Below are 72,089 nucleotides of genomic sequence, written 5' to 3' on the forward strand. Positions count from 1 at the left end.
GACTTAAGACAGAGTTGGGTAGGTACGAGGCGGAGTACTTAGAGCTCCAGGGACGGCTTGCAAAAATGGAAGGCTAAGAGCAGCATGGAGGAGGCTACCCTGCCCTAAACTACCATGGTATGTATGCTTCGAGTTTAACCATATGCCTGTGCCTATTATGTCATATCTTTTGTCTCTTGTAAATAGAAGAGAGAGGACGTAATTTCTAAAATTATATTTAGGGAATAAGACATACCCTTTTTTGAAACGGGATGATCTTTTCTATTTGCTCCTGCTTTCTTGAAAGAGTGCTTTCGAATTTGGCAAGTTCATATGACATGCCATTTTCAAATGCCCCCTATCATGCTAAGTAAAGGGGATGATGCTCTGAGACACAAAGTGAGTAAATAAACATGATTAAATTTGACATCTTGCTTTGACAAAAGCTTTTAGTAATGAAATATTTTTTTTCAAAAGTATATATATATATATATATATATATATTTTATTTTTTTTTGGGGGAGGAGGAAGCATGAGGAAGCTAAGGCCTTAATATTCTTCTTGAATGATATTTTCTTTTCATGGTTGGATAGCATCACCGGTCGATTTGGAATACCACCTCATGCTCTCAAAATGAATTATTAGAACTATACATTCTGAGTAAAATTACATTATTGGAATGGATAAAGCAATAGTAAGATATGGACAAGATAGAAAACATAAGGTTATAAAGGCAACCAAAACCCATGAAAACTCCTATGAAAGGGAGCATTTTGATAATGTTGGTCTTGAAATCAAACGCCTTTGAGTTCTTTGCCCCCGCAGAGACTCGAAGTATTCGCATGAGAGGACCACTTCATTGAAGTTACGGAAGCGCAATCCATGCAACCAAAAGTGATGCTTGCGGGGTAAAGCTTTTATGAATAACTTGATTATTTCTTCCTTGGCCAGTTGAGAGTTGGTTTGCGTCACGAAAGCCTTCCACCTTTTTGCATATGCTTGGAAATCCTCCATTGGTCTTCTTCTGATGCGAACCAAATTCTCGCAAGGCAATTCAGTTCCAATCTGGCATTGGTATTGATGCAGGAATGCAGAAGACAGCTCATTCCAATCCCTCATGAGGTAGATCCTTGCCATGAGAAACCATTGCAATGTAAGTCCTGTGAGACTTTCTTAGAAGGCCCGAGTTATGAATGGCGTCAAGTTGCAGTGCCAACTCATTTTAGCATGGAAATATTGCAAGTGGGTCATGGGACAAGACGTGCCATTAAACTTATGGAGATTACATCCCCTCATTTCTCTAGGAGTCATAATTCTATGGAGGCAAGATGGGCTCGCCATGTCTTGGTTAGACGATTGGTTTTCCCATAGCATATTTATTGCAGTGGTGAATTCTGCTACTTCAGGAAAGATGGATTCTGCCGAGATCATTTCATTGCTTTCTTTCAAGTCAAAATTTCCAACCGAGGATGAGGCGTTTACGTCATCCTCATGGTTGGGTCACAAATTTAGCTGCTCATTGAGAGATAAGTCATAAAGAACAAATGTTCCCTCTTCTAACAGGCTTTGGATCCTGTGTGTGGGTGGGAGGCAATTATTCGATGAATGACTGACTTCATCTGTACAATACTGGTAGCTCTCAGGATTGTACCCTAGGGGATGCTCAAAGTGTTGGTATGGCGGCTCATTGGCTATCAAATTATGTCTACGTTCAATGGCAGGCGTTGGCTCGAATTGCTTTGGCTTTCTTTTCTTGACTCCTGGCCCTGACCTTTTGAGTAAAGCCCTTCGTTTTGCCAGCTTGATTTTGTCAAAGGGACTAGGAGATAATGGAGCTTCGCTTCCTAGGTTGATGGGGGTTGGCATTTTTTGGACCCTCGCTCTTGCGGTAAGCCTGAGAAGCTGCCCTGCTGTGCTTTGGTTCTGAATAGGTTTTATAGTGTTTGACCTCGTCCGCAGGCTCCTTACCTTTCTTAGTGGGAAGTTTCTTAGTAATAGGATACTGCTCGGTCATCCATTTATCATGCAAGGCTACATCGATATTTTCTCCGATCGATCCTTCTTCTATGGGCTGTAGGTCAGACTAGGCGGTCGGGCTCCTTCCTGACATGACAAGTATCCTTCCTTTGTCTACACGATTATCGGCTCTTCGTGAAGCGGAGCGATGTCGGTGTCGATGTCAACGCTATATTCTTGGCAGAAAGCATCAGTCAGCTCCCCCTAAGTCTTAAGGAGACTAACCCTCCTTATAATGTACCAACGCAAGGCGCGGCCAGTCAAATTTGATTGGTATGATTGAATCATCCTTCGGACCAAGTAGACTTGCAAATAGGCCTCTGAGCGAGAGGTATTGGCATACCCCTCGCATTCAAGCACTTTGAGCTCTTCTGGGATTTTAACACTGGCATAATTAGATAGATCAATGGGATCTTGACCCTGCAGCTGGCTTAGCTTCTTTGTGATCCTTGCAAACTATATATCCTGTTGGTTATTCTTTGGCAAATTCGCGAGTGTGTTTAAAGCAGCTATGGGGTTAGGCTTGGCTTGAGTGGACTCTATTTGCCTCGAGAGTTGTCGAAGGACAATGGACATTTGTTCTATGCCGTCCTCAATATTAGCGAGGCGATTTTGTACATCACTCTGATCGGGCACTATTGCTTGAGGCCATTTACCTACGTCGCGAAAACAATGAATGAGCTTGAAAATAAGTAAAGATTGACCAATGGCAACGCTCCGGCTATTTGTATTTATCAAAAGAGGACTTCATAGATAACATACTTTTGACATCTAGACTTGAAATGACAAAACGAAATACTAGCATTTAATAGAAGTCCCTAAAACAAAACTTTCAAAATATTAACATTAGGGGGCATATGGCTACTATTCTATATATGACAGGGAGTCTTGGTCTTGCGAAAATATTTGCTTTCTTGGACTGGCTCTGAGATGAGTACCCAGCTTATTCCCAAATTCCTTTGCATATATGCTCAACTTGCTCATGCTGACTGAGTTTGCTGACTAGATCAGGGACCAATGGCCGCAGTCATGTCAGGATACGATGGTCGTGGATGTAGGACTTAAAGGTGTGATGGGTCTTTTCCATCCCTCAAGCCCTTTAGGTAACACGATCCTTTTGCGATGGCACTTGCTCCATGTTTCCTCAATAATGGAAATCTTGAATGCGTAGTCATGGCTTTGATGGGTGAAAAAAAATGGATTAATTAATATGACAATTTCATGAGAGTAGTTGAAGATTTAAATTGCACAAGTTGAGAAAGTAGAAAACTTGGTTGCATAAAATAAAACTTCGGGGATTAAATGACATAGATCACTAGAGTTCGAGAATTTAATCGAACAAAATGAAGGTTAAAACATGAAAGTTTAATTACATGAGCATCGAAGTTCCACATTTAATCACACGAAGGCTGAAATTTAAAGGATTAATGCTATACTTAACCCTATATTTCCTTATACTATAGCTCAAATATGACAAAAAAATAGAAAAGTATGACTATGTGTGATTGATCGGGTCTTCACAGCATTATCCCCAGGAATCCGGACACAATTTATTGGCCAGTGACCACATTTATCATTTTTCATTCGAGTACCGCGTAGAGTCATTTATGTCATTGTGATCTAATGATAGTTCTCTTTGCTTTGACTAGGTCGCACAATTGGATATAATCTCATAAATAAATATGGAAGACTTCAAGGAAATTTAAAGAAAGACCACCTGCATTCTTATCGCAACCATTGGTTGGAATCTCAAATTGTGCCTCGATTTTATGCTCAATCTCTATAATCAATTGGAAAAATCCCGGCAATTTCCTTATGCTTATGACTTGATTATCCAAACCATCGACTCGATGACGCAAGCAAGTCATTATATCTTAGGTTGTTAGCACGTAAATAGAGTAGGCCTCAATATTCTAACAATATGACAGATGGTCTATGGGCGTCAAGAATCAAATTGCAATTAGAGGGCGGTGATTTTCCTTTCCTCGAGAAATTTAATCATCATTCATCGCCGAAAATCAGCTTTAACCGAACCAATTTTTTTTTTCTCAAAATGAAATACGATTGCTTAATTTTTTTTTCCTCAACCATTTTCTTGACCTCACTAAATCACCAACTCGGGCATCCCTTCGAGGATTAAGTGCAGTTTCGATCTTTTATGTCTTAATGTTTGTTTGATTTAACAGTCTGACTCTTACTTTATGCAACTGAATCCTCTATATTTTCATTTCATGCAATTTAATTGTATAAATTTCTTCTATTCAATCATACCCTATAACTGTTTCTGTTTGCGCAATCGAGTGTTCTGCTTACCTGCTTAGAAAACACTATGAAACAACGGTTTCTTTGTTCTTCTTTTTTTCCAAGTTTTTTTTCCTTTTGTCTATTTGACGTTACATTAACATCACGATTCACATGTCATTTTCTGCCATTAAAAGAGCATGTCATTAATTAATTCGACAATTTAGTGCGATCAAATGATCAAAGGATTGGATTGGACAAGTCGAGAAAGTAGAGAATGTGGTTGCATAAAATACATCTTAGATGATCAAATCTCATGGATCAAGAAAGTTAGAAAATTTAATTGAACAAAACAAAGGTTAGGAAACTAAAGTTCAACGTTTATTATACGAACGCTCAAACTTAAGGGATTAACAAAATATTTAACCCTCTCTTTTGTGGTGTAAGTACCCTCTCTTTCCTTAAACTAGCTCATCTATAAGAAAATGGAAAAGTATGATTCCGTGTGATTGACTGGGTCTTCACAACATTATCCACAGGAATCCGGACACCGAGTATGACCGGTGACCACGATTATCATATTTCATACATGGACCGCGTTGGCTCATTCATGTCATTGGGATCTTATGATAATTCTTTTTTCTACGCCTAGATCACACAATTGGATCTAATCTCAAAATTAATATGGGCGTCTTCGAGGAAGTTTAAAGAAAGACCGCTTGCGTCTTTGTCGGTACTAAGATCAAATTTAATATTTAAATATGAGAGTCTTCGAGGAAGTTTAAAGAGAGACCGCTTGCGTCTTTGTCGGTACTATCGATCAAATTTAATAAATAAATATGAGAGTCTTCGAGGAAGTTTAAAGAAAGACCGCAGGCATTTTTGTCGACACCATCGAATCTAATCTCATAAATAAAACCAGGAGTCTTTAAGAAAGTCTAAAGAAAGATCTCTCCCATTACCATCAGATCAAATCTCTCACTGGGCATGCCTCCACAAACAGATTGATAACAATACAAAAAGCAGATGGCAACCAAATCTGTCTTCTACCACTCCTGGTAGTACTCCCTCTCCTTATATGCAGAGCTTCGTCTACCACCTATGGTAGGATAACTTCGCGGTCGACGCAGTGCTTTGTCCACTACTTTCTCCTGTGCAAATCCCCATGGGTTGTGTTATAGATAGTTTCCTCTTCCGTTAATCTCCTTATATCCCCGCTTCTCGTCGTCTCTGGAATGCTGATTCCTGTTTGCATGTTCTGGATTTCATCATCGGCGATCATCAACGAACCGCAAAGAGGTGAATTCCCTCCAACCATGTCTTACCCTGCTTTGTCTTGCCTCTTTTTTCATTCCTCTGGCAATTGCGGCTGTTGGTGACTGGGGTTGCTGTTCGTGACTGGGTCTTTCTATTATGCGCTACTGCCTTATGTTCAATTGAGTATCTTGTGGTCATGGCTTCGGATGACCCTGATGAATCAGTTCGCATGACTGCTCTGTGTCACCGCTTGAGACGTCTCTGTTCTGATCAGGAGGTTGAGATATGGGAGGATGAACCTGCAATGGAAAAACTTGCGGAATGCAAACTAACCCTTTTAGGGAAGGTTATTACTACATCGAATATAAATTTTCAGGCGTTCCAGAAGTTATGAAGCGCGTATGGCGAGTTGTTCTGGTCGAATTTTCTCAACATGAAGGTGGTTTATATTTAGCAAAGTTCAAACACGATAAGGATTTCCAACGTATTTCACAGGGGGGCCCTTGGCTTTTTTCTACCAACTTAGTCAACTTTAAGCCTTGGAGTCCTAATACACCTCTCCATTGCTATGATTTTACTCGGTGTGCTTTCTGGGTCCAAATTCTTGGCTTGCCTTTGGAGTGGATGACGGACCAGATTCTGAGGAAGGCTGTTAATCAACTAGGGGACATTCTGGAGGTAAGAGTAGATAGCAGGGAGGGATCCACAGTGAAAATAGGGCGAGTAAGGGTGGAAATCAATCTGAGCGCACCTTTGAAAACTGGTAAACTGATTCGGTTAGCTGGAAAACTGCTATGGCTGGACTTTAGATATGAGCGCCTTCCCCACTTTTGTTACTCGTGCGGAAGACTTGGTCACCACGCAACTAACTGTATAGACATTCCTTTTGATTTGGCCAAGGAGGAAGGCAAAGACAAATTGGCTTTTGGCCCGTGGTTGAAAGCAGAGGTTCATCAATCTAGTCCCTACTGGACTGCTTTTTACAATCCTCCAGAAATGGATGAAACTCAGGAAATTATATCTGAGACTCCTCCAGGTTTACTACAACATCCAACCCTGTTACCTCCACCGGTAGCAAATGATAAAGAACTTACCGATGCAGCTCTTCCTGGACAGCTCCCTGCAGTGACAGAGCATCCTCCTAGTCCTTCTCACACGGTTATCCCACAGCGGAAGGCCACTTCAACAGATCTGATTCCTGCACAGGCCAAAGCAAAAGGCAAAGCTGATGACCATCCCATTTCTTCTACAGCGCTTCCGCTGATTTCACCTAAGTCGCTGCACTTGCAGCAAAGAAAAGTGCGCATTACTCCCTCCTATCATCTTCCTGCAACAGACATAGTACAGACTCTTAGTGACTACCCAACGGATATTCAGTTACCTAGACGTATAAAAAATACCTGTACTACTACCAAAGCAGGACAAGCAAAGAAACAGAAACGCTACGCTCCCTATGATAAGGGCTGTGTTGTTTTGGATCAGCTTGATGAGACACGTCTCCAGGAAACACCGGTATTGGAAGCAGATGAAGCACTTCATCGGGCTTTGGTGGCTGGCCCTCAACAGCCACCAAGGTACAAATGAAGCTTTTATGTTGGAACTGTCAGGGGTTGGGTAATCCCCTGACAGTCCAAGCTCTTAAGGCTTTGTCAGCCAAAGAAAAGCCCGATCTTTTGTTTTTGATGGAAACCAAGAATAGGGAGCTGCTTCTCAATAGATTACAGAATAGATTACAGCATCAGCTTCATTATAATAGTTCTTTTGTTCGAATCCGTTGGTTTGGCGTGTGGTTTGGCAGCTTTTTTTTGGAAAGACACTATCTCTCTAGAAATTGAAAGCTTTTCGGAAGACTTTTTTGATATGGTCTGCAGGGATCTAAGTGATGATCGCCTTATGAGAATTACTTGCTTGCACGCCCCTTCCTCTTATCATAACCGCCAGCTATTTTGGGAGACCCTTCGAAGAATTGGTGCCTTCAATACACTACCCTGGATTTGTGCAGGGGATTTTAATGAAATTCTTCATCCTTGGGAGAAGATGGGCAGTCGATCCCCTATTCGTTCTCGTCTTTCTTCTTTTCGAGATATGGTAGATGACTGCGCTCTAATGGAGGTTGAAAGCAAGGGCTGCATGTATACTTGGTCAAATCGTCGTGAAGGAGCCGACCTCGTTAAGGAAAGATTGGACAGAATCCTCTGCTCTATGGAATGGCGTCTTACTTATCCTGATGCGGAAGTGTATGCCTTACCACCAGTGGGCTCTGATCACAGCCCTTTACTTCTCTCAACGGTGCAGCTTCATAAAAATCGTCAACGCACCTTTGCTTATGAAGCTTTCTGGAACGATGATCCGGAAGTTTACTGCCTTGTCTCCCAAACTTGGCCTTCTAATCAATCCAGCAATTCTGACCTCTTGCACAAACTATCTAGGGTAAGAATAGCCTTAAGCCAATGGAGTCGCTCTAAGTTTGGCAATGGCCATTTAAGGATAACAGCTTTACAACAACGCTCCAAACGCTCATTAATCATCCTTATAGTTCTAACACTGACAGCGAAGAGGTATCTCATCTCCAAGATGAGTTGAGGACTATTTGGCAGCAAGAAGAACAGTTTTGGGCTATGAGATCCCGAATAAATTGGCTGCGTTGGGGTGACAAAAATAGTAAGTTCTTTCATGCCACTACAATCCAACGAAGGCAGAGAAACCGGATTGGAATGCTTCGAAACGAAGACAATGAATGGGTGCGTGAAATAGCAGATTTAAAGGAGATGACTTCTGCTTATTTTATTCAGCTCTACACATCGGCAGGCCACCGTGACTTTGGCCCTATCCTTGATCAATGTCAATCAGTTGTTACGGACACAATGAATGCGCAGTTATTGGCCTCAGTGACGGTTGAAGAAGTCCGACAAGCCACTTTCCAACTGGGTGCAACAAAAGCTCCGGGTCCCGACGGATTTAATGGTTTATTCTACCGATCCCATTGGAATACTATCCAACATGATTTATTTTGTCTGGTCCACGACTTTTTTCGATATGGTAAGTTCCCTCCAGCTCTTAACAAGACTCTTATTGTTCTGATTCCTAAAGTACACCATCCTGAACGTCTGGACCAGTTTAGACCAATAAGTTTATGTAACTTTGCATATAAGGTTATCTCCAAGGTCATGGCCAATCGATTAAAACCTTTGTTAGAGCAGCTGATATCACTTGAACAGGCTGCTTTTGTGTCTGGCCGTCAAATACAAGACAATGTATTAGTTGTACACGAGGTTCTACATCAATTCAAGACGAGGCATCGGACACGACACTTCCAAGCAATTCTGAGGACTGATATGCAGAAGGCTTACGACAAAGTTGAATGGGATTTCCTTCAAGCCTACCTTATTAGACTGGGTTTTCATCCTTGGTGGGTTCAGATGGTGATGCACTGTATTACTACAACGACAATAAGTGTTAAGTTGAATGGGGAATCTCTACCTTATTTCAAGCCATCAAAAGGACTCAGACAGGGAGACCCTCTTTCTCCATATCTCTTTATTTTAATGGCCAATGTTCTATCGACCCTCATTCATAACGCTCTTACGATGGGACATCTTCGCGGCATCAAACTTACTAGGTCATGCCCCACTCTCTCGCATTTAGTTTTTGCTGATGATTCCGTTTTCTTCCTTGATGGCACTATTTTGGAATGTCAGAACATGGCCAATATCTTAAACCAATATTGTCTCGCTACTGGACAAGTTATAAACCGGAATAAGTCTGGCCTCTATTTTAGCAAATGTTGTCCACTAAGTCTTCAGACTAACTTGGCTGCTGAGTTGAGAGTTCCGGTGTTGAGTGGATATGGCAGATACCTAAGAGTTCCATCAGAATGGGGTCGCTCGAAAAAGGAAGTATTTGGCTGGCTATTAAGTAAAGTACATGCAAAGTTGGAGGGTTGGAAAGAATTGTTGTTATCGAAAGGCGGAAAGGAGATCCTTCTCAAATCTGTCGTCCAAGCTATGCCGCAGTACGCCATGTCGACCTTTAAGCTTCCCATATCTCTATGTCGAATAATCGAGAGGCGGATTGCCAATTTCTGGTGGCGGAATGATAAGAATAGGAATGGTGTGCATTGGAAGAAATGGGATTTATTAACGACAGCTAAAAATTCTGGTGGGTTAGGTTTTCGGGATCTTGTAGCTTTTAACAATGCCATGCTTGGTAAGCAGGCCTGGAGGTTACTACAACAACCTCAATCGCTCTGGGGTCGGCTCCTCAAGGGCTTATATTTTCCCTCAAAGGACTTCGAATTTGCAGAGTCTGGTTCTCGCCCTTCCTGGGGCTAGAGGAGCATTCTAATTGGGCGTGACGCCATCTTACCGAATGCAAGATGGTCTGTTGGTGATGGAAAATCAATCCATATTAGGGAAAATTGCTGGTTACCAAGAGGTAAGATTGGCGGACCTGCAACTAGAGATGAGCCCAGGTTGGTGGCGGATCTTATTGATCCTATCCACAACACATGGAAGACCCACCTTATTACACAGATGTTCGATGACTCTATTGTTGACGAAATCCTTAGAACTCCACTACGACCTCTCCACTCAACAGATCAGATTATTTGGGCAGCAACAACAACAGGGCAGTACACAGTTAAGAGTAATTATAGAACCTTGACAGCACCCACAAACAGATCACAAGGTAATCATGCATCAATCTCCTATCATCCCCTCCCGCGCTATGGCGTTACATATGGAAAATGCACAAAGACACCCAAAATTCGCATATTTCGTGGTCGCATGTCAAAACGCCCTAGCTACCAAATCCAATTTACATAGCAGACATATCATATCCAGCCCTCTGTGTACTATATGCAATCAGAATGTGCCGGAAACAGTGGAACATATTCTTTTCTATTGTCCGTGGACAGCAAGGGTATGGTCACATCCACAGCTGCAGTTCCCTTTCCACCCAACTACGATTACTCGCCTGGATAAGTGGTTTGCAGAATCAGTTATGGATCAGCAACTCTTACCTCGATTACCTATGATTGCTCTGATTTTATGGCAGATGTGGCGGCAACGTAACAATAGTGTCTTTCGTGGATTACTCCCTGACTCTAATCTGGCTGTTGTTGATGCCTTGGCTCAATATCGAATCCTCAATCTCTCTGACCAAACAATTTCCCAACCAGCAAGTACGTGTAGCGTTGTGCCCCTCGCCTCTACAGTACAACATTGGCAATCGCCAGAACCGGGCTTCATCAAATGCAATATCGATGGTTCCTTCTACCCTGGAAACAGAGAAGGCACAATGGCCTGTATTAGCCGCGATCATAGATGTCTGCTCACCGATGTCTATACGGCCAGATTTCTAGCAAATTCGGCTTTTCAAGCGGAAACACAGGCGCTAACCCTAACCCTAAATCGTCTCAAACAGCAGGGACTTCTTACCGCATCAATCGTCATCGAATCCGATTGTCTACAACTGATTGACATTCTTCAAGACCGACGGCAGCCACCATGGGAGGATCGGCCGCTGTTTGACGAGCTTCAGTTGATCTTGCCCCTTTTTCTGAATCTCCGTTTGCAGCACTGTGACAGACGAGCCAATTCAGTCTCTGACTGGGCGGCCAAAGCACACGGACGACCAAATCTGCCCCTTAATTGGACTCTTTTTCCTCCTCCTGTTTTGCAAGCTTTGCTCTCGGCGGATGCCTTCGTTTCTCTTTCCTTGAACGCTAAAGTGTAATCGTTCTTTTTTCAATGATATTTTATTTTCTGACCACAAAATAAAAAAAAAAAAAAAATCTCTCACTGGGCTTCAATTTGATGCTTAATTTATATTATCAATTGGAAAGTCCCGAAATTTCCTTCTTCTTTCGACATGATTTTCCAAACTTTCAACTCGACCAAGCAAGCAAATCGTCTTATCTTGGGTCGTTAGCACGTACATATAATAAGGCTCAATAATCTAATCATATGACAGAGGGTCTAGGGGCCTCCAAGAATCAAATTGCAATTGGAGAGCAGTGATTTCCCTTTGGTCGAGAAATGTAATCATCACCCGTTGGTGAAAAATTAGATTTAATTTAACCGGCAATTGTTCTCGAAATGACATGGGAATGGTTAATTATTTTTTCTCAACCATTTTCTCGATCTCACTACCTACTCGGGGATCCATTCGCAGATAAAGTGTTGGTTCAATCCTCTAAGTTTCAGTGTTTGTTCGATTTGATAGCCTATTTTTTCTTTTTTAATGCAATTGCGTCCTCTCTTTTCTCATTTTGTGCGGTTTGGTTCTGTAAGTTTTCTTTTATTCAATCAAATCCAATAATTTTTAGTACGTGCAATCGAGTGTTTTGCTTACCTGCTTAACTAACACTATCAAATATTTACTTTTGTTAATTTAACATCACATTAACGTCATGATTCACGTGCCATTTTCTGCCATATTGGCAATGTCATGCACATTGATTAATTTTATGATTTAGCGAGAACAATTGAATGAAGAATTTGATCGCACAAGTCGAGAAAGTTAAAAGACTTGGTTGCACAAAATAAAACTTAGAGGATTGAGTTGCACAAATCAAGAAAGTTAAAAAGACTTGGTTGCACAAAATAAAACTTAGAGGATTGAGTTGCACAAATCAAGAAAGTTAAAGAACTTAAATCAAACGAAATAAAGGTTAGAAAACCAAAGTTTGACGGGGAATTACACGAATGCTAAAACTTGAAGGATTAACACCATACTTAACCCTCTCTTGTACTAGCTCGAATATGAAAACATGGAAAAGTATGACCCGTTTGATTGATTCGGTCTTCCTCACACACCGACTATTGACCAAGACCACTATATTTATATTTCATGCATGGACCGCGTTGACTCATTCATGTCATTATGCTCTTATGAAAATTTTCCTTTTGGGTATGCCCTATATCACTTCATTATTAGTATCATTAGTATATAGTAGCTTTCTAATTATCATTGGAGATAACCATTGAAATTTGCCACTTTTTCAACATGAAAGGAGGAGGTGGGAGGTTTGAATCCTCACATTTTCAAGGGGTTGTGATAAGGACGATTTAGTTTCAAATGTGGGTTTTGACTCTCACGTCCTACAAAGAGGTAAGGCAAAAATTTAAAAGTAAGAGTTAAAATAGGAGTAGAGTAGAATCAATAAAAAAAAAAAAATTATCATTGGAGATTGTCATGTGGCGTTTTGATTGCAAGTGTTGCCTGCCTAGTAGCAAGTTGCTATAATACAAAAAAAAAATGAATAAAGATAACAAATAGGTCAATCTTGAGAAAAAATAAAAAATGATGGGATTTTTCAAACCGGATAACTAAAGTACAATCAAGCAATTGAACAATTATGATAAAAAATAAATAAATAGAAAACATCATCTTCTTATGCGAATTAAAAATCTAAAGAATCAATTAAGCCTACTAAGAAGAGCAATTAACCAATTATTAATTAGCACCTAAGAGTGTGTTTGTTTCGGGGATTGATTTTCAGACTTCACTCTTTTGATTTGTGGAAAATGGTTAGTTAACCAAAAACACTTTCTGGTCAACAAAAATATTTATGTTATACATTTAGGAAAGCGAATTCATAAATCTAAAGATGTGAAAATACTTTCATAATTGCTCATCTCGAATTTTGCAATTTTTTTTAGTGTTTGCTTTTCTTTATTCTTCTTATTTTTTTCCCTTCTTTTTCTTTTTATTTCTCCCTCAATCGGTGGCTGGGCCTCGGTGATGGTCAGCAATTGGTCATAAGCACGAGCAAGCGAGGCTCAACCTCGCTAGATCCCAGTGAGGTCAAGCTCGAGCTCATCAACCTCTCGCAACGTCGAGCCTCCTCGTCCTATGCTTATGCTTTTGGCTAAAGGTCGGCAAACTCGAGTCTTGCCAAATCACGGGGAGCTCGAGCTTGGTTCTAGCCATTGTCAGGCGAGCCTCAAGCTTGCTCGTGACTGTTGTCGGCTGGTCATGGTAGAGGAAAGGAGGAAAAAGAAAATTTAAAAATAATTAAAAATTCAATTTTTAGAAAAACAAAATAAAATATAAAAATTCAATTTTTTTTACAATAAAAAATTATTTAAAAACTCAAATTTTTTTTTTGGCCTAAGATAGAATCGTGAGATTGAAATCATTTTCCAATAGGATTCAAACACTAGAAAACACTTTCGATTATATATCATCAAGATTAAAAAAAAAAAAAAAACCATATTCCTAGAAAATGCTTTCTCATTTTCCTTGTTCATTGAGTTTCCGCGAAACAAATGCACTTTAAGTTAGATATCATATTTCGATTATACAATAATAATATACAGCTTTTTCTTGGAAATATATAGAGGTGATAAAAAATAAATGTGAAATTAACATCCAAACAAGAAAACATTATATAGCTATACCAAAGATAGAATTGCAAAACGCAACACATTAAAGTATCCAAATAGACTGTGTACAAGAGACGTCTCACGAATATATAGCTTAGCTATGATCAATTATGAATCTCAAGTAAATTCAATCTACGATAAAGTATGCTTTATATAGGTAAAGAAAAACTGTAATTGAAAAAAAAAAAATCCCATTGTGTTTCACTGAAAGTGGATAGTTGACGAAATTTTTTTCACTCAAAATCATTCTTTGGCTTTTTAAAATTAAGATGGGTTCTGTAACGATTCCAAATAGGAGTTGTACCAATGGAAGAAAAGGAACGTATATACTTCAATGGAATTTAATCAACGATGAAGCTTGATGACATAAAAAGTTTTGTTGGAATTTGATCGATGTTGAAGATCTGAAAACTAAAACTAAGATATATGCTAGAATTGAATTGAAAAATAGATATTTGAAACTACAACTAAAGTATAGGAATTGAAAGACGTAAAGATAGAGATAAATTTCTAAGATTGTTGAGTTCTTTGTTTGATCGATCGGGCTTACAGAAAGTGCAATGTGGCTATTTATAGCCCACAATCTACTATTACATACAACAGTTTCAATTTTGGAATTCTAATGACAAATAACTTCCTAAAGGCGGGGATGTCACAAAAATGGTCGCAGGATAATGTAAGACAGCTGTTTGTGCTTATGGGTCAAATTTTGCTGTTACAGGCGAGTCATTCATAGATTTTCGGAAATGCAACTGTGGCCTACGAGCGAAAATTTAGGTGCCAACCTAATGGGCCTATGCTTAAAATAAAGGAAAATGGAGTCAGTTTTCTGCTGGTATGTCTTTGAATTTCTTATTTAATCATTCAAGGATAGCCTTTTAGTAGCAAATTACTCAGAATTTTAGTTCAAAGCATAAAGACACTCAAGGGGTGCTAGGATGGTAACATTTCTAATTATCCGAGCTGCATTTCTTTGAAGATCCTACCAGGCTAGAGAAGAAGAGGTGTTTAGAGAGACATGAAGAGTTTTCACAAACACTTACTTTACTTCAAGGGACTTTACCCAACTCATTATATCCCTTGCCTTTTATAGGCATTAAAAGGTCACAAACAAACAAAAACTAAAATCACGGGTCTGAAAAACAAACAGAGACTTTGGAAAATCTAGTTGGGAATTATCCTAAGTGATGTGAACAATGACAATGAATAGTAATTTCCCTAGCCTATTACTATAGTAACTTGTTACAGTGGCTTTGCTATAGACCTATCTCTTGTCACGGGCATTGTCTTATGACTCATGAGAGTCAATAATTTCTTCCGTTATGGACATTGTAGTCATAGTCTGAGTCATCAGAATTATATGTCTCTATAAGTAGATGTTTTTTGTTTTTCCATTCTAAAAAGGCGAAATAAAAATTTATACATTGTCAAAGTTCATGTTACTAAAATGTGCTACATTAATTAAATATATTTTTTGGATAAGTGCACTATAAATTTTAAAACTTGTCATAAAAGTACAATTGCGTTTTAAAACTTTCAAAAAGTGCAATTAATTCCTCAAACTTATCACAAAAATGCAATAAAATCCTTAAATTTGTCAAGTTAACGTAATCAAGTCCTAAAATTTATTATATTTTTCATTTATCAAGTTAGACAGAGTTAATAGAAGGATTTGTTGGTATTAACTTGACAAATTTTAGGACCTAATTAAACTTTTTGGAAGTTTTACGATCCAATTACTGATTCATAACAAGTTTTAGAATGCTTATCTCTATTCTTTTTATTAGAGTCTCTTGGTTTTCTCTGTCATGGCATGTTATTTAAATGTAAAATTTGTTCAAATTTTTAAATGGCTAACATAAAAAACTCAAAAGACCATCTCTCTTTATCATTCGCCGCCGTGAAGGATGTGACGTTCACTGTGGAGGTAAACGGATGGTCTTCCAAGTCCACTAGCCCTCCAATGCGGACTCCCCTTTTTTTAAAGTAGTCTTGTTGACTCGGTTTGGTTTCACACTGAAGTAATGAGAGAAGATGAGGCGATATAACAGCATGAGACCACCATTGAACGGAAGTTCTGTTTCCGTAGGCATCAAGAATATGGAGGAGGAGAAGAACACAATCGGCGTCCGGGGTCTGCTAGCCGTGGCAGTCGTCTTTTGTCTGTGCTCTCTCGCCGTTTCAACGGAAGAAACGAAGCAGAAGCAGTTGCGGTTGAAGGAAAACGGGGAATTCAAGATATTGCAGGTGGCGGACATGCACTACGCCGATGGCAAGACCACACCCTGCAGGAATGTTCTTCCTTCTGAGAACGTAAGTTGCTCCGACCTCAACACCACCGCCTTCCTCCATCGGATGATCCTGGCTGAGAAGCCCGACCTCATTGTTTTCACGGGTTAGTTCCCTTCTTCTATTCTCAAACAACTCAAGCTACTGAATCACGTTTTGTGCTTGTACGTATTGTATAAGCATTCGCTCCACATCACGGCTCAGCCGTAGGCGCCAATCTTGACGAATGAAGGTTTCCAAAGCTAACTGTTTCATGCTTTTACAATCTGATGAAGGGGATAATATCTATGCCTCTGATGCGACTGATGCTGCAAGATCTTTAGATGCTGCATTCTCCCCTGCCATTTCTGCAAGCATACCATGGGCTGCCGTATTGGGAAACCACGACCAACAGTCCGCCTTGTCAAGAGAAGGGGTCATGAAACATATAGTTACCCTCAACCACACTTTGTCTCAGGTCAATCCTGCCGGGGTTGATCTCATTGATGGCTTTGGGAATTACAACTTGGAGGTCCATGGGGTTGAAGGCTCTGGTTTTGAAAACAAATCAGTCCTCAATCTTTACTTCCTCGATAGCGGAGATTATTCGAAAGTTCCCTCGATTTCTGGTTATGGTTGGATCAAACCCTCTCAGCAATTTTGGTTTCAACGCACGTCTTTGGAGCTTCAGGTATCAATGTTGCCAGTTCCTTTCTTCTGTCTTTACTGTCTTGCTCCTTATAGACAATAAAGTCAACACGATTCAAAATCAATAGCCATCATGTAGCTTCACAATGAAAAATAATTTAATTATTGTTAACAATTTACGTTTAAATATTTTCGGGGAAAATAAAAATATTTTTTATTCATTCATTTTTGTAAAAATACAATAATAATATTTAGGAAAATATTTTCTAAATCATTCACTGTAAAATAAAGGAAGGCTAAGATTCTTCCACCTTATCCCAACTTGTTGACAATAATTACATGATAAACTAATTCATTTTGGGTGTTTCTGCTGCAGAAAGCATATATGAGTAAGCCAGAGGCTCAGGAAGCACCGGCGCCTGGGCTCGCTTACTTCCATATCCCTCTGCCCGAGTTTACAAATGTGGTGAATTCATCTAATTATACTGGTGTAAAACAAGATCCCATTAGCTCTGCTTCTGTAAACTCGGGCTTCTTTTCAACTTTGGTAGAAGCAGGTGATGTTAAAGCTGTTTTCAATGGCCACGATCACCTTAATGACTTCTGTGGCGAATATACCGGTATACAGCTTTGTTATGCTGGGGGTTTTGGATACCATGCCTATGGGAAGGCTGGATGGGCAAGGAGGGCAAGGGTGGTCGTAGCAACATTAGAGAAAACAGACGAGGCGAGTTGGGGTCCTTTGAAGTCAATTAAAACATGGAAGCGCCTTGATGATCAAAACCTGTCTACCATTGATGTTCAAGTACTTTGGAGCAACAACACTCCAGGTATTCATTACAAAATCTCAGTCAATACACGGCATGCTTCCAGTCTTTGCTCGTCATTCATCAAATAGCCTAGAGGTCTCAACTTGTTTAGAGTACGTACATACACACTGGATATGCTAGACTAACGACTAATATGATGGGAAGAGACGCAAGCGGTGAGCATCATAAGTCTGTTTGACCTATACCGACTTTTCAACTGAAATTGGACATATAAAAGATCTATCAATTTCTCATCCTCTGATTATCTTGCTGAATCTCACTCCAGTCATATCAAAGAGACTTTCTACATTCCAATTTTGAAGTCCATATAGATAAATTTTTACTCTGTGTAGATACAGTTTTTGACATCTGATATTTAGGAAGCAAGCCCACAAATTTACTGGTTGCATCATCTTTGCGGAATGAAACTGAGTCCTTGATATATTCCCTGTGACATCTTGGGCATTGTAAATTGAATGCTGACCACTCTAGAATCTAAATGGTGCTATACAGTTTAGTATAGGTCAAATACCTTAATAAACACATACAATGGTCATTGCAGATAGCTGATCTGTAACAGTGAGAAGAAATAAGGCAAAAAACAGTAACAGAAAAATTTTGGACAGCAAGAAGTTTCGCTTTAAATTACCAGACAGCCCCCTTGTGCGCACTCGTGCGTGCTCGCAGAGGGAGAGAGGACTGTCGTAGAAAATAAACTCGATTGCATCAATTACTTTGGTAGTTTCATTTGCACAACTTAGTCTGATTCCAGCTTGTATCCTGTTGCTGGCTTTTCTCATCCTCTGTGCCAATTTTACAAGGAGCAGGTGGTACTTGAAGAGAACCGTGGAAGGAGGAGATCTACTTATGTACTGGAATAAGACACTCTCTGTCACGCATCAACTCTGCTAGGCTTTTGTTGGCAAGTCCCAATTTTGTATTGCATATTTATAATAAACAAAGTCCCAATTTTGTATTGCATATTTATAAGAATGTTGGAATTATGATCGGTACCCTCTATGGGTGAAATCAGCATGTTTTGTGCAGAACTATAGTGTGTTATTGAAGCTATTAAATTAATATCATATTACCGACTTTATTAGAATTACTTATTAACATTCTTTTTCAAAGAAATTATCTACTATTTTTAGGTTAGTAGTACTTCTATGAGCCATTTACCAATGTTGATTAGATCGTTTCCAAGTTATCAACATTTTTGGTGACTTGCTGCTACATCACTTGGTCTAAAGGCAAAGCCCTTTTTTCACTTCGTAGAATAAATCCAAAGATTACTCTCGCACAAGTTGTTTTAGTGTTCAAAATTATAGTATCCAACTAAACTCCTCTATATCAATTTTGAAACCACTGCAAAGTATGAAAGTTCAACTAGTTTCTCATAAAGATTACAAGAGTACAATGCCAAACTCGTCCTGATGAAGCTAAAACTAGAGGACAATACTATAAATATTCAGTTTATTTTGTGAAAAAAGTTCTATTGAAAAACATTTTTCTTAATCTCCAACATTTGTATCAACTAGAAAATAAGTAATTAGAATTTTTTTTCATATTCAACGAAAATTTTATGCTTAAATTCTAAAAAAATAGTTTCCTTTTTTGAAATATCAAAATTCTTTTCCCAACTTATGACTTGGCCTGTAAGATGTGAAACTTGAGCACGACCCTATGTCCGGGTCCCGAGACGCTGGGTCCTAGACTTCATTGCTCGTGTCCACGTCCTCGGTGGCCATGCCCTACACTTACATCACTAGTGCCTTGGCCCAGGTGCGTCATGGTCGGGCCGGATTCCTTGGTTGGTGTCTATTGAACTCATGCAACTCTTGCTTACCAAGGGAAAAGAAAAGGTTATCCACGTCGTGGTATAATTTCCTTGAAAACTGATTCGATAGTAGTTCAGAGATTTCAAACTCGAGTTTGGTCCATGATAGATAGATTTCAAATAAAAATTATGGGTTTTTATATGGTGGCGAACAGATAAATGTATGCGTACGCCCACATACCCATATTTAATAATGCAAATTTTTTTGTTTGCTCAAAAAGTATCAACAAACTACCTTTGAAATATGTGTTATAATATATTTTATTATTCTAAATGTGATCCCAATTTTATATTTCCCAATTAATTTCAATTTATTGCCAAATTTATTACCCACGTTTATTACCTAATATTTGCCCGTTAATATGTTATCATAACGGTCTTAATAAAATATATCGGTAACATAAGAAACGGAATAAAACGTTAGGTTGTCTAATTCAAATCCTATCACTATAGAAAACACACCATCTTGTTTGAGGGATATTGGCTAGTGGAATATGACGTACATATGTGGTGTTTTCATATCCGTGGATCGATCGTGTTTTGTGAATCTATCCAAGATTTTAGGGTTTTTCGCATTTGCAAATTTTCATCAATAGCTGGAGGTATGTTGATATTTACATTTTCGCAAATCGATTCTGAATTTTGTACGGATTTTTTTGTGAATGATAAATCGGAATCGTAAAGTTTTATTTAAAATTAGTCTTACAATATGGAGTAATGCAAACAAACAAAGGTCTTGAAAGGATCCTTTCTTGATTCTTGGACAAGAAACACAAGCAATGAGAAAATTAAAGGTACTGAGAGGAACAATTGTTGCCAGTCATGTAAGGGATAATTGATCGTGAATATAAATCGGAAGTAAAATTGAATAACTGATGCTCTTTTATTGATTGCCAGTCCTTTCTACAAATTAAAATTCAAATATTTATACCTATTACTAACTGTTTACTGTGATTATTAAGACAACTACGCAAGCTATACATGATTCCCACAATTTGACACCCCTATCCATGGAAACTTTTCTCTCTTCTTGGTGAGAGATCCTCTCTATCCATGGTGATAGCTAACCTAATTGCCCCCATCCCAAAACCCTAACATTACCATGGAACTCCCCCGTACTCCCCCGTTGAATCTCTAACCCTATTTTGGATATCCCTCCCTCTTCACTATCTTCCCCGTTGAAATCTCTCCCACACAAACATAATAACCCCAATCCAAAACCCTAACATTACAATAGTGCTTGCCCTTTGGATCTGACCACCTTGTTATGTATACCTTTATTCTTCGCTATTCCCCCGCCCCCCTCCCAAATAATAATAATAATAAAAATTACACCCATGCAACCAAACATCTTATGATTAGGAAGTAGGTCCACAAGTTTACTGGTTGCATAATCTTTGCGGAATGAAATTGAGCCCCTAACATATTCGTTGTGACATCTTTGGTAACGCAAATTGAATGTTGACAACTCTTAGAATCTAAAAGATGCCAGATAGTATAATACAAGTCAAATACCTTTATGAATGTATACAATGGTCATTGTAGATAGCGGATCTGCAACAATAAGAATAAATAAGGCAAAAAACGGTAATCGAAAAATTATGGACAGCACAAAGGTTTACTTAAAATTACCAAACAACCCCCTTCCATTCATGCACATAGCGCATGCTCGCACGGGGAGAGATAGATTGTCGTAGAAAAGAAACTCGATTGTATCAACTACTTTGGTAGTTTCATTTGCATAAACAACTTGAATCTTGTTGTTGGCTTTTCTCATCCACTGTTTGCCAATTTTACAAGGAGCATGTGGTACTTGAAGAGAACTGTAGGAGGAGGAGATCTACTTGTATGCTGGAATAAGACACTCTCTGTCAAGCATCAACTTAGGCTTTTGTTTGCAAGTCATATCGTTGTATTGCATATTTGTCTAAATGTTGGAATTATGATTGATACCCTTTATAGGTGAAATGGGCATCTTTGATGCCTATTGCATGCAGAACTCTAACATCTTATTGAAGTTAGTAAATTTATATCAAACTATCGACTTTATTAGAATTACTTATCAACATTTTTCTAGGGATAAGTGTAATAGAAGTCCTAAAACTTGTTACAAAAGTATTATTGAATCCTAAAACCTTGCAAAAAGTTCAATCAAGTCCTAAAACTTGTCAAATTGATTCAATTGAGTCATAAAATTAACACCATCAAATTTACTAATGGAAAATGTTGACGTGATGCGGATGTGACATTTTAAACAAATTTTCATTTTCCACATGGCTTTTTTAATTTTTTTATTCAAAATTAGATTTAAAAACTAAAAAAAGAAAAGCTAAAATTTATTTTAAAAAACTTTAAAAAAGAAAAAGAGAAAATGGCAGCTCCTCTGTGTCGTGCATCGCTAGAGGGGCCGGCGATAGTCGTTGGCCTTAGGGGGAGGTCGCCGCCCGCCGACCGCCCGACTAGGCGAGGCTTCACCAACCCTAGGCAAGGGCCGGCGACCCTCGCCAAGCATGGGCGAGGGCACCCAAATCTAGGCACGCCGGCCCTCACGGGAGGCCGGCAGCGTGCTCGCCTTGGGCGAGGCCTCGCCTAGGTCCGGGCAATGATGGTCGCTGGCCCCCAATGAGGGTGGGTGAGGCCTGCGGGCCCAAGGCGGTGAGGGACCCCCGGTGTGCCTAGATCTAGGCGTCCCACCCACGCCCGCCCTCGCCGGGGTCGGCGAGGCCTCGCCTAGTCGGGTGATGGCCGGTGACCTCCGCCCAAGGCTGTGACCATCGTCGCCCCTCCGGCGATAAGCAACAACGGTGGAGGAGCTGCCATTTTCTCATATTTTTAATAGTTTTTAAAAAATAAATTTTAGTTTTTTTTTTTTAAATATAAATAAATTTTAGTTTTTAAATATTTTTTAAAATTGAATAAAAATAATTTTAAAAAGCCATGGAAAATAAAAATCATTTAAAATGCCACGTTCGCGCCATGTCAGCATTTTCCGTTAGTAAATTTGACGGTATTAACTTTAGGACTCAATTAAACTAATTTGACAAGTTTTAGGACTTAATTGCACTTTTTATACGTTTCAGGACTCAATTGCATTTTCATAACAAATTTTAGGACATCTATTGCATTTATACATTTTTTCTTTCGATGAAATTATCAGATATTTTTTGGTCATCAGTACTTTTCAATTTGAATTATCAACTTTTCTCAGGACTTACTAACTTTCTATTAAAATTACAAAATCTTGAATCAAAGTCCAGCTTTGAGGCACTTTAACATTGATGCCACGGTCATGTAAATGACGTATCTCAAACACAAGTTATTCAAAAGATAGGCCATTTCCTTTTATAATATGGTTAATTCCACGAAGAACTCAAAATTTCTATAAGTGTAATAAATTTACTACAAACTAATTTTTTGACTGCTAAAAATTCCAAATTGGTTCATCAGTGACAAACGTACCTTGTTACTATCAAATTATTAAGTTAGATTATAATAGTTTGAGGTTTTACCCTTTATTTATTATTGTATATAATTTTGTGATTTTTCTGATATTAATCTAATTTAATATAAATTAACAGAGGATAAATTTATCACAAATATACTAGTTTTGGGGGTTTTTTGGAGTTCAAAAAAATTAATTTGGATAAATTTGTTACATATGTATAGTTTTAAGTTTTAGTTATCAAAAAAATTAATTTGGGGTAAATTTGTCATGTGTATACCATTGTATATATTTGCGTGGTATTAATTCATTAGTTTTCTTATTATTTCATATGATGTAGCATGTTAGAGATGGGTTAATATCATGAAAAATCTTCAATTAGTACACATGTGATAAAATTACCAAAAACTAATTTTTGACAAACAAAAACTGAAATTGGTACATCAACAAATTTACTTTATATTAAATTTTACCATCAAAATGTTAAGTTAAATGACATGTGACAATTGATGAGTATCTCAGTTTAAAGTTTTACTCTCCGTATGTCACAAATGAATTTGCCAAACAAATAATCAATGTACCCCCATGCTTGTATCAAATTCTCAAAATATTGCTATATATTGCATTTTATTTCAAGATATCTTTTATACTTACCAAAAAGTGTCAATGTGAGTTGCAAAATAGTATATAGTTTTCAAACTTTGACTCAATTCCAGCCCAAATAAGAAAGGGTTAATGCAACAAAAACCTCAAATTAATATATTTGTTACAAATTTATTTCAAACTAATTTTTTTATCATCGAAAGCTTCAAATTGATATACATGTAATAAATTTCCTCTTTGTTAGTTTCACTAAATTTTACCATCAAATTTTGAGATTAATGACACATGAATAGTTATTGACCTTGATTTTTAATCGATGCATCATTAAAAGGAAAAAAGTCGAGATTCAAGTTTCGATTGCGACGGAGCCCATTCTCTTGACCAAAAAGTGTCATTTTTCATTTCTTTCTTTTACATTGTTAATTTTTAAGCAGTTTTTAGCATTTTCAAGAAAACCCAAAAAAGTCAAATGGTTGACTTTCGGATTCAACTTTTGGTCAATCATTTGACTAAAAGTCAACCCTAGGTTAAAAATTGACTTTTTACCCAAAAAAATTCCACTTAACTTTAATTTCACTTTTTCAAATCAATTTCTTGATAATTCAAAGATTTGATCCAAAAATCAACTTTTTAGGAAAAATCAACTAAATGGTTAACTTTTGGTCAAACCTTTGACCCAAAAAAATAAAAAAATAAAATAAAATGAACAACTAAATTTCTTTTAATACCAATTTGATTTTGTGTAAAAAATTTCATAAAATTCAGTTAAGAACCTTGATTTCGGAATTTTTAGTTTTAGGTTCTAAATTGACCAAAAATAAAATTACTTTTATTCTACTTATAATTAGGTGTAGTTTCTTTTTTGACATTTGGTTTAAGGGCTATCTGAAATCTGTTTGAGCATTCAATTTTGTGATCTATCGAGTCAAAATACGAATTGCCATTTTTAGCCGTAATTATGAGACTCAAATCGATCATTCATAACTTACAAACGAATAATTGTTTCTCACTCATTTTCTTAAGATAAGTCCAAATTCGAGATTGATTTTGTGAAATTTACACAAGAACTCATTAATTTGAAGCATTTTATCCTCCCAAGCATTAGCAAATTAAGCAATTAAGATTCAATCGACAATATTCAAATCGACCAATTCATAGCTATGGTTTAATTTCATGAATCTAGGTCCAATTTTAATATTAGGCCTATATCCATTTTTGACCTAAACTTGAGTCCTTCAATTCAAGGTCAATTTGAATATGACAAGTGATTTTACATATGGGTAGCTCATTAGATAGGGCAATTGTGACACTAATTGAGTTCAATTTTAGTTAATTTGTAATTTTGCCCATTAATTGCAAATTTTACCATTTTAGCTCTTTAGGCCCAATTCAAAGCACCCATGGTTTCAACTCATTTTTTTCCACAATAATCATTCGATTAGGCCAATAAAAGGCCCTAGATCACATTTATAAGATTTGATTAGCTTAATTGTACCTTAATTGGTCAATTTCTTCATAAAAATGATTGAAGTCATTTTCAATTTGGTCATTTAGGGGTCAAATTGCATAAATTTTTGACCCACAAGAATCCCAAGTTGACAAAATAGCAAAAACTGGACCAAACTAGTCAAGAACTGGTCAAAATCTGACCAAACCGGATTGAAGCGGTTCGGTCCAGTCTAGCCGATCGCCGACGGGGACTGGGCCGATTCGGGCCTTTGTTGGCTAGATTCTTGATCCCCAGCCACTGGTTTTGGAACTCTCTCAATCCCCATTTCACTTCTACACCTTCAATTTCTCAAAATTTTACAAATTTGTTCTCAAATTTCATCAAATTGCAAATTAACCCCTAATTAGACATTTTGACGCAATTCCTGATTTTGGCTTGGTTTTTTTGCAAATCAAACCTACTAATCAACAACCCAACACCTCGAGATCATGATGGAGACTTTGAAAAGAATTTTTGACCGTTGGATTGAGATTTCGACTGTCGAGTTGAACCAACAGCCAAAATCGCTGAATGTGAGGAGTATATAAATGAAATCTTTAGTATGAAATATCCTCTCTCTTCAGGCCTTTCTCTCTCTTTTCTCCCTCTAAAATCCAGCCCAAACTCACTCACTCTCTCTCTCTCTCTCTCTCTCTCTCTCTCTCTCTCTCTCTCTCTCTCTAAGTTTCAGTTCACCTCTTGGACCGATTTTGTTCTAGGCTTGAATCGGCAGTCACTGGAGCTCCCAAGCATCCAAGTTGCTGATGATTTGTAGTAGCACAGGTCTTTGACCTTGCCGTGAATAAAGAAGGTTAGATTGGTGGCCGGATCTTTAACGGCGGCCCGATCTTCGTCGGCCCAATCTTCGTTGGCAAGTCAAGGCCGATCCATTTTGGACTAGTTCTTCCTTTTTTCCATGAGCCGGTGGTTTGATTAATCTCAATCTAAGCTGTAGTGACCGGATCTACATTCTTGGAGTCCCATCAGTGATTTGGCGGCTTGATCCGATTGATCATAGTAGAAATCGATGAAAATCGCGATGAAGGTAACGATTCAAAACTTGAATCCGATTAAGCGAGATCAAGTTAGTCAATTGAGGCTAGGATTCAAGATTATGAGCTTTTACATGCTTAAGATCAATGAACATGAATGCTACAATGATTTGTCAACAAATTGAATGATGACCGTGTTTTTGAGCATAATCTGTGATTTCCATAAGTCTGTACATAGGTCATTGTTTTGGCTAAAACGAGTTTGAAATGACCTTGTTTTAGCTTGAGTCCTTTTAGGATTAGATAATAGACATCTTGAGCTTCAAAAGGATAGGTTGCATGCCCTAATTGAGTCTTGTTTGACCCTAAAAAAATATCTCCGAAGATTAATGATTATGTACTAGTTTAGGTCTTTTTCGATTCTGATTCTATTCCGCCTTTTGGCTTTGTTATTTTTGTGCCAACTTTCATGATCATTTTTTGACAAAATTTTCTTCATGAGTTTTGTTTCATATTGTATTATACATCTTTTGTAATTTTTTCATGATTTTTAGATCTGTTCAATTAGGTTAGATCTACTTAGATCTAGGCTTAGGTCAATCTATTTCATATCGATCTCTGATTTTGCTATTTTTGTGCTGATTTTTGTGTTGAGTCTTGGAACAACTTTCCTCATGAAAGTTGCTTGTATAGGTGTTGTGCATATTATGTATTTTTTTTTTTTTTTCAAAATTTTTAGACATGTTTAGGTAGGTCAAAATTGCTTAGATCGGTTCGAGATTTGTTTTGATGAAAAGTCCATAGATAGGTCTCAAATCAATACATCATTTATTTAATTGATGATTTTTTTTGCAAATGAAATTGAGTCCATAAATGCATCTATTTGGTCTCAAATCCTCATAAAATTTGAAATACATGATACATATGTTTAATTGATGCATCCTTTATAAGGTTTTTATATTAGCAAAGTGAGTCAATTGCATGCATTAGAGTAAAATGTACTGCAACAATATGTGCTGGACATACAATTTGGTAGGTTTATGCATGTTTTGAGGATGCCTGAAATCATACTTGTTATGTAAACTCAATACTAAAATGAAACATTGTCATATGGGCAGCTTTTCATGCTTGTTTGAGTCATTTAGTGATCAAAATTTTACGATCATACCTTCTTGTTGATTGAACCACATGTTGTAAGGTTTGCATACATGTTTAGGTCATGTTCATTGAATATCATCTTGCACATTAAATTTGTCTAACAAAAAGTGTTGATCGCACTTAGGATTCCCAAGCATATCATTAGAAATCATGAGTCATCTTATAATATCATTTGAACTGTATAACATTTTGCATACCAACTTATGATTAGATGACTATCCAAACTTTCCGTCGCATTCAATCCTAAGACTCATGTGATTTCTGCATGCCGTTTATGCATTCTTTGAGTGATTTTGAGGTTTTCTAATGAATGATTATGTCTGTTTTCTTAATTATCGATGCGCACACTTTTAAAGATCTCAATTTTAAGATACCAAATTGACCTAATTTGGACTCGAGGTCTTTTAGGAGGATGTAAGACACACTTATAAGTTTTTAATGCCACTGATTTCATTTCAATTGCTCATCATTTGGATCAATTTCCATATTTTCAAAACTAGATCTCGATCTGGACAATGGATCAAATTCGGACTCTCGTTCTAACCCCTATTTGGACAGACTTTTCATATTTTTGTTCCATTTTTTTTATTTGGAATCTGAACTCAGCCTCTTAGTGAAACTTGCTTGTCATCATGTTAACTATGTTGTATGTAAATTTGATGATTTTTAGACATGTTTTGATAGGAAAAATTCCTGTGACATTAGCTGAATGTCCCGTTGTTTTGGCAAAATTATGATATGTTATTGCTTGTTATTTGATTTTTGTAAATTCATATGTAACTCGTGCAAGAAAATTTTCTTCATGAAAATTGTTCATTATCATGTTGTACATATTATAAAAAAATTTCATAGTTATATTGTCAATAGGTATTACTCAATTTTGCTGTCCTTACACGCTTGTTCTGAAGTTTCCTGATGTAAACATGATTGTGATTGTTTTTTTTTTGGTAAAAGGTAAAATGATTGTGATTGTTTAGTTATACTTTTTAGGCTAATTTGTGCATGAAATTAGGCCACACCATCTTCATGAAAATTGTTCTAAATGCTTTGATCTTTGTTATTAAACAATGGCCTTTTCAAATTACATCTTAAAAAAATGCTTTGGTGCATGTGATGTTTCTTAAAAACAATTTATGAAAAAGTTTTTCTTCAAAATTCAATTTGGCTTAAGGAAAAATCGTGATTTGGACCATATTCAAAATGCCTGCGACGCCTGTAGGTGCTTTTATGCAAGCCCCAGGCTAGCCTTGGCAATTGAATGTGTTCCATAGCCTAGATATTCCTTAATCCTAAATATTTTCAAACCTTTTTAAAATCCTGTTTTGACATCGTGAAAGTCACGGTTTGAATTGTATTCAAAATGCATGCGATGCTTATGAGTGCATTTATGGGAGCCTCGGGCTAGCCTTGTCAATTGAATGGCTTTCATAGCTGAGACATTACTTTGCCTCAAAACTTTTCATGAATGATTTTGAGATATGTTTTTGAAATATCACATGTACCCCTCATACATATAATCTCATCATGCACTAGAAATTGCTTGTGTTTGTAATTGGCGCATGCTCTTGGTAATAAGTGACCCGCCGACAGTTCACTTTCTTGCTTGATTGGTTGAGAAACAAGGTCCAAAAGACCAGTATGCATGTTTAAATTTTTACAATACATGTGACTTTTAGATGAATGGTAGGGTCAATGCATGATATCGAGAGAAAACCTTAGGATCACGTAGATCGCTTGATTAGGAAAATCGTTATTGGTAATGTGAGAATACAATTGATCATCAATTGCTATAAGTCACAAAACATTGATTGAATAGGTGTCTTAATGGGACTCTTGCATGAAGGACAAATGCCGACCTGAGGGCCCAAAATTTGACATTCGTATTGGACTTCCTTTAAATGATTGATCTAGACATGATGTCTTGTTTTTTATTGTTTTAATGTGAATGCTTATTTCTTTCCATTGTATACACCTAGTTATGAGTTTTCTTAGATTAGGTTTAGATTAGGACCCCGAAAACGGAGAAAGCGAGAAGATAGTGGAGGTTGATGTCAATTCCGATCATTATCATGTACTATTCATTTCCCTGACATATGTCTTGGGTTTCATTTGTTGTATGAAGCCCTATGAAACCCGACGAGTTGCAGGTTTTCTCTCTTTCTCTCATTTTTTTCAATTGTGTTTCTCTTTTATATTTTCTAGGATTGCATGGTAGATTTACTGCTTTCTTTAATTGTTTACTTATTATCTTGTAATTTCAATTCCGTTGATTGCTTTTTTTCTTTTCTTGTTTTTCTAGAAATAGAATATAATGAAAATGATTAACCACGCATGATTGCTTAGTTTAGGACTAATGATCCTGAAAATGACGCATGGTCATGTCAGGAAAACATAACATACTGTTTAGGTACTGAAATTGCGCTAATAGAAATATTAGCATAACCCAAGTCTCTGAATCTAGATATTAGTTGCATAAGAATCGAGGAAACACTCATAATCCTTGATTGGATTTTCTTGCCGACCACCAAAATGAGGCTAGTGGCGACTTCCGTCTTATTTTTAGGTTCCCATAAATAACTAGATCGTATAAATAAACCCATCGCGCGGGGTATGAGTTTTGATGAAACTCACTACGGTTCAGTATACTTGATATGGGAGTACCCCAAAGGATGAAGTGATGCCATCCTTATGAGCAAGGCATATTGTCGAGAGGGCTACCATGGTAAAAGTACCCTTAAATTTGATATCCACACCTGACCCCTTCTTCTAAGATGTGTTGCCCATGTTGGTATGGATCGCGATACTCCGCTTGTCACGTGAGGTACGAGCTTGAGAGAGTTCGCGATCTCGTGGAGGGAATTCACGAGAGGCTTGATCCAAAAGGCGAGGTGATGACGTCTTTTGGAACACGAACCATGAGGGAACTCTCATGATTAAGTACCCCTAAACCTGACATTTCCCCATTTTTTCCTCGTGATGATGAGAGATTCGTGGGCGGTGAGATAGAGTCGAGACAACAGTTGACAAGTGTACCAATTTGAGATTTTACTCTCTATTTGTCACAAATGTATTGGTTTTTAGTTTTTGTGGTATTAATCCAAATTAATAGAAACTAACATAGGTATTCTAGGATGATCCTTTGGAATAAATATCAATTATTGCATCTCTTACCTCTCAATATGATCTCCGACAAGCAAAAGTGAGAGTCGGCCAATTCAAGCAAGTTCTGGCAACAATTAGAGGTGGTGTCAACCACGATTGGGTTGGATACTTTGATGAGGCTAGTTGCATGAAGAGATTGGTGGTAAAAAATTGGAATTCTGCTGGTGAAGGGTCGGAGCTTTGCTAGAGCAAGGATGCTAAGAGAGAGAGAGAGAGAGAGAGAGAGAGAGAGAGAACGATATGGGGAAAAAAAAAGATATGGGAAAACAGTTTGGCCAAAAGAAAGATATGGAAAAATATTGAGGTTAAATTTTAAAAATGACTTCCTAATCTTACACCTCATTATATGATCCAATGGCCATAGCTCATTACTTAAAGAACAAGTAAGGAGTGTTAGACACCCGTAGTGTCAAAACTTAGTACGAGTGGATACTTAAGTACGAAAACTTTCAAAATGTATACCAAGTGCAAAAATCGGAAAAGAACGAAAAGCTTTAGTGCCAATGGTGAAAATTTTCGGCCAAATTATTGATGTGGCCTTTTCCAGCGGTATTTTTTATTGACGTGGCAATTTTTTTAAAATAAAATATTTACATGGCGTTGACTTGGCTAGATAAGCAAAAAAAAAAAAAGGTCATTTTGCCCCCAAATTTGATTTTTAAATTAAAAATAATAAAATAAAATAAAATAAGAGGCAACATTCAGTGAGGGCTTCTACAGCCCTTGCCACCACTACCCACCATCGTCAGAAAGGGCTTCCATAACTCTCGCCACCGCCGCCCTACCATTGTTGGAAAGGGTTGGTGATGATGGGCTGGCAGTGGCGAGGGTTGTGCAAGCACTCACCGAATGTTGTTTTTTTTTTTTAATTTAGTTTTTAAAATTTAATTTAATTAATAAATTTGAGGGCAAAAAGATGTTTTGCACATTGATTATTAAGTGGATATTTCGGTGAGTTACGTGGACCACTTCTATTACTAAAAATCATGCCACGTCAGTACTTAAGTATCTAATTTTAAAAAAGTAACACTTAAGTGTATTTTTGGAAGTTTTGGCACTTTTAAAAGTCCACAAATGCTAAGTTTTGGTACTTAAGATGTATTTTAAGTAAGCATATGATTGACTCTTGTTCTTTCGTATCGATAGGGACATGGGACCCTCTAAGGCCAAGATTGAGTGAAAAATGAATGGCGTTGGTGAGGGTTTTTAGGGATTGATGACATAGATTGATTTTTGATAATTTGGGAAAATGACGTTTTGTTAGATAGGCAGAGAGGGGGCCAGCCATGGGACTTTGTGCTGTATTTTTTTTTTAACTTTTGTGTTAACTTGGTTGACTAGGGTTAAAATTGGTTAAATTGGATTGACCTAATTTGACCCATTTGAACGGAGATTCTCAATTGTTCCATTTCTTTTAATAGGGGATGGGCTTGGCCACTTCATTTGGTTCTCCCATTGGGCCGAATTGAGTTGCGGTCAAATTCATCATTTTGTGCTTACTTCTCCAAATTATTTTAATTGTGTCCAAATTCATATTGAAAGTGATTTTGCTTGAACTAATGGGATTGAAAAAAGTTAATCATAACCCTAAACTCGCGTTCAAACATTAGCCGGCTCATTTGAACATAAAATCTTAAAATAAGCACGACATCTTGAGTCATTCTAGTTTCCTAATCCAATGTTTAAAAATGAATTAATTAGTGAGTTTTGAAAATTTGTTGGCGAAAATTTAGAAGGTAACACCAACGGAACATACAAAGATATTTTTCTCAGTTACTCAACTTCTTAAAATCATATCGTGTATTTAATAAAGTTTTGCTAGAAGTAGAAGATCCATAAATATTGGATTCGAAGATATTTTGAATGGTGTACAAGTTAATAATGATGAAGAACTAGTGCTGTTGCCAACACCAATTGATCATATTCCCCAACATTGGTGATCCACAATACAAAGTTCAAAATCTGCACATCACCAAAGGATTGGAGACTCAACTCAAGTCATCCTAAAGAGCGAATCCTTGAAGCAAATGACAAAGAAATCAAAACCAGATATTCATTTAAAGAGTTGATGAACTAGATAGCATTAATGACCAAAACTGAGCCTAGAGAAGTTGATGAAGCTATTGTTGATGAGAAAGGGATCGAGGAACTTTGTGAATTCAAAGTCAACAAAGCATGGGAATTTCTGCCTCCTCCTCATGATCATTCATTCATTGGAACAAATTGAGTATTCATAAACAAGCTTGATGAAAAAGGTAATGTTGTATGTAACGAAGCAAGACTAGTTGTAAAAGGATCCTCGTTACTCATATATAAATATTAGAGTCTTCGAGGAAGTTTAAAGAAAGACTACTCGCTTCATTGTCCTTGACATTGGATTGAATCTCACATCGTGCTTTGATTCAATGCTTAATCTCTATTAACAATTGGAAATGTCCTGGCAAATTCCTTCTTGTTATGACATGATCATCCAAACTTTCGACTCGATGACACGAGCAAGCCATCTTATCTTAGGTCATTAGTACTTACATAAAGTAAGGCTCAATAGTCTAATCATATGGCAGAAGGTTTAGGGGCCTCCAATAATTAATTCTCGACTGCAGTGCAGTAATTTATCTTATTTCTTGTGTCAATTTGACGTTACATCAATATTATAATTCACGTGTCATTTTTTACCATTGACAGTGTCACGTATTAATTAATTTGTCGGTTCAGTGAGAGTGGTTGACCGAAGATTTAAATTGCACACATCGAGAAAGTTGAGAATTTGGTTGCATAAAATAAAACTTTGAGAATCAAAGATCAAGAGAGTTAGAGAATTTAATCGAACCAAATAACGATTAAACATCAAAGTTCAAAGTATAATTACACTAGCATCAAAGCTCCTTATTTAATTACACGAACGCTGAAACTTAAAGTATTAATACTATACTTAGCCCTATCTTTCCTTATACTATATCTCAAATATGAAAAAAAAATGGAAAAGTGTGACTGAATGTCTTCAAAGCATTCTCACCAGGAATCCGGATGCAATGTATTGACCAGCTAGGTAGCATCGACACACGACACGCGACACGACACAACATGACATGCGACACGCCATTTCTCAAAAAATAGAGAATTCCGACACGTTCCAACACGTTAAATATTAAATAAATATTTTTATATATACATGATTAATTATTATATTTAAATTAATTTATTCAAATTCATAAATAAATAAAAAATAAAAAGAGCCTATAATAAATCTATACTAATAACATTAATAAACTTATCCATAAAAAAATTGAAAAGACATTTTTTTTTTTACTTTAACAAAAGTTATCGATGAAATAAATAACTAACGAAAGATTAGAGTCAAAATAGATTTATATTTTCCTACGATGATCAAAATTTATTATTATTTAATATCTAGTACTTTATTTTTGAAGTAACTTCTTAACCCGTCTATTTATTTATTTTTAAGCCTTATCATGTATTAATAAAGTTATTTAATGTTAAATATTTCTTTTTAGGGTTAAATGGGTCCCACCCATTTATTTCAGCACGAGTTTTCTTCCCCACCCCCACCCACCCCTACGCTTGTCACTTCCCCTGCACAAGGCTTTCTTTCCCCAAAAGCCGTCGACGCCTTGTCACTCTCCTTTCTCTTCTTCCTAAAAACAGCCCAAAGGGCAAAAACCCTAGCAATCACCTTCTTTCTCCTCTCCCTTTGCTCAGTCTCCACCTCTCTCGCCTTGTCACTCTCCTTTCTCTTCTTCCTAAAAACAGCCGAAAGGGCAAAAACCCTAGCAATCACCTTCTTTCTCCTCTCCCTTTGCTCGGTCTCTACCTTTTTCACCGCTGCCTCGCCTCCGTTCTCCCCTTTGCCGTCGTAGCCTCGCGTCCAGCCCTCCATCACGGCGTTGCGGTTTTCCATCTCGGCGTTACAGTCGGCGGTCGTAGCCGACCGAGACGATCGAGAAGGCTTCTCGGCACAGTCGGCGGTTGCAGCCATCTCCACGTTGTAGTCGGCGTTGCAGCCGGCGGTCTTAGCCCTCCCTCGCCGTCGCTCACAGCGTCGCCTCGGCTCCCTCACCCTTGCCTCCACCCTCCATCACCTTCTTCCCTTCACACCTGCAGATTCACCCACAAACCTCTGGACACGCACCGACGCGCGTGTCGGAAACTCCGACATGTGTTGACCGCGTGTCTGAGCGTGTCCGAGCATGGCGGACACGTGTCGGAGTGTCCGACATGACACGGAGGCCCTTTGAATGTGTCCGTGCTTCCTTGTTGACCAGTGACTACTATTATCATATTTCATGCATGGACCGTGTAGAGTCATTCATTGCATTGTGATCTCATGATAGTTCCCAGTTGCTATGCCTAGATCACATAATTGGATATAATCTCATAAATAAATATGGAAGTCTTCTAGGAAATCTAAAGAAAGACCGCCAGCATCCTGATCGCTACCCTCGGATGGAATCTCAAAATGTGCTTCGCTTGATGCTCTATCTCTATATTCAATTGGAAAAATCCTGGAAATTTCCTTCTTTTTATGACATGATTATCCAAATTTTTGACTCGATAATGCAAAGTCTGCCAAGTCATATTATCTTAGAATGTTAGCACGTACATAAAGTGGGCCTCAATAGTCTAACCACAGGACAAAAGGTCTAGGGGCCTCCGAGAATCAAATTGCGATTAGAGGGTGGTGATTTCCCTTTCATTGAGAAATTAATCATCACTCATCATGGAAAATCATCTTTAATCGAACCGAAAATTTTCCTCAAAATGAAATAGGGAAGCTTTTTTTAGTACATTTATCTCTATTTTTATTTATTTATTTAATTAGAGCCTCTTGGTTTCCTCGGTCATGGCAGGTTCTTTAAATGTAAAATTTGTTCAAATTTTTAATGGCTAACAACTCAAAGACCATCTCTCTTTATTATTCGTCGCTGTGAAGGATGTCACGTTCACCGTGGAGGTTGACGAATAGTCTTCAAGTCAACTGGTCCACCGATAAGGACTCCCATTTTTTCAAAGAAGTCTTGCTGACTCTGTTTGGTTTCACACTGAAGTAGAGAGAGAAGATGAGGCGATATAACAGCATGAGGCCACCATTAAACGGAAGTTCTGTTTCCGTAGGCATCAAGAATATGGAGGAGCAGAAGAAGACAATCGGTGTCCGAGGTCTGCTGGCGGCGGCGGTTGTCCTTTGTCTGTGCTCTGTCGCCGTTTCGACGGAAGAAACGAAGCAGAAGGAGTTGCGGTTCAAGGAAAACGGGGAATTCAAGATATTGCAGGTGGCGGACATGCATTACGCCGATGGCAAGACCACACCCTGCAGGGATGTTCTTCCTTCTGAGAACGTAAGTTGCTCCGACCTCAACACCACCGCCTTCCTCCATCGGATGATCCTGGCTGAGAAGCCCGACCTCATTGTTTTCACGGGTTAGTTCCTTCTTCTATTCTCAAACAAATCAAGCTACTGAATCGCGTTTTGTGCTTGTACGAATTGTATATGCATTCGCTCTACATCACAGCTCAGCCTTGGGCGCCAATATTGACGAATGAAGGTATTAAAAGCTAACTGTTTCATGCTTTTACAATCTGATGAAGGGGATAATATCTATGCCTCTGATGCGACTGATGCTGCAAGATCTTTAGATGCTGCGTTCTCCCCTGCCATTTCCACAAGCATACCATGGGCTGCGGTATTGGGAAACCACGATCAAGAGTCTGTCTTGTCAAGAGAAGGGGTCATGAAGCATATAGTTACCCTCAAGCACACTTTGTCTCAGCTCAATCCTGCCGGGATTGATCTCATTGATGGTTTTGGGAATTACAACTTGGAGGTCCATGGGGTTGAAGGCTCTGGTTTTGAAAACTACTCAGTCCTCAATCTTTACTTCCTCGATAGCGGAGATTATTCGAAAGTTCCCTCGATATCTGGTTATGATTGGATCAAACCCTCTCAGCAACTTTGGTTTCAACGCACGTCTTTGGAGCTTCAGGTATCAATGTTGCCGGTTCCTTTCTTCTGTCTTTACTGTCTTGCTCCTTATAGACAATAAAGTCAACACCGACTCAAAATCAATAGCTATCATGTAGCTTCACAATGAAAAATAATTTAATTATTGATGACAATTTACGACTAAATATTTTTGGGGAAAATAAAAATATTTTTGTGAAAGATACCATAATAATATTTAGGAAAATATTTTCTAAATCATTCATTTTCCGCAAAACAAAAGAAACATAAGATTCTTCCACCTTATCCCAACTTGTTGACAATAATTACATGATAAACTAATTCATTTTGGGTGTTTCTGCTGCAGAGAGCATATATGAGTAAGCCAGAGGCTCAGGAAGCACCGGCACCAGGGCTCGTTTATTTCCATATCCCTCTGCCCGAGTTTACAAATGTGGTGGATTCATCCAATTATACCGGTGTAAAACAAGAGACCATTTGCTCTGCTTCTGTGAACTCGGGCTTCTTTACAACTCTGGTAGAAGCAGGTGATGTTAAAGCTGTTTTCAATGGCCACGATCACGTTAATGACTTCTGTGGCGAATATACCGGTATACAGCTTTGTTATGCTGGGGGTTTTGGATACCATGCCTATGGGAAGGCTGGATGGGCAAGGAGGGCAAGGGTGGTCGTAGCAACATTAGAGAAAACAAAGGAGGGGAGTTGGGGTCCTTTGAAGTCAATTAAAACATGGAAGCGCCTTGATGATCAAAACCTGTCTACCATTGATGTTCAAGTACTTTGGAGCAACAACACTCCAGGTATTCATTACAAAATCTCAGTCAATACACGGCATGCTTCCAGTCTTTGCTTGTCATTCAACAAATAGCCTAGAGGTCTCAACTTGTTTAGAGTACGTACATACACACTGGATATGCTAGACTAACGACTAATTTGATGGGAAGAGCCGCAAGCGGTGAGCATCATAAGTCTGTTTGACCTACACCGACTTTTCAACTGAAATTGGACATATAAAATATTTATCTTATTCTCATCCTCTGATTATCTTGCTGAATCTCACTCCAGTCTCATCAAAGAGACTTTCTACATTCCAATTTTGAAGTCCATAGAGATAAATTTTTACTCTGTGTAGATACAGTTTTTGACATCTGATATTTAGGAAGCAAGCCCACAAATTTACTGGTTGCATCATCTGTGCGGAATGAAACTGAGTCCTTGACATATTCCCTGTGACATCTTGGTCATTGCAAATTGAATGCTGACCACTCTAGAATCTAAAAGGTGCTTGACAGTTTAGTATAGGTCAAATACCTTAATAAACACATACAATGGTCATTGCAGATAGCTGATCTGTAACAACAGTGAGAAGAAATAAGGCAAAAAACAGTAACAGAAAAATTTTGGACAGCAAGAAGCTTCGCTTTAAATTACCAGACAGCCCCCTTGTGCGTGCTCGCAGAGGGAGAGAGGACTGTCGTAGAAGATAAACTCGATTGCATCAATTACTTTGGTAGTTTCATTTGCACAACTTAGTCTGATTCCAGCTTGTATCCTGTTGCTGGCTTTTTTCTCATCCTCTGTGCCAATTTTACAAGGAGCAGGTGGTACTTGAAGAGAACCGTGGAAGGAGGAGATCTACTTATGTACTGGAATAAGACACTCTCTGTCACGCATCAACTCTGCTAGGCTTTTGTTGGCAAGTCCCAATTTTGTATTGCATATTTGTAAGAATGTTGGAATTATGATCGGTACCCTCTATGGGTGAGATCGGCATGTTTTGCACAGAACTCTAGTGTGTTATTGAAGCTATTAAATTGATATCATGTTACCGACTTTATTAGAATTACTTAGTAACATTTTTTTTTCAAAGAAATTATCAACTATTTTTAGGTTAGTAGTACTTATATGAGCCATTTACCAAGGTTGATTAGATTGTTTCCAAGTTATCAACTTTTTTGGTGACTTGCTGCTACATCGCTTGGTCTAAAAGCAAAGCCCTTTTTCACTTTGTAGAATAAATCCAAAGATTACTCTCGCACAAGTTGTTTTAGTGTTCAAAATTATAGTATCCAACTAAACTCCTCTATATCAATTTTGAAACCACTGCAAAGTATGAAAGTTCAACTAGTTTCTCATAAAGGAGAGTACAATGCCAAACTCGTCCTAATGGAGCTAAAACTAGAGGACAATACTTCTAACCCAAGATTCAGTTTATTTTGGGAAAAATTCTGTCGAAAAACATTTTTCTTAATCTCCAGCATTTGTATCAATTAGAAAATAAGTGATTAGCATAATCAAAGAAAATTTTATGCTTAAATTCTTAAAAATAATTTCCTTTTTTTAAAAATCAAAATTCATTTCCCAACATATGACTTGGCCCTTGGATGTAAGACCTTAAAACTTGAGCACGACCCCTATGTCCGGGTCCCAAGATGCTGGGTCCTAGACTTCATTGCTCGTGTCCACGTCCTGGTGGCCATGCCCTGCACTTATGTCACTAGTGCCCTGGCCCAGGTGCATCATGGTCGGGCTGGATTCCTTGGCTGGTGCTTATTGAACTCATGCAACTCTTGCTTACTGAGGGAAAAGAGAAGGTTATCCACGTTGTGGTACAATTTCCTTGTAAACTGATTCGATAGTAAGTCAGAGATTTCAAACTCGAGTTTGGTCCATAATAGATAGATTTCAAATAGAAATTATGGGTTTTTATGTGGCGAACAGATAAATGTATGTGTACGCCCACATACCCATATTTAACAGTGCAAAATTTTCCTTCAATTGTTTGCCCAAAAAGTGTCAACAAACTACCTTTGAAATATGTGTTATAATGTATTTTATTATTCTAAATGTGATCCCAATTTTGTATTTCCCAATTAATTTCGATTTATTGCCTAATTTATTACCCCGTTTACTACATGATATTTACTCGTTAATATATTATCATAACGGTCTTAATAAAAATATTGGTAACATAAGAAACGAAATAAAACGTTAGGTTGTCTAATTCAAATCCTATCATTATAGAAAACACACCATCACGTTTGAGGGATATTGGCTAGTGGAACAAGATGTATATATGTGGTGTTTTCATATCCGCCAAAATCGATAGTGTTTTGTGAATTCATCCAAGATTTTAGGGTTTTCGCATTTGCAAATTTTTCATCAATGGCTGGAGGTATGTTGATCTTTACATTTTCGTAAATCGATCCTGAATTTTGTATGGATTTTTCTGTGGATGATAAATCGGAATCGTCAAGTTTTATTTAAAATTAGTCTTACAATATGGAGTAACACAAACCAACAAAGGTCTTGAAAGGATCCTTTCTTGATTCTTGGACAAGAAACACAAGCAATGAGAGAATTAAAGGTACTGAGAGGAACAATTGTTGCCAGTCATGTAAAGGATAATTGATTGTGAATATAAATCGGAAGTAAAATTAAATAACTTATGCTCTTTTATTGATTGCTAGTCCATTCTACAAATAAAAATTCAAATATTTATACCTATTCCTAACAGTTTACGGTGATTATTAAGACAACTACGCAAGCTATACATGATTCCCACAATTTGACACCCCTATCTATGGAAACTTTTCTCTCTTCTTGGTAAGAGATCCTCTCTATCCATGGTGATAGCTAACCTAACTGCCCCCATCCCAAAACCCTAACATTACCATGGAACTCCCTCGTACTCCCACGTTGAATCTCTACATCCTGTTTTGGATATCCCTCCCTCTTCACTATCTTCCCCGCCGAAATCTCTCCCACACAAACATAGTAACCACAATCCAAAACCCTAACATTACAATAGTGCTTGCCCTTTGAATTCCACCACCTTGTTATGTATAACTTCATTCTTTGATGTTCCCCCGCCCTCCCTCCCCCCCCCCTCCAAAATAATTACACCCATGCAATCAAACATCTGATGCTTAGGACATAGGCCCACAAGTTTACTGGTTACATAATCTTTGTGGAATGAAACTGAGCCCCTAACATATTCCCTGTGACATCTTTGGTAATGCAAATTGAATGTTGACAACTCTTAGAATCTAAAAGATGCCAGACAGTATAATACAAGTCAAATACCTTTATGAACGTATACAATGGTCATTGTAGATAGCGGATCTACAACAATAAGAAGAAATAAGGCAAAAAACGATAATAGATAAATTATGGACAGCACAAAGGTTTACTTAAAAGTACCAAATAGCCCCCTTCCATTCATGCACACAGCGCATGCTCGCATGGGGAGAGATAGAGTGTCGAAGAAAAGAAACTCGATTGTATCAACTACTTTGGTAGTTTCATTTGCATAACTTGGTTGGATTATAGCTTGAATCTTGTTGTTGGCTTTTCTCATCCACTGATTGCCAATTTTACAAGGAGCATGTGGTACTTGAAGAGAACTGCAGGAGGAGGAGATCTACTTGTATGCTGGAATAAGACACAATCTGTCAAACATCAACTTAGGCTTTTGTTTGCAAGTCATATCATTGTATTGCAAATTTGTATGAATGTTGGAATTATGATTGATACCCTTTATAGGTGAAATGGGCATCTTTGATGCCTATTGCATGCAAAACTCTAACATCTTATTGAAGTTAATAAATTTATATCAAACTACCGATTTTATTAGAATTACTTATCAACATTTTTTTTAGGAATAAGTGCAATAGAAGTCCTAAAACTTGTTACAAAAGTACTATTGAGTCTTAAAACTTGCAAAAAGTGCAATCAAGTCCTAAATTTTGTCAAATTGGTTCAATTGAGTTATAAAGTTAACACCGTCAAATTTACTAATTGAAAATGTTGACGTGGTGCGACGTGACATTTTTAATAAATTTTCATTTTCCACATGGCTTTTTAATTTTTTTTTATTCAAAATTAGATTTAAAAACTAAAAAAAGAAAAGCTAAACTTTATTTTAAAAAACTGTTAAAAAAAAGAGAGAAAATGGCAGCTCCTTTGCCGATGTGCATTGTCGGAGGGGCCGATGATGGTCGCTGGCCTTAGGTGGAGGTCGTCGGCCGAGACCTCCACCGCCCGACCTGGGCGAGGCTTTGCCAGCCCTAGGCGAGGACCGGCAACCCTCACCAAGTGCGGGCGAGGGTGCCAGATCTAGGCACGCCGACCCTCATGGGGGGCTGGCGACTATTGCCCGCCCTAGGCAAGGCCTTGCCTAGTTCTGGGCAATGATGGTTGCTGGCCCTCAATGAGGGTTGGCGAGGCCTCGCCCAAGGCGGGCGACAATCACCCGCCCCCCATGAGGGCTGACGTGCCCAAATCTAGGCGCCCTCGCCCAAGGTTGGCGAGGCCTCGGCCTAAGGCTTGTGACCATTGTCGCCCTCCAGCGATAGGTAACGGCGGTGGAGGAGCTGCCATTTTCTCTTATTTTTAATAGTTTCTAAAAAATAAATTTTAGTTTTTAAATCTTATTTTTTTTAAATTGAATAAAAAATAATTTTAAAAAGTCACGTGGAAAATAAAAATCATTTAAAATGCCACGCCTGCGCCATGTCAGCATTTTTCCATTAATAAGTTTGACAATGTTAACTTTAGGACTCAATTAAACCAATTTGACAAGTTTTATAATTTGATTGCACTTTTTGCAAGTTTTAAGATTCAATTACATTTTTGTAACAAGTTTTAGGACTTCTATTGCATTTATCCCTTTTTTTCTTTCAATGAAATTATCAGATATTTTTCGGTCATCAGTACTCATTTGAGCCTTTCACCAAGGTTGATCTGAATTATCAACTTTTCTCAGGACTTACTAACTTTCTATTAAAATTACAAAATCTTGATTCAGAGCCTAGCTTCAAGGCACTTTAACATTGATGCCACGATCATGTAAATGACTTATCTCAAACACAATTTATTCAAAAGATAGGCCATTTCCTTTAATAATATGGTTAATTCCATGAAGAACTCAAAATTGGTATAAGTGTGATAAATTTACTACAAACTAATTTTTTGACTGTTAAAAATTTCAAATTGGTACATCAGTGACAAATGTACCTTGTTACTATCAAATTATTAAGTTAGATTACATGTGGTAATTAATGGGGATATTAGTTTGGGGTTTGACCCTTTGTTTATTATATGTATACCATTTTGTGATTTTTGTGATATTAATCTAATTTAACATACATTAACAAAGGATAAATTTATCGCAAATATACTAGTTTGGAGGTTTTTTGGGGTCAAAAAAATTAATTTGGATAAATTTGTTACAGATGTACTAATTTTGAGTTTTTAGTTATCAAAAAAATTAATTTGGGGTAAATTTGTCCCGTGTATACCATTGTACAAATTTGCGTGGTATTAATTCATTAGTTTTCTTATTATTTTATATGATGTAGCATGTTAGAGATGGGTTAATATCATGAAAAATCTTAAACTAGTACGTATGTGATAAAATTACCCAAAACTAATTTTTGACCAAAAAAAAAATCAAAATTGGTACACTTATAACAAATTTACTTTATATTAATATTTTCCATCAAATTGTTGAGTTAGATGACATGTGACAATTGACGAGTATCTCAGTTTAGAGTTTTACTCTCCGTATGTCACAAATGAATTTGCCAAACAAATAATCAATCTACCCCCATGCTTGTATCAAATAATCAAAATACTGATATATCGCATTTTATTTCAAGATATCTTTTAACCTCACCAAAAAGTGTCAATGTGAGTTACAAAATAGTATATAGTTTTCAAACTCGAGTCAATTCCAGCCCAAATAAGAAAGGGTTGATGCAACAAAAACCTCAAATTGATATGTTTGTTACAAATTTATTTCAAACTAATTTTTTGATCACCAAAAGCTTCAAATTGATATACCTGTAATAAATTTACTCTTTGTTAGTTTCCACTAAATTTTACTGTCAAATTGTTGAGATGGATAACATGTAACAGTTGTTGACCCTTAATTTTTAGTCTACGCATCATTAAAAGGAAAAAAATTGAGATTCAAGTTTATGATTGCAACGGAATCCTTTCTCTCGACCAAAAAGTGTCGTTTTTCATTTCTTTCTTTTGCATTGTTATTTTTAAGCAGTTTTTAGCTCGTTTTCAAGAAAAACCCAAAAATTCAAATGGTTGACTTTCGGATTGACTTTTTGGTCAACCATTTGACTAAAGTCAACCCTAGGTTAAAAATTGACTTTTTACCCCAAAAGAAATCCACTTAACTTTAATTTCACTTTTTTCAAATCAATTTCTTGATAATTCAAAGATTTGACCAAAAAATCAACTTTTTAGGAAAAATCAACTAAATGGTTAACTTTTGATCAAACCTTTGACCCAAAAAAAAATAAAAAATAAAAAATGCACAAATACATTTCTTTTAATACCAATTTGACTTTTGTGCCAAAAATTTCATAAAATTTGGTTAATAACCTTGATTTCAGAATTTTTCAGTTTTAGGTTCTAAATCGACCAAAAATAAAATTACTTTTTATTCTAGTTATAATTACGTGTAGTTCTTTTTTTGACATTTGGTTTAGGGACTATCTAAAATCTGTTTGAGCATTCAATTTCACGATCTATTGAGTCAAAATATGAATTGCCATTTTTAGCCCTAATTATGAGACTAAAATCGATCATTCATAACTTACAAACGGATGATTGTTTCTCACTCATTTTCTTAAGATAAGTCCAAATTCAAGATTGATTTTGTGAAATTCACACAAGAACTCATTAATTTGAAGAATTTTATCCTCCCATGCTTTAGAAATCAAGCAATTAAGCTTCAATCAACAATGTTCGAATTGACCAATTCATAGCTATGGTTTAATTTCATGAATCTAGATCCAATTTTAATATTAGGCTTAGATCCATTTTTGACCTAAGCTCAAGCGCTTCAATTCAAGGTCAATTTGAATATGAAAATTGATCTTATATATGGGTGGCTAATTAGATGGGGCAATTGTGACACTAATTGAGTTCAATTTTAGTTAATTCGCAATTTTGCCCATTGAATTGCAAATTTGACCATTTTAGCCCTTTAGGCCCAATTCAAAGTACCCATGGTTTCAAATTATTTTTTTCCACGATAATTCATTCAATTAGGTCAATAAAAGACCCCTAGATCACATTTATAAGATTTGATTAGTTTAATTATATCTTAATTGGTCAATTTATTCATAAAAATGATTAAATTCCTTTTTAATTTGGTCATTTAGGGGTCAATTTGCATATATTTTTGACCCACAAGGATCCCAAGTTGACAAAATAGCAGAAACTGGACCAAAATGGTCAAGAACTAGTCAAAATCTGATCGAACTGGATTGAACTAGTCTGGTTGGTCCGACATTTGCCGCCGGGACCGCCGATTCAGGCCCTTGCTAGCTAGTTCTTGACCCCCGGCCACTGGTTTTGGAACTCTCTCAACCCAATTTCACTTCTACACCTTCAATTTCTCACAATTTTACAAATTGATTCTCAAATTTCGTCAAATTGCAAATTAACCCTTAATTAGACATTTTGTCACAATTCCTAATTTTGGCTTGGTTTTTTGCAAATCAAACCTACTAGATCAATTACCTGACACCTCGAGATCATGATGGAGCCTTCGAAATGAATTTTTGACCATTGGATCGAGATTTCGACCGTCGGGTTGAACTGACAGCCGAAATCGCTTAATGTGAGGAGTATATAAATGAAATCTTTAGCACGAAATATTCTCCCTCTTCAGGCCTCTCTCTCTCTTTTCTCCCTCTAAAATCCCGCCCAAATAGATCACTCTTACTCTCTCTCTGTCTCTCTCTCTCTAAGTTTCGGTTCACCTCTTGGACCAATTTCGTTCTAGGCTTGAACCGACGGTCACCGGAGCTCCCAAGCATCCGAGTTACTAATGATCTGTAGTAGAAGATATTTTTGACCTTGTTGTGAATAGAGTAGGTTAGATCAATGGCCAGATCTTTACCAGCGGCCCAATCTTCACCGACAGCCCAATCTTCGCCAGCGAGTCAAGGCCGATCCATTTTGGACCGGTTCTTCCTTTTTTTTTCCTTCAGCCGGCGGTTCGATTGATCCTAATATGAGCTGTAATGACCTGATCTACATTCTTGGAGTCTCAATCGTGATCCGACGGTTTGATTCGATTGATCATGGTAGAAATTGACGAAAATCGCGATGAATGTAACGATTTGAAACTTTAATTCGATGAAGCGAGATTGAGTTAGTCGATTGGGGCTAGGATTCAAGATTAGGGGCTTTTACATGCTTAAGATCAATGAACATGAATGCTGCAATGATTTGTTGATGATTTCAATGATGATTGGGTTTTTTTAGCATAATCTATGATTTTCGTAGGTCTATAAATAGGTCATTGTTTTGGCTAAAATGAGGTTCAAAATGACCTTGTTTTAGCTTGAGTCCTTTTAGGATTAGATAATAGACATCCTAAGCTTCGAAACGATAGGTTGCACACCCTAATCAAGTGTCATTTGACCCTCAAAAAATGCCTTTGAAGATTAACGATTCTGTAGTAGTTTAGGCCTTTTTCAATTCTGATTCTATTCCGCCTTTTGGCTTTGTTAATTTTGTTCCAATTTTCATGATCATTTTTTTACAAACTTTTCTTCATGAGTATTGTTCCAAATCGTCTCATACATCTCTTTAATTTTTTTCATGATTTTTGGATATGTTCAACTAGGTTAGATCTACTTAGATCTAGGCTTAGGTCAATCTGTTCCATATCGATCTCTGATTTTGCTATTTTTGTGCTGATTTTTGTGTTGAATCTTGGAACAACTTTCCTCATGAAAGTTGCTTGTACAGGTGTTGTGCATATTCTGTATTATTATTTTCAAAATTTTTAGACATGTTTAGGTAGATCAAAATCGCTTAGATTTGAACATAGGTCAGTCTGTCTTGCATCGGTTCGAGATTTGTTTTGATGAAATTGAGTCCATAGATGCACCTATGGTCTCAAATCCTTCATGAAAGTTGAAATACATGATATATATGTTCAATTGATGCATGCTTTGTGAGGTTTTTAAATTAGTAAAGTGAGTCAATTGCATGCATTATAATAAAAGGTACTACATCAATATGTGATGGACATATAGTTTGGTAGGATTTATGCATGTTTTGAGGATGGTTGAAATCATACTTGTTCTGTAAACTCAATGTTAAAATGAAACCTTGTTATATGTGCACATTTCCATGCTTGTTTGAGTCATTTAGTGATCAAAATCTTATGCTCATACCTTCTTGTTGATTAAACCACATGTTGTAAGGTTTGCATACATGTTTAGGTCATGTTCATTGAATATCATCTTGCATATTAAATTTGTCTCACAAAAAGTGCTGATCGCACTTAGGATTCCCAAGCATACCATTAGAAATCATGAGTCATCTCATAATATCATTTGAATTGTATAACATTTTGCATGCCGACTTAGGATTAGATGACTATCCAAACTTTTTGTTGCATCCAATCCTAAGTCCCATGTGATTTCTTCATGTTGTTTGTGCATTCTTTGAGTGATTTTGAGGTTTTCTAATAAATGCTTATTTTCTATTTTTTTAATTATTGATGCGCACACTTTTAAAGATCTCGATTTTAAGATACCAAATTGACCTATTTTGGACTCTTGTTCTAACCCCTGTTTGGACAGACTTTTCATATTTTTGTTCCATTTTTTCTATTTGGAATATGAATTCAGCCTCTTAGTGAAACTTGCTTGTCATCATGTTAGCTATGCTGTATGTAAATTTGATGATTTTTAGACATGTTTTGATAGGACAAATTCTTGTGACATTAGTTGAATGTCCTATTGTTTTGGCAAATTTATGATGTGTTGTTGCTTGTTATTTGATTTTTGTAAATTCATGTGTAACTCATTCAAGAAAAATTTCTGCATGAAAGTTGTTCATTGTCACGTTATACATATTAATTTTTTTTTCATAGTTAGATTGTCAATGGGTATTACTCAATTTTGCTGTTAGATTGTCAATGGGTGTTACTCAATTTTGTTGTTCTTACACGCTTATTCTGAAGTTTCCTGATGTAAACATGATTACGATCGTTTAGTTATACTTTTTAGGCTAGTTTGTGCATGAAATTAGGCCACGCCATCTTCATGAAAATTGTTCTAAATGCTTTGATCTTTATTGTTAAACAATTGACATTTTCAAATTGCATCTTTAAAAAAAATGCTTTGGTGCATATGATGTTTCTCAAAAACAATTTATGAAAAAGTTTTTCTCCAAAACTCAATTTGGCTTATGGAAAACCGTGATTTGGACCAAATTCAAAATGTCAGCGATGCTTGTAAGTGCATTTATGCAAGTCCCATGCTAGCCTTAGCAATTGAATGTGTTCCATTGCCTAAATATCCCTTAATCATAAATATTTTCAAACCTTTTTAAAATCCTGTTTTGACATTGTGAAAGTCACAGTTTGAATTTTATTTAAAATGCCTACGATACTTGTAAGTGCATTTATGGGAGCCCCGGACTAACCTTGTCAATTGAATGCCTTTCATAATTGAGACATTACTTTGTCTAAAAAATTTCCATGAATGATTTCGAGAGATGTTTTTGAAATATTACATGTACCCCTCATACATATAATCCCATCATGCACTAGAAATTGTTTGCGCTTGTGATTGGCGCATGCCCTTGGTAATAAGTGATCCACTGACGGTTCACTTTCTTGCTTGATTGGTTGAGAAACAAGGTTCAAAAGACCTGGATGCATATTTAATTTTTTGCAATACATGTGACTTTTAGATGAATGGTAGGGTTGATGCATGATATCGAGAGAAAATCTTAGGATCACATAGATCACTTGATTAGGAAACTCGTTATTGGTCATGCGAGAATACAATTGGTCAACAATTGCTATAAGTCACAAAAAAATGGATTGAATAGGTGTCTTAGCGGGACTCTTGCATGAAAGACAAAGGCCAACCCCGGGGTCCAAAGTTTTGACTTTCGTATTGCACTTCCTTTAAATGATTGATCTAGACATGATGTCTTATTTTTTATTGTTTTGATATGTTTGTTTGTTTATTTCCATTATATACACCTAGTTAAAAGTTTCTTAGATTAGGTTTGGATTAGGACCCTAAAAACAGAGAAAGCGAGAAGATAGTGGAGGTCGATGTCCATTTTGATCATTATCATGTACTATTCATTTCCCCGACATATGTCTTGGGTTTCATTTGTTGTATGAAGCCCTATGAAGCCCGACAAGTTGCAAGTTTTCTCTCTTTCTCTCATCTTTTTCAATTGTGTTTTTCTTTTATATTTTCTAGGATTGCATAGTAGATTTACTGCTTTTGTTGATTGTTTACTTATTGTCTTGTAATTTCAATTCTATTGATTACTTTTTTTCTTTTCTTGTTTTTCTAGAAATAGAATATAATGAAAATGATTAAACACACATGATTGTTTAGTTTAGGACTAATGATCTCGAAAATGTAAAAAGAAACGCATGGTCATGTTAGGAAAACACAACGTATTGTTTAGGTACCAAAAGGGCACTAATAGAAATATTAGCGTAACCCAAGTCCCTGACCTAGATATTAGCTGCATAAAAATCGAGGGAACACTCCTAATCATCAATTGGATTTTCTAGCCGATCCCCAAAATGACGCTAGTGGTGACTCCCGTCTTATTTTTAGGTCGTCATAAACAACTAGACCGTATAAATAAACTCATCATGTGGGGTACGAGTTTCGATGAAACTCACTACGGTTCAGTATACTCGATATGGGAGTACCCCAAAGGATGAAGTGATGCCATCCTTATGAGTAAGGCATACTGTAGAGAGGGCTTTCATGGTAAAAGTACCCTTAAATCTGATATCCACACCCGACCTCTTCTTCTAAGGTGTGTCGCCCATGTGGGTATGGATAGTGATACTCCGCTGTCATGCGGGGTACAAGCTTGAGAGAGCTCACAATTTCATGAAGGGAATTCACGAGAGGCTTGATCCAAAAGGCGGGGTGATGACGTCTTTTAGAACGCGAACCGTAAGGGAACTCTCATGATTAAGTACCCCTAAACCCAACCTTTCCCCCTTTTTTTTTTCCTCGTGATGATGAGAGATTTGAGGGCGGTGAGTTCGGGTTGCGACAACAATTGACGAGTGTACCAATTTGAGACTTTACTCTCTATTTGTCACAAATGTACTGGTTTTTAGTTTTCGTGGTATTAATCCAAATTAATAGAAACTAACATAGGTATTCTAGGATGATCATTTGGAATTAATATCAATTATTGGATCTCTTACCTCTCAATATGATCTCCGGCAAGCAAAAGTGAGAGTCGGCCAATTCAAGCAAGTTCTAGCAACAATTGGAGGTGGTGTCAACCATGATTGGGTTGGATACTTCGACGAGGCCAGTTGCATGAAGAGATTGGTGGTAAAAAAATCAGAACTGTGCTAGTGAAGAGTCAGAGCTTTGCTAGAGCAAGGATGCTAAGAGAGAGAGAGAGAGAGAGAGAGAGAGAGAACAATATGGGAAAAAAGAAGATATGGGAAAATATTGAGGTTAAATTTTAAAAATGACTTGATCCTAATCTTACACCTCATTATATGATCCAATGGCCATAGCTCATTACTTAAAGAGCAAGTAAGGAGTGCCACACACCCCAAGTGTCAAAACTTGGTACAAGTGGATATTTAAGTGTTAGAACTTTCAAAATGTATACCAAGTGCCAAAATCAGAAAAGAAAGAAACACTTTAGTGCCAATGGTGAAAATTTTCAGCCAAATTATTGATGTGGCTTTTTCCAGCGGTATTTTTTATTAACGTGGCAATTGTTTTAAAATAAAATATTCACGTGGCGTTGACTTGGCTAGATAAGCCTAAAAGAAGGTCATTTTGCCCCCAATTTTTTTAAAATTAAATAATAATTAAATTAAATTAAATAAGAGGCAGCATTCAGTGAGGGCTTCTACATCCCTTGCCACCACTGCCCACCATCATCGGAAAGGGCTTCCATAACTCTTGCCACCACCGCCACCCACCATTGTTGGAAAGGGTTGGTGATGATGGGCCAGCAGTGGCAAGGGCTGTGCAAGCACTCGCCGAATGTTGGTTTTTTTTTTTTAATTAGTTTTTAAATTTTAATTTAATTAATAAATTTGAGGGCAAAAAGATGTTTTGCACATTGATTATTAAGTGGATATTTTGGTGAGTTACATGGACCACTTCTATTATTAAAAATCACACCATGTCAGTACTTAAGTATCTAATTTTCAAAAAAGAGTAACACTTGAGTGTACTTTTTGGAAGTTTTGGCACTTAAAAGTCCATACATGTTAAGTTTTGGTACTTAAGATGTACTTTAAGTAAGTATATGATTGACACTTGTTCTTTCGTATTGATAAGGGACATGGGACCCTCTAAGGCCAAGATTGAGTAAAAAATGAATGCCGTTGGTGAGGGTTTTTAGGGATTGATGACATCGATTGATTTTTGATCATTTGGGAAAATGACGTTTTGTTAGATAGGCAGAGAGGGGGCTAGCCATGGGACTTTGTGCTGCATTTTGTTAACTTTTGTGTTGACTTGGTTGACTAGGGTTAAAATTAGTTAAATCGGATCAACCTAATTTGACCAATTTGAACCGAGATTCTCAATTGTTCTATTTCTTTTAATAGGGGATTGGCTTGGCCACTTCATTTGGTTCTCCCATTGGGCCGAATTAAGTTGCGGTCAAATTCATCATTTTGTGCTTACTTCTCCAAATTATTTTAATTGTGTCCAAATTCATATTGAAAGTGATTTTTCTTGAACTAATGGGATTGAAAAAGTTAATCATAACCCTAAACTCGTGTTTGAACATCAGCCGACTCGTTTGAACATAAAATCTTAAAATAAGCACGACATCTTGAGTCATTCTAGTTTCCTACTCCAATGATTAAAAATGAATTAAATCAGTGAGTTTTGAAAATTTGTTGGCGAAAATTTAGATGTCAACACCAACGGAACATACAAAGGTATTTTTCTCAATTACTCAACTTCTAAAAATCATATCGTGTATTTAATAAAGTTTTGCTAGAAGTAGAAGAATCCATAAATATTGGATTCGAAGATATTTTGAAAGGTGTACAGGTTAATAATGATCATGAACTAGTGCTGTTGCCAACACCAATTGATCGTATTCTCCAACATTGGTGATCCACAATACAAAGTTCAAAATCTGCACTATCACCAAAGGATTGGAGACTCAAATCAGGTCATCCTAAAGAGCAAATCCTTGAAGCAAATGACAAAGAAATCAAAACCAGATATTCATTTAAAGAGTTGATGAACTAGATAGCATTAATGACCAAAACTGACCCTAGAGAAGTTGACGAAGCTATTGTTGATGACAATGGGATCGAGGAACTTTGTGAATTTAAAGTCAACAAAGCACGGGAATTTCTGCCTCCTCCACATGATCATTCATTCATTGGAACAAATTGAGTATTCATAAACAAGCTTAATGAAAAAGGTAATGTTGTATGTAACGAAGCAAGACTAGTTGTTAAAGGATCCTTGTTGCTACCATTGGATTTACTCATATATAAATATGAGAGTCTTTGAGGAAGTTTAAAGAAAGACTAGTCGCCTCACTGTCCTTAACATTGGATTGAATCTCACATCGTGCTTTGATTCGATGCTTAATCTCTATTAACAATTGGAAATATCCTGGCAAATTCCTTCTTGTTATGACATGATCATCCAAACTTTCAACTCGATGACACAAGCTAGCCATCTTATCTTAGGTCATTAGTACTTACATAAAGTAAGGCTCAATAGTCTAATTATATGGCAAAAGGTTTAGGGGCCTCGAAGAATTAATTCTCGACTGGAGTGCAGTAATTTCTCTTAGTTCTTGTGTCAATTTGATGTTACATCAATATCATAATTCACGTGTCATTTTCTACCATTGACAGTGTCACGTATTAATTAATTTGTCGGTTTAGTGAGAGTGGTTGACCGAAGATTTAAATTGCACAAGTCGAGAAAGTTGAGAATTTGATTGCATAAAATAAAACTTTGAGGATCAAAGATCAAGAGAGTTAGAGAATTTAATCTAGAGAATTTAATCGAACCAAATAACGATTAAACATCAAAGTTCAAAGTATAATTACACTAGCATCAAAGCTCCGCATTTAATTACACGAACGCTGAAACTTAAAGTATTAGTACTATACTTAACCCTATCTTTCCTTATACTATATCTCAAATATGAAAAAAAATAAAATGGAAAAGTGTGTCTATGGGTGGCGTCTTCACAGCATTCTCCCCAGGAATCCGGACGCAATGTATTGACCAGTGACCACTATTATCATATTTCATGCATGGACCGCATAGAGTCATTCATGTCATTGTGATCTCATGATGGTTCCCAGTTATGCCTAGATCACATAATTGGATATAATCTCATAAATAAATATGGGAGTCTTCTAGCAAATCTAAAGAAAGACCGCCATCATCCTGATCGCTACCCTCGGATGGAATCTCAAAATGTGCTTCGCTTTGATGCTCTATCTCTATATTCAATTGGAAAAATCCTGGAAATTTCCTTCTTTTTATAACATGATTATCCAAATTTTTGACTCGGTAAAGCAAAGTCTGCCAAGTCATATTATCTTAGGTTGTTAGCACGTACATAAAGGAGGCCTCAATGGTCTAAACACAGGACAAAAGGTCTAGGGGCTTCCAAGAATCAAATTGCGACTAGAGGGTGGTGATTTCCCTTTCATTGAGAAATTTAATCATTACTCATCATGGAAAATCATCTTTAATCGAACCGAAAATTTTCCTCAAAAAGAAATAGGGAAGCTTAATTTTTTAGTGGATGTGATGTTCACCGTGGAGGTTGACGAATAGTCTTCAAGTCAACTGGTCCACCAATAAGGACTCCCATTTTTTCAAAGAAGTCTTGCTGACTCTGTTTGGTTTCACACTGAAGTAGAGAGAGAAGATGAGGCGATATAACAGCATGAGGCCACCATTAAACGGAAGTTCTGTTTCCGTAGGCATCAAGAATATGGAGGAGCAGAAGAAGACAATCGGTGTCCGAGGTCTGCTGGCAGCGGCGGTCGTCCTTTGTCTGTGCTCTGTCGCCATTTCGACGGAAGAAACGAAGCAGAAGCAGTTGCGGTTCAAGGAAAACGGGGAATTCAAGATATTGCAGGTGGCGGACATGCACTACGCCGATGGCAAGACCACACCCTGCAGGGATGTTCTTCCTTCTGAGAACGTAAGTTGCTCCGACCTCAACACCACCGCCTTCCTCCATCGGATGATCCTGGCTGAGAAGCCCGACCTCATTGTTTTCACGGGTTAGTTCCCTTCTTCTATTCTCAAACAAATCAAGCTACCGAATCGCGTTTTGTGCTTGTACGAATTGTATATGCATTCGCTCTACATCACAGCTCAGCCTTGGGCGCCAATATTGACGAATGAAGGTATTAAAAGCTAACTGTTTCATGCTTCTACGATCGGACGAAGGGGATAATATCTATGCCTCTGATGCGACTGATGCTGCAAGATCTTTAGATGCTGCGTTCTCCCCTGCCATTTCCGCAAGCATACCATGGGCCGCCGTATTGGGAAACCACGACCAAGAGTCCGCCTTGTCAAGAGAAGGGGTCATGAAGCATATAGTTACCCTCAAGCACACTTTGTCTCAGCTCAATCCTGCCGGGGTTGAGCTCATTGATGGTTTTGGGAATTACAACTTGGAGGTCCATGGGGTTGAAGGCTCTGGTTTTGAAAACAAATCAGTCCTCAATCTTTACTTCCTCGATAGCGGAGATTATTCGAAAGTTCCCTCGATATCTGGTTATGATTGGATCAAACCCTCTCAGCAACTTTGGTTTCAACGCACGTCTTTGGAGCTTCAGGTATCAATGTTGCCAGTTCCTTTCTTCTGTCTTTACTGTCTTGCTCCTTATAGACAATAGAGTCACAATAGCCATCATGTAGCTTCACAACAACAAATAATTTAATTATTAATAACTTTTCTCTCTTCTTGGTAAGAGATCCTCTCTATCCATCGTGATAGCTAACCTAATTGCCCCCATCTCAAAACCCTAACATTACCTTGGAACTCCCCTGTTGAATCTCTACACCCTATTTTGGATATCCCTCCCTCTTCATCATCTTCCCTATCGAAATCTCTCCTACACAAACATAGTAACCCCAATCCAAAACCCTAACATTACAATAGTGCTTGCCCTTTGAATTCCACCACCTTGTTATGTATACCATCATTCTTTGTTGTTCCCTGCCCCGCCTCCCCCCCAAAAAAAAAAAAAAAAAAAATTACACCCATGCAATCAAACATCTGATGCTTAGGGCGTAGGCCCACAAGTTTATTGGTTGCATAATCTTTACGGAATGAAACTGAGCCTCTAACATATTCCCCGTGACATCTTTGGTAATGCAAATTGAATGTGGACAACTCTTAGAATCTAAAAGATGCCAGACACAATAATACAAGTCAAATACCTTTATGAACATATACAATGGTCATTGTAGATAGCGGATTTGCAACAATAAGAAGAAATAAGGCAAAAAAACGATAATAGATAAATTATGGACAGCACAAAGGTTTACTTAAAATTACCAAACAGCCCCCTTCCATTCATGCACACAGCGCATGCTCGCACGGGGAGAGATAGAGTGTTGAAGAAAAGAAACTCGATTGTATCAACTACTTTGGTAGTTTTATTTGCATAACTTGGTTGGATTACAGCTTGAATCTTGTTGTTGGCTTTTCTCATCCACTATTTGCCAATTTTACACGGAGCATGTGGTACTGGAAGAGAACCGCAAGAGGAGGAGATCTACTTGTATGCTGGAATAAGACACTCTCTGTCAAGCATCAACTTAGGCTTTTGTTTGCAAGTCATATTGTTGTATTGCATTGTATGAATGTTGGAATTATGATTGATACCCTTTATAGGTGAAATGGGCATCTTTGATGCCTATTGCATGCACAACTCTAACATCTTATTGAAGTTAATAAATTTATATCAAACTACCGACTTTATTTGAATTACTTATCAACATTTTTCTTAGGACTAAGTGCAATAAAAGTTCTAAAACTTGTTACGAAAGTACTATTGAGTCCTAAAACTTGCAAAAAGTGCAATCAAGTTCTAAAACTTATCAAATTGGTTCAATTGAGTCATAAAGTTAACACCGTCAAATTTACTAATTGGGAATGTTGATGTGGTGCAACGTGACATTTTGAATAAATTTTCATTTTCCACGTGGCTTTTTAATTTTTTTATTCAAAATTAGATTTAAAACTAAAAAAAAAGAAAAGCTAAAATTTATTTTAAAAAATTGCTAAAAAAAAAAGAAGAGAAAATGGCAGCTCCTCCGCTACCGTGCATCGCCGGAGGAGCCGATGACGGTCCCGGCCTTAGGCGGAGGTCATCGGCCGACGACCTCCGCCACCCGACCACGGCGAGGCTTCGCCAGCCCTAGGCGAGGACTGGCGCCCCTCGCCAAGTGCAGGCGAGGGCACCCAGATCTAGGCACGTAAGCCCTCACGAGGGGCTGGCGACTATCGCCCGCCCTAGGCAAGGCCTTGCCTAGTTTCGGGCAACGATGGTCGTCAACCCCCAATGAGGGCTGGCGAGGCCTCGCCCAAGGTGGGCGACAATCGCCGGCCCTCGGCGTGCCCAAATCTGGGTGCCTTCGCCCACGCCTAGCCCTCGCCCGGGGTTGGTGAGGCCTCGCCCTAGTCGAGCGATGGTCGACGACCTTGGCCCAAGGCTTGTGACCGTCATCACCTCTCCAACGATATGCAACGGCGGTGGAGGAGTTGCCATTTTCTCTTATTTTTAATAGTTTCTAAAAAATATATTTTAGTTTTTAAATCTTATTTTTTTAAATTGAATAAAAAATAATTTAAAAAGCCACGTGGAAAATAAAAATCATTTAAAATGCCACGTTTGCTCCACATCAGCATTTTCCGTTAGTAAGTTTGACAGTGTTAACTTTAGGACTCAATTGAACCAATTTGACAAGTTTTATAACTTGATTGCACTTTTTGCAAGTTTTAGAGCTCAATTACATTTTCGTAACAAGTTTTAGAACTTCTATTGCATTTATCCCTTTTTTAATTTGATAAAATTATCAGATATTTTTTGGTCATCAATACTCATTTGAGCCTTTTACCAAGGTTGATCTGAATTATCAAATTTTCTTAGGACTTACTAACTTTCTTTTAAAATGACAAAATCTTGATTTAGAGTCTAGCTTCAAGGCACTTTAATATTGATGCCACGATCTTGTAAATGACTTATCTCAGACACAAGTTATTCAAAAGATAGGCCATTTCCTTTTATAATATGGTTAATTCGACGAAGAACTCAAAATTGGTATAAGTGTGATAAATTTACTACAAACTAATTTTTTTACTGTTAAAAATTCAAAATTGGTACATCAGTGACAAATGTACCTTGTTACTATCAAATTATTAAGTTAGATTACATGTGGTAATTAATAGGGATATCAGTTTGGGGCTTTACCCTTTGTTTATTATATGTATACCATTTTTGTGATTTTTGTGATATTAATCTAATTTAACATACATTAACAGAGGATAAATTTATCACAAATATACTAGTTTTGGGGGAGGGGTTTTGGAGATAAAAAAAATTAATTTGGATAAATTTGTTACAGATGTATTAATTTTGAGTTTTTAGTTATCAAAAAAATTAATTTGAGGTAAATTTGTCACGTGTATACCATTGTACAGATTTGCGTGGTATTACTTCATTAGTTTTCTTATTATTTCATATGATGTAGCATGTTAGAGATGGGTTAATATCATGAAAAATCTTAAACTAGTACATATGTGATAAAATTACCAAAAACTAATTTTTAACGAACAAAAATCGAAATTGGTACACCTATGATAAATTTACTTTATATTAAATTTTACCATCAAATTGATGAGTTAAATGACATGTGACAATTGACGAGTATCTCAGTTTAGAGTTTTACTCTCCGTATGTCACAAATGAATTTGCCAAACAAATAATCAATCTACCCCCATGCTTGTATCAAATACTCAAAATACTGTTATATATCGCATTTTATTTCAAGATATCTTTTATACTCACCAAAAAGTGTCAATATGAGTTTCAAAATAGTATATAGTTTTCAAACTCTAAGTCAATTCCAGCCCAAATAAGAAAGGGTTAATGCAACAAAAACCTCAAATTGATATGTTTATTACAAATTTATTTCAAACTAATTTTTTGATCACCAAAAGCTTCAAATTGATATACCTGTAATAAATTTACTTTTTGTTAGTTTCTACTAAATTTTACTGTCAAATTGTTGAGATGGATGACACGTAACAGTTGTTGACCCTTGATTTTTAGTTGACGCATCATTAAACGGAAAAAAAAAATCGAGGTTCAAGTTTATGATTGCGACGGAACCCTTTCTCTCGACCAAAAAGTGTTGTTTTTCATTTCTTTCTTTTGCATTGTTATTTTTAAGCAGATTTTAGCTCGTTTTTAAGAAAAACCCAAAATTCAAATGGTTGACTTTTGGATTGACTTTTTGGTCAACCATTTGACTAAAAGTCAACCCTCAGGTTAAAAATTGACTTTTTACCAAAAAAAAATCCACTTAACTTTAATTTCACTTTTTTCAAATCAATTTCTTGATAATTCAAAGATTTGACCAAAAAGTCAAATTTTAGGAAAAATCAACTAAATGGTTAACTTTTGATCAAACCTTTGACCCAAAAAATAAATAATAAAAAAAATGCACAAATACATTTCTTTTAATATCAATTTGACTTTTGTGTCAAAAGTTTCATAAAATTTGGTTAATAACCTTGATGTCAGAATTTTTCAGTTTTAGGTTCTAAATCGACCAAAAATAAAATTACTTTTATTCTAGTTTTAGGTGTAGTTCCTTTTTTGACATTTGGTTTAGGGACTATTTGAAATTTATTTGAGCATTCAATTTCGCGATCTATCGAGTCAAAATACGAATTGCCATTTTTAGCCCTAATTATGAGACTAAAATTGATCATTCATAACTTACAAATGGATGATTGTTTCTCACTCATTTTCTTAAGATAAGTCCAAATTCGAGATTGATTTTGTGAAATTCACACAAGAAGTCATTAATTTGAAGAATTTTATCCTCCCAAGAATTAGAAATCAAGCAATTAAGCTTCAATCGACAATGTTCGAATTGACCAATTCATAGCTATGGTTTAATTTCATGAATCTAGGTCCCATTTTAATATTAGGCTTAGATCCATTTTTGACCTAAGCTCAAGCACTTCAATTCAAGGTCAATTTGAATATGACAAGTGATCTTATATATGGGTAGCTAATTAGATGGGGCAATTGTGACACTAATTGAGTTCAATTTTAGTTAATTTGCAATTTTGCCCATTGAATTGTAAATTTTACCATTTTAGCCTTTTAGGCCCAATTCAAAGTACCCATGGTTTTGAATTATTCTTTTCCACGATAATTCATTCAATTAGGTCAATAAAAGACCCCTAGATCACATTTATAAGATTTGATTAGTTTAATTGTATCTTAATTGGTTAATTTCTTCATAAAATGATTAAATTCCTTTTCAATTGGTCATTGAGGGGTCAATTTGCATAAATTTTTGACCCACAAGGATCCCAAGTTGACAAAATAGCATAAATCGGACCAAACTGGTCAAGAACTGGTCAAAATCCGATCGAACTAGATTGAACTGGTCTGGTCGGTTTGACCGGCTACTGTCGGGACTGGCCGATTCAGGCCCTTGTCAGCCAGTTCTTGACCCCCGGCCACTGGTTTTGGAACTCTCTCAATCCAATTTCACTTCTACACCTTCAATTTCTCAAAATTTTACAAATTGGTTCTCAAATTTCGTCAAATTGCAAATTAACCCCTAATTAGACATTTTATCACAATTCCTAATTTTGGCTTGGTTTTTGCAAATCAAACCTACTAGATCAATTACTCGACACCTCGAGATCGTGATGGAGCTTTCGAAATGAATTTTTGACCATTGGATCGAGATTTCAACCGTCAGGTTGAACTGACAGCCGAAATCGCTTAATGTGAGGAGTATATAAATGAAATCTTAGGGGTGTGCAACGTAAACCGCCCGAACCGGGAACCGGCCGGACCGGACTGGACCGGTCGGTTTCGGGCGGTTCTAGAGGGTCTCGGTCCGGTCTTAGGTTCCTATTTTTGGAACCGGTGACCGGTTGGTCCGGTTCCTGGTTTGGGGGTCGGAACCGGACCGGCCGGACCGACCATATATATATATATATATATATAAATATTAATTTCTAAACTAATTTACAATACCCATTACCGATTCATTTTTTCCTCAAAGCTAATTCCTTTCTTGCGTTTCTTTACACTCTCTACAGTAAGCATCACATCAGTTTTTTAATTTTACAATTCTTATTTTCCTTTTCCCTCTTGAAACCGAAACGGCTAAACTCTCTCTTTATTTTTTAAGTTTCTGCTCTCATATACAGTAACCATCACATCAACCTCCCTTTCCCCAAATTTTACAACCTAATTCAAAGTGGCAATTCTCACCGTCTTTCCCTCTCAAAACCGTAACCCTTCCCCTTGCTCGCTCGACGCCTTGCCCGACGCCCCAACGCCTCACCTCACACCCCACTCACACCAACGCCCGGCTCTCTTCCTCCGAGTGCCTCGGACGCTCAGCTCTCTTCCTCCGGAGTGCCTTGCCGCAACATCTCGCCTCACACCGTCCGATTCCAGCCGGAGGAGGAGGAAGGAGTCGATCGACTTCTGGAAGCTGTTGAAGGCCTCGACATCGACCGGGACGCTGCCGTTCTGGTACATGGCTATGAACCCGCTCGGGTCGAGCCAAGTGTAGACGGCACCGCCCCGTCGACCACTCGCCTTCGCCTCCAGCGCCTTGTGCTCCCAATACATTTGGTCCAAATCACCGCCGAACTTCGCGTAGAGGGCGAAGAAGTCGGTCCCCATGCGCATCGAGTAGAGCTCGTTCGACGACGTCCGACATGGCGGCCGTGAAGTTTTGGTTCTCCACGAGGGTGTCCGCTGGAAAGTCGAAGCTCGCCACACAACGACAGGGGTCTGCCGCCGTCACTGGGGCTTCTAGACTTGAAGTCGCTCCCGTAGTCGTAGCCTCGCCCCATGCCTAGCTTCGATCAAGGTTCTTAAGCCTTGACATCAACCCCGTGCCGTGGTTTCTCTGTCGTTTTTCGAGAAGCCCCACTTCAATTCCTTGCTCTGTTCGTCCAGCGAGTGCCATGTCCGAAGACCCTTTGCGTTTTTAGGAAGTGGGTGCATGAAAAGGTGCGGCCTTAGGAGAAGCCTCGAGGAGCTTCGTGATGTACGCCATCGCCACGCCGAACTCGGAGCGAGGAGGCTTTCAAGAAGTTGGGGACCGGTGGGTTCTCGGAGAGCGAGGTTGACGCGAGTGAGGATGAGGGCGGCTTCATGTCTGAGGGCAGCGAGACTGAGAGTGTGAGCGAGGACGAGCTTGCTCTCTCCAAGCTGGGTTTGCCTCAGAGGCTAGTGGAATCTCTTGAGAAATGTGGCATTACCCATCTCTTTCCCATTCAAGTATGCTTTATCCTTTGTTCCTTCCCTGTGTTATCCAATATTCTCCTTCTCCACAAGTTGTGAAAATTTTAATTGCCAATTGATTGATTGATTCGGGGGCAATCCTATGATGGTCGGGAATGAGTTTGGTTCAAGGGCACTAAGGTTTATGTTATCATGTCTGATCTCTCTGATTTGTTGATGCGAATTGCGGATGGTATTTTGATTCAAAGATTTTGATTAGGAAATCGAATATACATCATTTAATTAAACTATGCATATGCATCTCTTTGCTCACTAAGTAAAACCCTAGTTGTTCTTTGATATTTCAAATTTGTGTGGATCTTTAGCTTATTTTTTTGTTTCATAATAGTGCAAGGACATAGGGTATGATGCAGAATTTTAATTTTTGTTTCCACAAAGTGGACGTTTATAATTTAATAGGGCGTCACTTTGTTGGTCACAAAGTAAATAAGAAAACTTGACCGGATCATAATCTCGTGCATTACTTTACTAGTAATTGCTATTTATTTTTTTTGTTAAATGAAATGAAAATAAGTGATGGTTCATTGGAACCGGACCGGACCGGTTGGTCGGTCTGGTTCTCGGTTCCAAGATAGCCGGTCCGGTCCACGGTCTAGAAAAGTGGGAACGGGTCCTCCCGGTCCGGTTCCCGGTTCTTGGGTGGAACCGGACCGAACCGGGAACCGATCACCCCTATGAAATCTTTAGCATGAAATACTCTCTCTCTCTCTCTCTCTCTCTCTCTCTCTCTCTCTCTCTCTCTCTCTCTCTTCTCTTTTCTCCCTTTAAAATCCCACCCAAATTGATCAATCTCTCTCTCTCTCTCTCTCTCTCTCTCTCTCTCTCTCACTCTCTAAGTTTCGGTTCACCTCTTTGACCGATTTTGTTCTAGGTTTGAATCGGCAGTCACCGGAGCTCCCAAGCATCCAAGTTACTAATGATCTGTAGTAGCAGAGGTTTTTGACCTTGTTGTGAATAGAGAAGGTTAGATCGGTGGCCGGATCCTTACCAAGGGCCCAATCTTCACCGACAACCCAATCTTCGCTAGCTAGTCAAGGCTGATCCATTTTGGACCAGTTCTTCCTTTTTTCCTTCATTCAGTGGTTCGATTGATCCTAATTTGAGCCATAATGACCCGATCTACATTCTTGGAGTCCCGATCGTGATCCGACGGTTTGATTCGATTGATCGTGGTAGAAATTGACAAAAATTGCGATGAAGGTAACGATTTGAAACTTGAATCTGATGAAGCGAGATTGAGTTAGTCGATTGGGGATAGGATTCAAGATTAGGAGCTTTTACATGCTTAAGATCAATGAACATGAATGCTGCAATGATTTGTTGATGATTTGAATGATGATTGGGTTTTTTTAGCATAATCTATGATTTTCGTAGGTTCGAAATGACCTCATTTTAGCTTGAGTCCTTTTAGGATTAGATAATAAACATCCTGAGCTTCGTAACAATAGGTTGCATGCCCTAATCGAGTGTCATTTGACTCTAAAAAAATACCTCCGGAGATTAACGATTCTGCAGTAGTTTAGGTCTTTTTTTATTCTGATTCTATTCCGCCTTGTGGCTTTGTTAATTTTGTGCCAATTTTCATGATCATTTTTTTTACAATTTTTTTTCATGAGTTTTGTTCCAAATCGTCTCATACATCTTTTGTAATTTTTTTTCATGATTTTTGGATCTGTTCAACTAAGTTAGATCTACTTAGATCTAGGCTTAGGTTAATCTGTTCCATATCAATCTCTGATTTTGCTATTTTTGTGCTGATTTTTGTGTTGAATCCTGGAACAACTTTCCTCATGAAAGTTGCTCGTACAGGTGTTGTGCATATTATGTATTTTTTTTTCAAGATTTTTAGACATGTTTAGGTAGATCAAAATTACTTAGATTTGAACATAGGTCAGTCTATTTTGCATCGGTTTGAGATTTGTTTTGATGAAATTGAGTCTATAGATGCACCTATTTGGTCTCAAATCCTTCATGAAAGTTGAAATACATTATATATATGTTCAATTGATGCATGCTTTGTAAGGTTTTTAAATTAGCAAAGTGAGTCAATTGCATGCATTAGAATAAAAGGTACACTTAGAAGTTTTTAATGCCACTGATTTCATATCAATCGCTCATCGTTTGGATCAATTTCCGTTTTTTCAAAACTAGATCACAATCTGGACAATGGATCAAATTCGGACTCTCGTTCTAACCCTTGTTTGGACAAACTTTTCATTTTTTGTTCCACTTTTTCTATTTGGAATATGAATTCAGCCTCTTAGTGAAACTTGCTCGTCATCATGTTAGCTATGCTGTATGTAAATTTGATGATTTTTAGACATGTTTTGATAGGACAAATTCTTGTGACATTAGCTGACTGTCCTGTTGTTTTGGCAAATTTATAATGTGTTGTTGCTTGTTATTTGATTCTTGTAAATTCATGTGTAACTCATTCAAGAAAACTTTCTGCATGAAAGTTGTTCATTATCATGTTGTACATATTAAGAAATTTTTTCATAGTTAGATTGTCAATGGGTATTACTCAATTTTTCTGTTCTTACACGCTTGTTCTGAAGTTTCCTAATGTAAAGATGATTACGATCGTTTAGTTAGACTTTTTAGGCTAGTTTGTGCATGAAATTAGGCCACGCCATCTTCATGAAAATTGTTCTAAATGCTTTGATCTTTGTTGTTAAACAATTGGCCTTTTCAAATTGCATCTTTAAAAAAATGCTTTGGTGCATGTGATGTTTCTCAAAAACAAATTATGAAAAGGTTTTTCTCCAAAACTCGATTTGGCTTATGGAAAACTGTGATTTGGACCATATTCAAAATGTCAGCGACGCTTGTAAGTGCATTTATGCAAGCCCCATGCTAGCCTTGGCAATTAAATGTGTTCCATAACCTAGATATTCCTTAATCCTAAATATTTTCAAACATTTTTAAAATCTTGTTTTGACATCGTGAAAGTCACGGTTTGAATTGTATTCAAAATGCCGCAATGCTTGTAAGTGCATTTATGGGAGCCCCGGACTAACCTTGTCAATTGAATGCCTTTCATAATTGAGACATTACTTTGTCTCAAAACTTTCCATGAATGATTTGGAGATATGTTTTTGAAATATCACATGTACCCCTCATACATATAATCCCATTATGCACTAGAAATTGCATGCGCTTGTGATTGGCGCATGCCCTTGGTAATAAGTGACCCACTGACGGTTCACTTTCTTGCTTGATTGGTTGAGAAATAAGGTTCAAAAGACCTAGATGCATGTTTAAATTTTTGCAATACATGTGACTTTTAGATGAATGGTAGGGTCGATGCATGATATCGAGAGAAAATCTTAGGATCACATAGATCACTTGATTAGGAAACTCGTTATTGGTCATCTGAGAATACAATTGGTCAACAATTGCTATAAGTCACAAAAAATGGATTGAATAGGTGTCTTTGTGGGACTCTTGCATGAAAGACAAAGGCCGACCCTAGGGCCCAAAGTTTTGACTTTCGTATTGCACTTCCTTTAAATGATTGATCTAGACATGATGTCTTATTTTTTATTGTTTTGATATGTATACTTGTTTCTTTCTATTATATACACCTAGTTATGAGTTTCTTAGATTAGGTTTAGATTAGGACCCAGAAAACGGAGAAAGTGAGAAGATAGTGAAGGTCGATGTCCATTCCGATCATTATCATGTACTATTCATTTCCCTAACATATGTCTTGGGTTTCATTTGTTGTATGAAGCCCTATGAAGCCGGACAAGTTGCAAGTTTTCTCTCTTTCTCTCATCTTTTTCGATTAAGTTTCTCTTTTATATATTCTAGGATTGCATAGTAGATTTAATGCTTTCTTTGATTGTTTACTTATTGTCTTGTAATTTCAATTCCGTTGATTACTTTTTTTCTTTTCTTGTTTTTCTAGAAATAGAATATAATGAAAATGATTAACCATGCATGATTGTTTAGTTTAGAATGATCTCGAAAATGTAAAAAGAAACGCATGGTCATGTTAGGAAAACACAACATACTGTTTAGGTACCAAAAGGGCGCTAATAGAAATATTAGCGTAACCCAAGTCCCTGAACCTAGATATTAATTGCATAGGAATTAAGGGAACACTCCTAATCATTGATTAGGTTTTCTAGCTGACCCCAAAATAAGGCTAGTGGCGACTCCCGTCTTATTTTTAGGTCGTCATAAACAACTAGACCGTATAAATAAACTCATCATGCAGGGTACGAGTTTCGATGAAACTCACTATGGTTCAGTATACTTGATATGGGAGTACCCCAAAGGATAAAGTGATGCCATTCTTATGAGTAAGGCATATTGTTGAGAGGGTTATCATGGTAAAAGTACCCTTAAATATGATATCCACACCCGACCTCTTCTTCTAAGGTGTGTCACCCATGTGGGTATGGATAGTGATACTCTGCTATCATGCGGGGTACGAGATTGAGAGAGCTCGCGATCTAACGAAGGGAATTCACGAGAGGCTTGATCCAAAAGGCGGGGTGATGACATCTTTTAGAACGCGAACCGTGAGGGAACTCTCATGATTAAGCACCCCTAAACCCAACCTTTCCCCATTTTTTTTTCCTCGTAATGATGAGAGATTCAAGGGCGGCAAGGTTGGGTTGCAACAATAGTTGACGAGTGTACCAATTTGAGATTTTACTCTCTATTTGTCACAAATGTACTGGTTTTTAATTTTCGTGGTATTAATCCAAATTAATAGAAACTAACATAGGTATTCTAGGATGATCATTGGAATTAATATTAGTTATTGGATCTATTACCTCTCAATATGATCTCCGACATGCAAAAGTGAGAGTCGGCCAATTCAAGCAAGTTCTGGCAACAATTGGAGGTGGTGTCAACCACGATTGGGTTGGATACTTTGACGAGGCTAGTTGCATGAAGAGATTGGTGGTAAAAAAATCAGAACTGTGCTAGTGAAGAGTCAGAGCTTTGCTAGAGCAAGGATGCTAAGAGAGAGAGAGAGAGAGAGAGAGAGAGAGAGAGAGAGAACAATATGGGAAAAAGAAGATGGGAAAACGGTTTGGCCAAAAGAAAGATATGGGAAAATATTGAGGTTAAATTTTAAAAATGACTTGATCCTAATCTTACACCTCATTATATGATCCAATGGCCATAGCTCATTACTTAAAGAGCAAGTAAGGAGTGCCACACACCCCAAGTGTCAAAACTTGGTACGAGTGGATAATTAAGTGTGAAAACTTTCAAAATGTATACCAAGTGCCAAAATCAGAAAAGAAAGAAACACTTTGGTGCCAATGGTGAAAATTTTCAGCCAAATTATTGATGTGGCTTTTTCTAGCCGTATTTTTTATTGACGTGGCAATTGTTTTAAAATAAAATATTCATGTGGCGTTGACTTGGCTAGATAAGCCTAAAAAAAGGTCATTTTGCCCCAAATTTGATTTTTAAATTAAATAATAATTAAGTTAAATTAAATAAGAGGCAGCATTCAATGAGGGCTTCTACATCCCTTGCCACCACTGCCCACCATCGTTGGAAAGGGCTTCCATAACTCTCGCCACCACCGCCCTACCATTGTTGGAAAGGGTTGGTGATGATGGGCCGGCAGTGATAAGGGCTAGGCAAGCACTCGCTGAATGTTGGTTTTTTTTTAATTATTTTTTAAAATTTAATTTAATTAATAAATTTGAGGGAAAAAAGATGTTTTGCACATTGATTATTAAGTGGATATTTGGTGAGTTACATAGACCACTTCTATTATTAAAAATCACGCCATGTCAGTACTTAAGTATCTATTTTTCAAAAAAATAATAATAACACTTGAGTGTACTTTTTGGAAGTTTTGGCACTTAAAAGTCTACACATGTTAAGTTTTGGTACTTAAGATGACCTTTAAGTAAGCATATGATTGACACTTATTCTTTCGTATCGATAGGGGACATGGGACCCTCTAAGGCCAAGATTAAGTGAAAAATGAATGGCGTTGGTGAGGGTTTTTAGGGATTGATGACATAGATTGATTTTTGATAATTTGGGAAAATGAAGTTTTGTTAGATAGGTAGAGAGGGGGCCAGCCATGGGACTTTGTGCTGTATTTTGTTATTTTTGTGTTGACTTGTTGACTAGGGTTAAAATTGGTTAAATCGGATCGACCTAATTTGACCAATTTGAACCGAGATTCTCAATTGTTCTATTTCTTTTAATAGGGGATTGGCTTGGCCACTTCATTTGGTTCTCCCATTGGGCCGAATTTTTTTTTTTTTGAACGAGCATTGGGCCGAATTGAGTTGTGGTCAAATTCATCATTTTGTGCTTACTTCTCCAAATTATTTTAATTGTTTCCAAATTCATATTGAAAGTGATTTTTCTTGAACTAATGGGATTGAAAAAAGTTAATCATAACCCTAAACTCACGTTCGAACATCAGCCGACTCCTTTGAACATAAAATCTTAAAATAAGCACGACATCTTGAGTCATTCTAGTTTCCTACTCCAATGATTAAAAATGAATTAAATCAGTGAGTTTTGAAAATTTGTTGGTGAAAATTTAGATGTCAACACCAACAGAACATACAAAGGTATTTTTCTCAATTACTCAACTTCTAAAAATCATGTCTTGTATTTAATAAATTTTTGCTAGAAGTAGAAGAATCCATAAATATTGGATTCGAAGATATTTTGAAAGGTGTACAAGTTAATAATGATCAAGAACTAGTACTGTTGTCAACACCAATTGATCGTATTCCCCAACATTGGTGATCCACAATACAAAGTTCAAAATCTGCACTATCACCAAAGGATTGGAGACTCAAATCAAGTCATCCTAAAGAGCGAATCCTTGAAGCAAATGACAAAGAAATCAAAACCAGATATTCATTTAAAGAGTTGATGAACTAGATAGCATTAATGACCAAAACTGAGCCTAGAGAAGTTGACGAAGCTATTGTTGATGAGAATGGGATCGAGGAACTTTGTGAATTTAAAGTCAACAAAGCCTGGGAATTTCTGCCTCCTGCTCATGATCATACATTCATTGGAACAGATTGAGTATTCATAAACAAGCTTAATGAAAAAGGTAATGTTGTATGTAACAAAGCAAAACTAGTTGTAAAAAGGATCCTTGTTGCTAACAATTGGATTTACTCATATAAATATGAGAGTCTTCGAGGAAGTTTAAAGAAAGACTACTCGCTTCATTGCCCTTAACATTGGATTGAATCTCACATTGTGATTTGATTCGATGCTTAATCTCTATTAACAATTGGAAATATCCTGGCAAATTCCTTCTTGTTATGACATGATCATCCAAACTTTCGACTCGATGACACAAGCAAGCCATCTTATCTTAGGTCATTAGTACTTACATAAAGTAAGGCTCAATAGTCTAATCATATGGCAGAAGGTTTAGGGGCCTCCAAGAATTAATTCTCCACTGGAGTGCAGTAATTTCTCTTATTTCCTGTGTGAATTTGACGTTACATCAATATCATAATTCACGAGTCATTTTCTACCATTGACAGTGTCACGTATTAATTAATCTGTCGGTTTAGTGAGAGTGGTTGACCGAAGATTTAAATTGCACTAGTCGAGAAAGTTGAGAATTTGTTTGCATAAAATAAAACTTTGAGGATCAAAGATCAAGAGAGTTAGAGAATTTAGTCGAACCAGATAACGATTAAACATCAAAGTTCAAAGTATAATTACACTAGCATCAAAGCTCCACGTTTAATTACACGAAAGCTGAAACTTAAAGTATTAATACTATACTTAACCCTATCTTTCCTTATACTATATCTCAAATATGAAAAAACAAAAAAATGGAAAAGTGTGACTATGGGTGGCATCTTCACAGCTTTCTCTCCAGGAATCCGGACGCAATGTACTGACCAGTGACCACTATTATCATATTTCATGCATGGACCGCGTAGAGTCATTCATGTCATTGTGATCTCATGATAGTTCCCAGTTGCTATGCCTAGATCTCATAAATAAATATGGGAGTCTTCTAGGAAATCTAAAGAAAGACCGCCAGCATCCTGATCGCTACCCTCGGATGGAATCTCAAAATGTGCTTCGCTTTGATGCTCTATCTCTATATTCAATTGGAAAAATCCTGGAAATTTCCTTCTTTTTATAACATGATTATTCAATTTTTTTGACTCAATAGTGCAAAGTCTGCCAAGTCATATTATCTCGGTCATGGCAGGTTCTTTAAATGTAAAATTTGTTCAAATTTTTAATGGCTAACAACTCAAAGACCATCTCTCTTTATTATTCGACGCTGTGAAGGATGTGATGTTCACCGTGGAGGTTGACGAATAGTCTTCAAGTCAACTGGTCCACCGATAAGGACTCCCATTTTTTCAAAGAAGTCTTGTTGACTCCGTCTGGTTTCACACTGAAGTAGAGAGAGAAGATGAGGCGATATAACAGCATGAGGCCACCATTAAACGGAAGTTCTGTTTCCGTAGGCATCAAGAATATGGAGGAGCAGAAGAAGACAATCGGTGTCCGAGGTCTGCTGGCAGCGGCGGTCGTCCTTTGTCTGTGCTCTGTCGCCATTTCGACGGAAGAAACGAAGCAGAAGCAGTTGCGGTTCAAGGAAAACGGGGAATTCAAGATATTGCAGGTGGCGGACATGCACTACGCCGATGGCAAGACCACACCCTGCAGGGATGTTCTTCCTTCTGAGAACGTAAGTTGCTCCGACCTCAACACCACCGCCTTCCTCCATCGGATGATCCTGGCTGAGAAGCCCGACCTCATTGTTTTCACGGGTTGGTTCCCTTCTTCTATTCTCAAACAAATCAAGCTACTGAATCGCGTTTTGTGCTTGTACGAATTGTATATGCATTCGCTATACATCACAGCTCAGCCTTGGGCGCCAATATTGACGAATGAAGGTATTAAAAGCTAACTGTTTCATGCTTTTACACTCTGATGAAGGGGATAATATCTATGCCTCTGATGCGACTGATGCTGCAAGATCTTTAGATGCTGCATTCTCCCCTGCCATTTCCGCAAGCATACCATGGGCCGCCGTATTGGGAAACCACGATCAAGAGTCTGCCTTGTCAAGAGAAGGGGTAATGAAGCATATAGTTACCCTCAAGCACACTTTGTCTCAGCTCAATCCTGCCGGGATTGATCTCATTGATGGTTATGGGAATTACAACTTGGAGGTCCATGGGGTTGAAGGCTCTGGTTTTGAAAACAACTCAGTAATCAATCTTTACTTCCTCGATAGCGGAGATTATTCGAAAGTTCCCTCGATTTCTGGTTATGATTGGATCAAACCCTCTCAGCAACTTTGGTTTCAACGCACGTCTTTGGAGCTTCAGGTATCAATGTTGCCAGTTCCTTTCTTCTGTCTTTACTGTCTTGCTCCTTATAGACAATATAGTCAACACCGATTCTAAAGCAATAGCCATCATGTAGCTTCGCAATGAAAAATAATTTAATTATCGATAACAATTTATGTCTAAATATTTTGCGAAAGATAAAAATATGTTTTATTCATTAATTTTTGTAAAAGGTACAATAATAATATTTAGTTAAAAATATTCTCTATATCATTCATTTTCTGCGAAACAAATGAAGCCTAAGATTCTTCAGCCTTATCCCAACTCGTTGAAAATAATTACATGATTAACTAGTTCGTTTTGGGTGTTTCTGCTGCAGAGAGCATATATGAGTAAGCCAGAGGCTCAGAAAGCACCGGCACCAGGGCTCGTTTACTTCCATATCCCTCTGCCCGAATTTACAAGTGTGGTGGATTCATCCAATTATACTGGTGTAAAACAAGATCCCATTAGCTCTGCTTCTGTAAACTCGGGCTTCTTTACAACTTTGGTAGAAGCAGGTGATGTTAAAGCTGTTTTCAACGGCCACGATCACCTTAATGACTTCTGTGGTGAATATACCGGTATACAGCTTTGTTATGCTGGGGGTTTTGGATACCATGCCTATGGGAAGGCTGGATGGGCAAGGAGGGCAAGGGTGGTCGTAGCAACATTAGAGAAAACAGAGGAGGCGAGTTGGGGTCCTTTGAAGTCAATTAAAACATGGAAGCGCCTTGATGATCAAAGCCTGTCTACCATTGATGTTCAAGTACTTTGGAGCAACAACACTCCAGGTATCATTACAAAATCTCAGTCGATATACAGCATGCTTCCAGTCTTAGCTCGTCATTCAACAAATAGCCTAGAGGTTTCAACTTGTTTAGAGTACGTACATACACTGGATATGCTAGACCAACGACTAATGTAGTGGGAAGAGACACAAGCGGTGAGCATCATAAATCTGTTTGACCTATACCAACTTCTTAACTGAAATTGGACACATAGAAGATATATCAACTTCTCATCCTCTGATTATCCTGCTGAATGTCACTCCAGTCATATCAAAGAGACTTTCTACGTGCCAATTTTCAAGTCCATATTAATCAATTTCTACTCATGTAGATACAGTTTTTGACATCTGATGCTTAGGAAGCAAGCCCACAAATTTACTGGTTGCATCATCTTTGTGGAATGAAACTGAATCCTAGACACATTCCCTGTGACATCTTGGCCATTGCAAATTGAATGCTGACCACTCTAGAATCTAAAAGGTACTTGACAGTTTAGTACAGGTCAATTACCTTAATAAACATATACAATGGTCATTGCAGATAGCTGATCTGTAACAGTGAGAAGAAATAAGGCAAAAAACAGTAACAGAAAAATTTTGGACAGCAAGAAGTTTCGCTTTAAATTACCAGACAGCCCCCTTGTGCGCACTCGCGCGTGCTCGCAGAGGGAGAGAGGACTGTCGTAGAAAATAAACTCGATTGCATCAATTACTTTGGTAGTTTCATTTGCACAACTTAGTCTGATTCCCGCTTGAATCCTGTTGCTGGCTTTTCTCATCCTCTGTGCCAATTTTACAAGGAGCAGGTGGTACTTGAAGAGAACCGCGGAAGGAGGAGATCTACTTATGTACTGGAATAAGACACTCTCTGTCACGCATCAACTCTGCTAGGCTTTTGTTGGCAAGTCCCATAGTTGTATTGCATATTTGTATGAATGTTGGAATTATGATCGATATCCTCGATGGGTGAAATCGGCATGTTCCGTGGAGAACTCTAGTGTCTTATTGAAGCTATTTAATTAATATCATATTACCGACTTTAAGAATTACTTATTAACATTTTTTTTTCAAAGA

At 37.4% G+C, this 72,089-nt stretch overlaps 4 protein-coding genes across 8 annotated transcripts; all 4 read left to right on the forward strand.

Moving 5' to 3' along the window:
- The first annotated feature begins 15,928 nt into the window (after positions 1-15,928).
- Positions 15,929-38,103, forward strand: LOC104428887 (probable inactive purple acid phosphatase 29). Of its 3 annotated transcripts, XR_005550876.1 has the most exons (5): positions 15,929-16,278; positions 16,448-16,842; positions 17,176-17,629; positions 18,430-18,520; positions 37,958-38,103. XR_005550876.1 is itself a non-coding variant. In XM_039312089.1 (4 exons), the coding sequence occupies exons 1-4, from the start codon at positions 15,936-15,938 to the stop codon at positions 18,444-18,446; spliced, it is 1,209 nt and encodes a 402-aa protein (XP_039168023.1). In that variant the 5' UTR covers positions 15,929-15,935; the 3' UTR covers positions 18,447-18,621. The 3 variants fall into 3 exon arrangements, 2 of the variants coding, with proteins under 2 accessions (XP_039168023.1, XP_039168024.1); XM_039312089.1 differs by lacking the exon at positions 37,958-38,103 and having other exon boundaries at positions 18,430-18,621; XM_039312090.1 differs by lacking the exon at positions 37,958-38,103 and having other exon boundaries at positions 15,932-16,278; positions 18,436-18,621.
- Positions 35,378-38,103, forward strand: LOC104446978 (probable inactive purple acid phosphatase 29). Of its 2 annotated transcripts, none has more exons than XM_018872937.2 (4): positions 35,378-35,730; positions 35,899-36,293; positions 36,618-37,071; positions 37,867-38,103. In XM_018872937.2, exons 1-4 carry the CDS (start codon positions 35,388-35,390, stop codon positions 37,881-37,883), a joined length of 1,209 nt encoding a protein of 402 aa, XP_018728482.2. In that variant the 5' UTR covers positions 35,378-35,387; the 3' UTR covers positions 37,884-38,103. The 2 variants fall into 2 exon arrangements, with proteins under 2 accessions (XP_018728482.2, XP_039168025.1); XM_039312091.1 differs by having other exon boundaries at positions 37,873-38,103.
- Positions 38,104-53,200: 15,097 nt separating this feature from the next.
- LOC120293889 (probable inactive purple acid phosphatase 29) lies at positions 53,201-54,203 on the forward strand. The gene is made up of 2 exons (XM_039313675.1): positions 53,201-53,579; positions 53,749-54,203. Exons 1-2 carry the CDS (start codon positions 53,219-53,221, stop codon positions 54,201-54,203), a joined length of 816 nt encoding a protein of 271 aa, XP_039169609.1. The 5' UTR covers positions 53,201-53,218.
- Positions 54,204-69,284: 15,081 nt separating this feature from the next.
- Positions 69,285-72,061, forward strand: LOC104445068 (probable inactive purple acid phosphatase 29). Of its 2 annotated transcripts, none has more exons than XM_010058871.3 (4): positions 69,285-69,661; positions 69,831-70,225; positions 70,566-71,019; positions 71,816-72,061. In XM_010058871.3, exons 1-4 carry the CDS (start codon positions 69,301-69,303, stop codon positions 71,830-71,832), a joined length of 1,227 nt encoding a protein of 408 aa, XP_010057173.3. In that variant the 5' UTR covers positions 69,285-69,300; the 3' UTR covers positions 71,833-72,061. The 2 variants fall into 2 exon arrangements, with proteins under 2 accessions (XP_010057173.3, XP_010057174.3); XM_010058872.3 differs by having other exon boundaries at positions 71,822-72,061.
- Positions 72,062-72,089: the final 28 nt, after the last annotated feature.

Source organism: Eucalyptus grandis, chromosome 5, assembly GCF_016545825.1.
Source record: "Eucalyptus grandis isolate ANBG69807.140 chromosome 5, ASM1654582v1, whole genome shotgun sequence".
Classification (NCBI taxonomy): Eukaryota; Viridiplantae; Streptophyta; class Magnoliopsida; order Myrtales; family Myrtaceae; genus Eucalyptus; species Eucalyptus grandis.

What these genes read in the sequence shown, in the direction of transcription:
- LOC104445068 (XM_010058871.3), top strand. Translation starts at nt 69,301, where the DNA reads ATGAGGCGATATAACAGCATGAGGCCACCATTAAACGGAAGTTCTGTT. An exon ending in CGACCTCATTGTTTTCACGG is followed by an intron (nt 69,662 to 69,830) that starts GTTGGTTCCCTT and finishes ACTCTGATGAAG; the next exon opens with GGGATAATATCTATGCCTCT. An exon ending in GCACGTCTTTGGAGCTTCAG is followed by an intron (nt 70,226 to 70,565) that starts GTATCAATGTTG and finishes TTTCTGCTGCAG; the next exon opens with AGAGCATATATGAGTAAGCC.
- LOC104446978 (XM_018872937.2), top strand. Translation starts at nt 35,388, where the DNA reads ATGAGGCCACCATTAAACGGAAGTTCTGTTTCCGTAGGCATCAAGAAT. An exon ending in CGACCTCATTGTTTTCACGG is followed by an intron (nt 35,731 to 35,898) that starts GTTAGTTCCTTC and finishes AATCTGATGAAG; the next exon opens with GGGATAATATCTATGCCTCT. An exon ending in GCACGTCTTTGGAGCTTCAG is followed by an intron (nt 36,294 to 36,617) that starts GTATCAATGTTG and finishes TTTCTGCTGCAG; the next exon opens with AGAGCATATATGAGTAAGCC.
- LOC104428887 (XM_039312089.1), top strand. Translation starts at nt 15,936, where the DNA reads ATGAGACCACCATTGAACGGAAGTTCTGTTTCCGTAGGCATCAAGAAT. An exon ending in CGACCTCATTGTTTTCACGG is followed by an intron (nt 16,279 to 16,447) that starts GTTAGTTCCCTT and finishes AATCTGATGAAG; the next exon opens with GGGATAATATCTATGCCTCT. An exon ending in GCACGTCTTTGGAGCTTCAG is followed by an intron (nt 16,843 to 17,175) that starts GTATCAATGTTG and finishes TTTCTGCTGCAG; the next exon opens with AAAGCATATATGAGTAAGCC.
- LOC120293889 (XM_039313675.1), top strand. Translation starts at nt 53,219, where the DNA reads ATGAGGCGATATAACAGCATGAGGCCACCATTAAACGGAAGTTCTGTT. An exon ending in CGACCTCATTGTTTTCACGG is followed by an intron (nt 53,580 to 53,748) that starts GTTAGTTCCCTT and finishes GATCGGACGAAG; the next exon opens with GGGATAATATCTATGCCTCT.